Source organism: Pteropus medius, unplaced genomic scaffold, assembly GCF_902729225.1.
Source record: "Pteropus medius unplaced genomic scaffold, Ma_sr-lr_union100, whole genome shotgun sequence".
Classification (NCBI taxonomy): Eukaryota; Metazoa; Chordata; class Mammalia; order Chiroptera; family Pteropodidae; genus Pteropus; species Pteropus medius.
In genome coordinates, this window is record NW_024344240.1 from 19447544 (window position 1) to 19519632 (window position 72089).

Sequence of the window (72089 nt, forward strand, 5' to 3'; positions counted from 1 at the left end):
CTAAAGTCATATATATAGTTTAGAATGGTTTATTTTCATTAAAAAGAAATAAAATTATAATTAATATCCATGAGCTTATTCTAGCTTGCAGCCATCTCATGTCTTTAGCCATGAATGAATCATGGTGGCCTCCCATGTTCTCATTTGCATAAACTGCAGAGAAGTTAAGATCTTCTCATAATTCTATTGTGGACAAAACAGTCTTAAGAACTGACTCTTCCATTTGGACTTATTGCTCTAATTAGCTTTGAAGCACTCTTAAGTGAGGGGCTGTGTTCTTCAAATAATCTGCTAAATGCTAAATGTGTATCCCCAAAATAAGTTCTATGAAATCATGCACTGAAACTAAGGCTTGGGGAGGTGGGAAAAGTAGAGTCTCAAAACCTATGGAACTCTAAAAGCAGAGCTAATAAAAATATTAGTACAGTTAAATCTCTATTAGCATTTTTTATGCTTACAATCAACAGGCAGTCTATCTTTTTCAGACATTTATACTTTGGAGCTTATAGTTCCTTCAGATTTAAGTCCTTGAAGGTACTTGCTTTAAATTAAGACCACTTTCATAAAAAATAAATACCCAAAGGTAGTCTTTTTCTAAACACAGAGATTGTCACCAACCTCTCTCTATGTCTGTGCCTGCAGATCTCCTAGACCTAAAGAAGGGCTTTCTTAGGCCACTTTTACCAGCTATTTCCCTCGAGGGAAGGTGCTCCTGTAGAATTTGTATCTGTTATTTTCTTAGGGTCTTGGTCATCTAATTGTGTAAAAGCTTACTTCATCACTTCAAAACATGCTAGAAGAAAACATGATCAACCCATTTACTATTATTGATTGACATACATCTTTCTACCAATCCCCTATAATCTAATTCGGGTTAAACGCATTTTTTTGCAGCATGAACTTATTTCTCATCCTCCTATAGCACTGTCTCTGTAGTCCAAAAAGCAGTACTAATTTCCTTAGTAATAGGTGGCTTAGTTAGTGGATATAATAACTATTGTTGTAACTTATGGTCTTTTAAAATCTTTGTGTGCATAGTGAGTGTTTTCAACATGCTGCTGGCCTAATTTTGGCTAAATGCCTATGAAACTCTTAACTGTGGTAGAGGTAGTTTTAACTATTCATGCTGCCCTGGATCATAATAATGAAGAACAATCACCCCCAAATAGCTTCTAAATTCACAAAATAAAACTCTTCATTCTTAGATTTAGACAAGTTCTCTGGATAGTTAGCTATGTTTTTACTGGAAGGAAGTAATCATCTGTAGTAGCCAGTTGTTCCCAGATGCAGGCTTGTGACCAAGAACAGTTTTAAGATAAAAGCTGAAACAAAAGGCAATTTTGCACTTGGTGAAGGGGACTAACACCAGTTCACGTACCTCCAGCTCCTGAAGGCATAACTGAATTACATAGACCTTGAACAGCATTTTTTAGTTTTTACAGGCTCTTACATATCCCGAGTGAAGAGGATTTGTTGGGCAACAGTGGGTTTAGCAGTGGTCCCCAACCTTTTTGGCACCAGAGACCTGTGCTCCTGTGAGAATCTAATACCTGATCTGAAGTGGAACTGCGGCTATGATGCTAGCACTGGGGAATGCTTACAAATATGGATGAAGCTTAGCTTACCTCCTACTGTGTGGCCTGTTTTTAACAGGCCAAGAGGACCAGTCTGCTGGGCTTGTTGATTGGCGACCCCTGGGGTATAGAATCTATAATAATAATTCCAGTTCAGATAAACCTTCATTCAGTATGACTCAGGGCTGGTTCTAAGTTGACCATTATCTCTGCTTAAAATGAGGAATACTTCTATTGCAAATATTTAAAACATTAGATTTCTAAGAAAAAGACACGTATGAGAAATGACTTTTCAATAATGTCGCGTAAAATCATTAATACATGGAAAGAGATGGGTAAGGTCTGATAGTGTAGTGGGAGGAGTGCTTATAATGAAGGTGGTCAGGTTGGATCGTGGAAGAAAAAATGTCTTTATTTTTCATCACTCTTAACAGCATTGGCTTTAGGGTTTAAGTGCAGTTCAAGTCTAATTCTGCAACCTGGTGGGTTGACTAGCCTTCTTTTTATAAATCTTTCCTTTGGTCTCAGCTCTGGCTTATTTGGAATATTGAATGTCTTTCATCTCTGTCATCTTGTCACAAATGTAACAGACTGTCTTTTTGGCTATACAAAGTCTAATATACCCAGAAAGATAACCGAAAAGGAATTTAAAACCTGTTAATGACTATATATGGATCTGTCAGCTGTTGTTATATCCTCTTACTGAATAAGCTTTTATAGATTATCCTTGTCATAGAGTATTAGTTAGCATGTTAAAGCTATATTTTAGGTCCTAGTAGATTGGGGACTGAGGGTATTGGATAATAATGCTTTGGGATGTGGTTCTATAGGTTTAGATTTTTCCACTGTGTTGGAGGAGTTTTAGTTGTCCTTGTCTCTGCTTATGCTACTCATATTCATTTCTTCTACCTTGGCAGACCCATGCCGTAGTTCTACTCTTGTCTATGGAATATATTCCTCAGTTCTTGCTCCTAATTATCACCCTCCCCCTGCCTTCTTCCTCACACACAAATATTTCCTTGACCTCATTTGAACTCCAGATGAAGTACTCAAGATGAGTAGGCAAGTACTTAATGAAACATACTGGTTTTCAAATCTGTACCATCACCAAAGGTTTATCATCAAGTCTCTTAAGCTAGTAGTTTAGACGTTGGTCATTTCTGTACAAGTATTAATGACTCATTTGAATTGATCATTTTTGGAAAGATGGATTTCAAGTTAATGGCTTGATGAAATTTAATCATTTTGAAATGTCATTGCATGATAACTTCTTGGTTTCAGCTAAATCATTTGTCCAGAACTTCTAGATTTGTTTTCTCAAGGCTTTCTAAATAGTAATTTATGAAGGGAGATATTAAACCGTGCAAGGGTTCCATGACACTGATTTCTAGAAGAGAAATTCAGTCATATTTTAATGATGTCCTGTAGATAAAAGATTTGGTTTTAAATTGGAAGGAAGCTTAAGTGTTAGCACAGAAAAGCAGACAGAATATATATACTAATGGGTTTTTTCAACATATTAACCTTATGTAATTTAGCTCTTATCTTGGACAAATGGGAACATAACAGTCATTGACCTAGATATATAACACTGAATTTCATTTTTTCAAGACTCAAACATTATGACTATCTATGGTTTTAAAACCTCTATTTACTAAATGAAGATGTACTTTTCCGGTGGTAAGCCACCTACACCATTCTATCCCATTATGAAGGTAATCAAGGAAGTTGCTTAAAGAGCACAGAATTGTGTAGTAGGAATTTCATCCAGGCAATAATAGAAACAAGATTATTCCTAACCCACTGTAACTACTGGTCCTGATTGCAGAGTTGGAAAAGAGGCCTCCAACTCTGCAATCAGGACCAGTAGTTACACTTTACTTTTCCTTTGATTTAAAATATAATGCTTTTGTACCTTAAATATTTTTGTTTTAACTTAACTTATATTCATTTGCCAGTCTTGATAGGGCCAAAGCCTTTGAATACCATAGGTCTTCGGTAAGCCTCCTTTTTGAACTAAATACAAAAGTGAAATCTGACTTGCAGTTTCACTTTGTTTAAGGTAGAATTCGAACTTAGATCTTTTCATACTCTTTCTGGATTTTTTATTCTCTTTTCCCAGTCTTTTATAGTAGTCTCATTCATACTTAGATAGCAGTTTCTAATAACCCACTTTCAATAAATCTTTGCAGAGTCTTTTGGATGTTTAATTTTTTTCTGCCTTCATTTCATTCTTAACTCTCAGTAATTACAAACAAGTACAACTGGCAAAATTTGGAGAACAAGCCTAATTCTTGGTAAACTGGTTCAACTCAACTGGTGGGAAAGTATAAGAGCTGCTAATAGCCAACAGTGAGTGCTTAGGCCAGGATTTAAGGTATTTAATGCTCATTAACACTTAACAATCCTATAAGGGCAGTTACTTCTTACAGATAATGAAACTGCGTGGATTATTATTAGCCTATCATTGTGTGCATCAAGGAATGAAAGACCATCTTGGTTATGATCTTTTGTGCCGCTAGAAACGTCTTCATGTTCAAACCTGTATTTTCCAATTCTTGCTGGATTTGCTTATTCTGGCTCTTAAATTTCTGATTTTGATATGTAAGCCCTATTTGCTAATTCTTAACAAAGCTTAAGTTTAAGACCTCACATTTCATTTCACCAAAATTGCTACATTTGCACTTGGTGGTACCCTCAATGTCAGCCATTAGTATTTAGGCTAAGGCTTTGTGAACCATTGTATTAATTGACAGTGCTTTTCTCTGGATTTGCCACTAATTTGCCAGCTATTTACTTGAAGAAATGATGCCAGTGGAAGGAATAGTTTCCTATCCAGATCAAGAATGAGAGAAACAATGTTAAGATCCCTTGAGCATTAATTGATCACTGCTCGGCATTGATGGCGTGTCCATAGGCAAAGGTGTGCTGCTTTTTTTTTTTTTTCAAATCGAGGAGGTTTTGTGCCTGACTAGGTATTACCATATCTCCCACCTCAGTGTTTTCAGAAGTTTTAGGGGAAAGGTGAGAGTTGCTGAACTGTCAGCCAGGAACTTTCCAGTTGGGGAAGGTTGAGTTCCTGGCAGCTTGCTCAAGTAAGTGAGTCCTCTGCTGTCTGTGAGCTCTTCAGGGCCAGCAGTTCCTCTGGCAGTAGGGAGGGAGCAGATAGAACTGCTGGCATGCACATCAAAATATCAGGACCCACACCAGGGATTAAACTTTGCTCTAAATTGATGAATATACCAAGTAATTTTACATTTTTTGTTCAGGTTGATTAAGACATCTGTTATTTTCACAAATACCATTTGATTACTTATCATAAACTTTTTTTTTTTAACTTAAGTGAATTTCAACCTTTCTTTGCCCACAATTTTGTTTAATGAGATGGATGTATAATACTTGTTTCAGATACTGTTAAAATATTGAACTTCCAGGATACTTTGTGATAGTTTTTTTTTTTTAAGTGTTTGCATATTTCAAGCTTACTGCTGTTCTTGATCAGGGTTCCCCAGACTTTTCCTGCAAAGGGCCAGATAATATTTTAGGCTTTGCGGGCCATATAGTCTCTGTCACAACTAGTCAACTCTGCTGTTGTAACACAAAAATATTCAGAGACAATATGTGAAAAATGAATGAATGTGACTGGATTCTCAAAATTTTATTTAATGACCACTGAAATTTGAACTTCATATAATTTAAAAATATAAAAACCATTTTTAGTTCACAGACTGTACAAAAACAGGCAGTGAGCTATAGCTTGCCAGCCTGTCCTAGATCATAAATTAAAGTTGTTGTCAAAATGGAAAGACTTTTGCTAATCTATATAGGTTTGGAATATGAAGGGTGCCTTTTTCCATCTAATCGTAAATATAACAAGAAATCTCTATGTACCTAGCATTAGCTTTACCTGAATTTTCCTGTTTCTCACAGCATCTGTTTTCTAAGTATTACATTTTATAGGCGAAGGAACAGGGTGACATGGCTGTGGTCATATATCCTTAAATTTGGAAGAATGTTCCAAATTAAGATTTTCTAACTAAAGAATAATGGATGTGACCACAAACCTCAGTACATACAGCTCTTGGGCTAGTAAACCAAGTCTCTGCTTTTATCCTTTGTTGCTATCCAAGAATTAGAGACTTTTACTAATTGAATCTGGCAATTTTAATGACTTCATTAGGTAAGAATTATTTAGTAATGAGATAATGTTATTGAACTCTGAATTCAGAAAGACAGCGTTTTATAAAGGCTGTCAGATACTTTTTTTGTGGTAGACCATGTACCCCTAATTTTATTAAAAATTAAAAATAGCTTCATCTAGACAAGATTTACAACCTTGTAAAGTTTTGAGAAATTTGCTTATTATGCATAGTGCTTCTTAGGCTGGGAGAAGATGGTTACAGTGGGTCTTGCAGGTGCTGTTGGTGAGCAGCAGTCGGTACCCAGACCAATGGATTGTCCCAGGAGGAGGAATGGAGCCTGAGGAGGAACCTTGGGGTGCTGCCGTGAGGGAGGTTTATGAAGAGGTGAGATGAACAGTAATTTTTTTCTTTTCACACACACTGTATTTGGGTACATTTTGTTGCCTAGTTCAACATTTTTAAGCATGTAACTGTTGCTAGCAATTTGCTAAGCACATATTTTTTTCATCTGGCGAAACAGTTAAAATCAATGTGGAAGTCCTCCAGACTTGTATAACATGGCAGTTGTATAACAGACAATAAGTCTGGTCAGTGATCAATATATAACATTATGGCCTTGCCCCAGAACAAGGTTAATAGTACACTGAGCAAGAACATAGAGACATTAATCATGTGCCATGATTTTTTCAAGTGAATAAGAAGAAACAAATTGCTTTTATTTTACTTGTTGTTTGAAAGTTCAGTAAAATGTCGTTTGTGCACATACATGCACAAAAGTGCACATGGCCTGCTTGTCATCTTACACCTGATGATTTACAACTTGCTTTTACTCACAGGCAAAACAGCATAGATTAAGTGCCATAAAAAGTTATTGGCCTTGATGTGTAATGAGAAAGGTCTCATAGAGATAGGTCCGAAGGATGAGCAGGAAGAAATGACTCTAGATAGAGAAGACAGCATGTTCTAGTCTATTAGTTCACATTATGGATATGAAGGGGGCATTGACATTCCAATCAGTCTTTTACAGTATTAGGTAAGAACAATGAGGACTCTGCTATAGAAGGGTTGCATATGCATGTGAAAAAATATAGGCCTGTAAGTAAGGAGGAGGAAGAGTATTTATCAGAAGTCTGTTTTCATTCAGGACATTTGTCCCAGATTTGTAGAAAGTCTAATTTTGGGTCAGTCTTTGCCATTTCTTATAAAATAAATGACAAGTTGACATGTGGAGCAAATGAAGTCATATGTTACAGTAAATCACAGGTCAGGAATCTTAGCCAAAAATATGTCGCAGAGGCTTGGTATAGGAGGGCCTATTATGTTTAGATTCAAAAATTAGAATGGCCAGAAAGTAATTTTCATATCAATTTTATTATGAAAAGATAAGATTTTTACATTTCATCTTTTTTCAACAGGCTGGAGTCAAAGGAAAATTAGGCAGACTGCTGGGTATATTTGAGGTGAGTTAACAAAATTAATCCTTGGTTTGCTGATCAGTTAGTGATACCTTTCTAACCAACTGTATTCTGGCAGCAACCTGAACTAGATGTTCCCCTGAAATGATCAGTAGGCAAGTAAGTTACAAGGATTAGCAGAGCAGGAATTAAAAGCCACTTAACCTTTTTATACCATCTATTATATATAGCAATATTAGGGTGGTAATTTCTTCTATATAACAATACAGTGAAATTGATGTAGAAAGACTTATTTCTTGGTTCATGCTATGCTTTTTAGGTATAGACTTTTAAGAGGTACAGTATTCTCAGTATCATCTAAGGGCTTAAGTTTCTTGTGTACTGTCTGGAAATGTACCCTTACCTTAAGCACATAACATGAGACAACATATAGTAACTATCCTTAAAGAGCTGTGTGAGGATACAAAGCTCAGGAACATAGAACAGATGTAAAAGCATACAATTCTCTTATGTATAATTTCTTATTACTGAATGCAGAATGGAATTTGTGAGGAAGGAATTTGGAATTGATAGGCATTCTATGGAAGGCAGGGAGAAATAAGGTCGCGTCATGAGACCGGAGCTATTCTCAAATAGATTTTTACCCAAAATTCAATCTAGATACATGGTATATCAGGCACATTGTGACTTTTTTTTCAAGATACTATTTAAAGGTTAGTTCTGTCCTTCTGGTGGAACCATGTACATTTTATTTTTAAGCTTTTATTGCAGGAATTCGGAAAAAAACTACTTATATAGCACTTGGTAGAATTGGTAGAATTGATTCCCAGAATACGGTAATTGTTACGAGTAAAGTTCTTAAGATACTGCTCCATCTTCTCCAGAATTCAGTACTTGCTTTACCTAGTTAAACAGCACCATCTCCTGGTTAGACTAAAAAGCGTATTGAGAGTTTTTTTGTAATTCAGAGTAGCCATGGTACAAATAGCATATCTATCAGTATGCTGACAGGAATTTTTGACATTTTAAAACGTCTCCCATTATAAAGCTTATATAACATGGGAAGGTAGTAGTAGTAAATGCTTTTACTATTTAATTTCCATAAAATACTATTTAAATCCATGTGACCTTCCCCTTAGAAAACATAAGAGAAAATTAGAATTGTCCAGATCATTTACCTCGGTGATTTTAATGCATTTGTGAACATAGCATAATAAAGGTAGTGATTTGCCAGGCATAGAGAAGACAACATATTCTTAAAATAACGAACAATAGAGTTTTATATGAGAGATGCCTCTAATTTATTGCTATTATTACTTCCCGAAGACATGACACAGTTTGAACAGGTGTATTATTCAGGTTATTTGTGGTAGAAAATGTTAGGGCGATTATGTATAGTTTTAGACTATAGCAAACAAGACTAATTTTAATTGAGATTAAGGTGAGCAGCCCTTTCATCTTTAAGCCAATTTGTGTTTAATTTTGAACCAAAGATAAGAGTAGGTGGCAACTTTAACATGGGTAAAATTAAATTTGAACATATAATACTAAACATAATATTCCAGAATTGAATTAACCCACATATTTCCAACCTTGGCTGTGCATAGTTCATCTGGAAGCTTTAAAAATATCAATATTTAGGCCTCATCTCAAAGTAACTGAATTGGTGTTCCTTAAGAAGCCATTCATCCCGGGTGATGTAATGGACACCAGGGTTGAGAAGGCCTAGTCTGGGTTAGTAGGGCTGTGCTGTGTGTGCACTTTGTAACCCTCTAAAGAATGTTCTGAGCAAACTGGAGATACTGCTCAAAGCAGTCCTGAAGGAAACAGTTCTTTATAGTGTTCAAAGGCCTTCAGGATTAGCCCCAGGGAATAAGACCTAGAATAAAAATGACAGGAATGCAGTTCTTTTTAATATAGATTCCATTCCAATCTTAGATTTTTTTTTAATGAAAAATATTTGATAGAAACAAAGTGCTGTAAAAATTTCACCATTCCAAATGTATTGTCTTTTACATAATCTCACTTCTACAACTGAGTGTGTGTGCCTATGTTGGCACATACGCTATGCTAATTAGCACTATGCCAGAACTGAATTTTTTTCCTCAAAAATGTGTGTGGCTAGCTCCTGTAGATTAAAATGCTTTTCTTTTTATATTCAAGCAGAACCAAGACCGAAAGCATAGAACATATGTTTATGTTCTTACTGTCACTGAAATATTAGAAGATTGGGAAGATTCTGTTAATATAGGTAAGTTCCCTTTCCTTTTGCTTTCTGAATTCTCTTAATTCAAATAGTACATACTTGTATCCAGTTTTCATCTTAAATTACTTTTGGTTACCTTTCTTTTAGAGAAGGGAAGAACAGTATATATCTCCACATTTGAATTATTTAAAAATTTTTCTCCAACATAGTTGTTGTCTAAGCCATTCCAAAAAAAAAAAGAAAGTCATTATTCGTGCGGGAAGAGTGAGGGGCATTGTTTCTTTTTAAAGTTGACTTTATTGTATAGTGACTGATGTCATTACTATTTTCTAGGAAGGAAGAGAGAGTGGTTCAAAGTAGAAGATGCCATCAAAGTTCTCCAGTGTCATAAGCCTGTACATGCAGAGTACTTGGAAAAACTAAAGTTGGGTTGTTCTCCGTCCAATGGAAATTCCACAGTCCCTTCCCTTCCGGATAACAACACCTTGTTTGTAACTGCCGCACAGACCTCTGGCTTGCCATCTAGCCTAAGATAGAATGGGGAGGACCTCTCCCACCATGCGCTATCTCACGGGGAGAGGCTTCTTTATTTTCCTTAGCAAACATCTGAATGACGTTTGCAAACTGTCTGAATTTGCCATGCAGGGTTTTCAAACAATTTGCATGTTTTTCAGATGCTTTCAGATCTTTTTTTTTTAATAGTGTAAAATATTTTAATAAGCCAAAGCCATGTGGAATTTTTTTTAGATGCCTTAACTGCTCCCCCTGCTCCATCCCACTCTCTGTATGTTTTGGTCGTCATTTTTTTCACAGCATTTTTTAGCTTTTTGTCCATTTGATGTCAGTCTATTTTTTTCAGATCAACTCGTGGGGATATTTCACCCCTAAATTGTTCCTCATTCACAGCATTAACATATTTAACAAATTCTTCTGTTCTGGGAATTTATAAAAATAATTATTGGTATTAAAAAACTATCCATCCAAAAACTTGTTTCATAGGATCACAATTTTAATTCATAAATTCCAGATTTGGCCTATTTTCTGTAAGTTCCAATAACCATTTGACAAAGGACTTAATTTGCTGTTTTCAAGAATTTATGAACTCATTTGTCTTACAACTAGTATTATGTCACTAGCTACCTGATATATCCAATTTCCCTGTAACTCAATAGTCCTTTTACACAAAATTTTAACTTTATAGAGTTGGCAATTTTTAAGAAGTTGTAGTGTAAGCAAAACGCATGTAGCAAATACATCTCATGAAAACTTTATTCATGGAATTTGAGTTAGCAGGCACAGTTGCCAGTTCACTTTATCCATAATCTCTCTTTACGCAGACTGAGAACTGTATTTTCCTCAGCGTAAATTGCTTTTAAAAATGTATTTCCAGTTTTTGAATTTAGTGACACCTCTTCACTTAAACTTGCTGGTTCAACTTGCTGGTTACCAATAACCACAGATAGGATTGGAGTTTAACCTCAAATGCCAGTCAGTGATGACTGCATCACATTCAAAATGGCCTTGCTGTTCAGCTGTTACAGACTTAGGTTGTTAGGGCGCCTTAGGTTGTCTTGTCTTCTATAGGTTGTCAGTAGGTACTATTTATCATATAACTTAACTTTTTGGGCACTGGAACATAGCTGAATTAAGAATGATTTTATCTTATGTTTGTCTTTATACTTATCAAAATCAAGAAACCTATCTAAAATACATGTAGGTACCTTCTCTGATACTCCTATACTTCCCTTAACAGGTGAAAAATGAAGTGGGAGGAAAAACGTTTGAATAAGATGTGGAGTGGGGGACAGGGACAAGGACAACATCATTCTATATGTAGACATTAGCTTCTTGTAAATATTGTAACTGGTGAATATAAAGTAGAAAATAAGTATAGTTATAATACATTTGTTCTAATTGTTAACCTTTAAAATATAATTGCTGCTAAAAATAGTGCTGTTACACTTAAGGAAAATTGGTGCCACTGTTTTAAAAATGAGATCTTGTGCCATAAAATGCAGCTGAACTAAATATAAACATTGATTCACAATTAATGCTGTCAAAGGAATGAGTAATTTAACCAGTGACATTTCATTCTAAATTATGTAGTATAATCAAACATCATCCAGAATTTTTATATTTTTCTTTGTACAGAGGTTATGTATTCTGGGTGTTTTTTAAAAAAGAAAACATTTTAAATCCCACAGATTGACACTTTTCTATCAATCTTCAATGGACTAAGATTTTTTTCTCATTAGTCTCTGAAGTTCATTTAAATTACGTACTTAACACAGCAGAGAAACTGGATTGTTTTTGTATATAAGACTGCGTCCACCTGAAATGCTGTCACAAGTACTTGGGGTGGGGAGAGGTATATTGTACATGACATTTTTAGAGTTAATAATGCATGAACTTATTTTATAAACTCTTAGACTATGTATTTGACCTGTAAAATATGTACAGTATTAATGTCAGCCATCTCTTAAAAGTGAGCCTATAAATATTGTTGTATAATTTTCTTTGGTCAGAAACATTTAGACAAATTAGTGCCACTGAGTTGGAATTTTCTTCAGTGCCATTTAGCAAACCAACTGTCTTTAGTCTATGCAACTAGCAAAACTTGGTATAATGCAGCAGAATACTTTACAGTTGTTACCGTTTTCACACTTTAGATTTCAAAGGATGGTTTCTTCACTATTCTGAAACCCAGTCTAGCAAAATTAGAGGGAAGGCCCTAATGAAATTTCTATTACAAGAAAAAGCCTACATTTTCAGGCTCAAAAGTTAAATGCTACAGATAACAAAGTGTCTGTCTCAGAGCTCCAAAGTTTACAGAATGTTGGGACTGTTATTGTGCTTTCTGTGGGGTAGTTGGATAAAATTGGGCAGCTAAAATTTGCAGTCCCGTGTGCCTCCTAAATAAAAAAAAGTAGCAACTATCCTGCATGTTCGTTGTTGGGTTTTTTGTCTTTTGTAAACAGGTGAAATTTTCCAGCCAGGCACATGCCATTCAGTTTTCCATTGTTGATCACACAGTTGTATAATGAAGCAAAAGTGAGGGGGTGGGGGTGGGGGTGATGGTGATTGTTGTATACACTTTGAATTGCTTTGCATGGTCTTATTTGAGATAATTGGTGTAAGAATCTTGACTTTTTTTATATATATATTTGGAAACAGCAAATAAAAATGGAAATAAATTATCTTTTCCTTTTTTAAACATAAAACTGTGCAAGTGAAAACTTATCTGGCATTCCATAGTAACATTACTTTTCTCCAGTTGGTGGTCATACATTATCTCAGTAGTACATTTCTACACTTCCCTTACTAGTGGAATTAACTGGGTTTTAATAATTTTCAAGAGCTTATTCTGTATTTTGCTGTAATGAGTTGCAGATGTTGTCTTTACTACCATTGCTTTAATTATTGCAGCTCCATTTGAAAGATTAACTGGCTGTAGGCACCCTGCCTGCCATTATATTTTCCCCAAATTCTGTTTACCCAAAACCAACTTTAGAATCCCCACTTAAAAGTTCTACTCAAGTCTTATTTCAATTGTAAGGGAAAAGCTTGGCATTTTCCAGTGTTTTCACATTGAAATACAAGAATTCTCTACAGGTCTCAAAGCAGAATTTTCTACAAAGTGACACAGTGATAAACCCTAGTCGTTTATTAAAATACAATTTTTAATGAATTGGTTACACCTGGAATGTTGCTGTATAGTTGATTTTGCCTCAAATGAAGTTTCCAGCCAACATTTTGTTTCGTAAATTCTTAAAAGTGTTTACCAGTAGCTGCACAATAATCAGTGTCTGTTTATGCCTAGCATCGATGCTAGAACAGAACAAGTTTCCTGCCCTCAAGGAACTCCTAACATTTAGTGTAGAGATGACTTCATTAGGTGTTTACTTGTCAAAATGTCTTTCAGGCTTTTTTTTTTTATGACATGCACCATCTTCAAAAGCAAAATTTTACTTAAAAATGTGCCCCTCCCCCTACCACTACCAAATACTTAGCAACATTTTATATGGAGCCACAGAGCCAAAGTCAGGCTAAAAAGTGATCTCATCTGGTGGTTAACTATTTTTAATGTCTTCCTGATACTGCCTTTGGCTAAATTTTAGCAGTAAAATGAGAAGGCTCTCTAAGACCTATCTTAATTTACTCAAAGGTTTCATATCTTTTTACTAGAAACATGTTAGATTCTATTTTTGATGATCTTGACTGATCCCCAAAGTTCCTCCCAATATGTGGAATACCACCCTCTGGACATCATATTTCTTGGCTCTTACTATACCAGTGCCAGACCTGTATAAAAGTATAGATCTTTATGCTTTTCTCAACTGTTACGTAGATGAACTCCTTAATCCAATTAGTGGGAAAAAAAATTGGTGTATCAAGAAACTTAAACATGCCTTTTGATCAAATAATTGTACTAGAAATCTCCAGGAGTGTGGATGAAGGTTTATGTACCAAGATAGGGCTATTAAGATGGTATAAAATGTTATTAAAATGAAATAAATTGTCCAGGCCTAAAGGTTGGTAATGGTAAACTAGTAATATGTCCATATAGTGAAATGCTATAGACATAAAATAAAACCCTTTCACCGAATTCCACTTCTGGGAATCTAGACAAAAATATTTCAGCAAGTTGGACAATCAAAATATGGTTAAAGATGTATATTGCAGGACTTATAAAACTGGCATCAATTTCAATTACAAATGGGATTAAATCATGGTCATGTAGTCAATAGATACTGCTACCAAAACTGCCACAAGTGGAGGGGAGGGCCTTTCAGTAACACCAACTGAAAACACGTTAAAGATTACTTTTTAAAAAGGAGCCTGTACATATTTCACCTTTTCTTCTAAAACACAGTTTTAATTTTAAAATGAACGTTCTGAGAAACTTCGTAAGAATGTTCGATCTCTTATATGAAAAACGGACTTGATAAATGTTCAATCTGAACAGACCTTATCAAAATATGTATAAACATCAACGGGAAACAAGGAAACCTGCACAAATATTTCCTTGAATTATTGGAGTAACAGTAATTACCACTTTTTAAAGGGGGAAGAGACACGTTTGGTTCCAGCACGAAAGCATTGAACACTGCCAAGGGAAGGAATCAACCTAGAGGTCAAACCTTGTCCCAGCCTGTTTGTACTGCTCACAAGCTTAGAATGGTTTTTACTTTTTTTTTTGTAAACTATGACGTGAAAGTTTTATCAGAGCAGAGCAACCTGTTCATTTAAAATTGTCTATGGATGCTTTATCGCTACAATGACAGCATGGAGTAATTTACGCCAAACAGACCCATGGCCTACAGAGCTCAAAATATTTACTGTTTTAGAAGGAAAAAAACGGATTGCAAGAATGTGGCCCTACTCCCTTGATTACCCAGTCCTAATGCTTTTTGCCAAAACTTAAGGAAAACAGCATCCAGTGCAAATCTAGTGCAACCAACCTATCATGTCTAAGCTGCTTTTGACAGGTTTGAGTTGAGTAGTTTACTGAACATCAGCCAGAATACTTTGTAAACTTGTTAGGTTATACATAATGAAATTTGAGTGACTGGGATTTACTAATCTAGATCGTGGAACTATTTCAAAAGGAGTCACATGGTGGGTGAGAATGGATCAAGTATATCTAAAATGTAAATATGCTAGTTATTCTACATGATAGGAACATGAAGCTATCTTTTCTAATTTCTAAAACATGTTTTGTCCCATAGATATGATTAGCAGAAGAAAAATGTTAAAGCTTAATGAGCACCATAAAATGTACTTTTACAAGATAATGGGATTTCAGTTGTTGCTATGCTACAGGAGTCTATAAGCGAGGTCTAAATAATCATATACAATTAATCAGAAACAATACCAAGTCATTAGTGGCTGGCTTGGTAGCGAGTCTACATTCACTTGAAATGCCATACCAACATGCACCTGTGAAATGAGATTGGCTCAAGGGTGGCAAAGATGAAATTGGGGAAAGGTGAGAGGACCCAAAATCTTCCTGTTGAGTTCTACACTTAACAGGAAAAATTTTAGTCCAACTCCCAGTTTTGCAGCCAAAGGGAACTTGCCCAATTTGTAACAAAGCTGTAGCAAAAGCCAAATCTTGGAACCAATCCACCCAATTTTCAACCTCAATGATAAAATTGGAAATTGATGCAGTGCCTATAGTTAAAAAAAGACAAAGTATTACTAGTCTTGGTGGTAGATTACATATTTTTATTCTTTATATTTTTTCAATTTATTACAGTCAGCATGTTTTGCTTTTGTGATCAAGTCATTTAAAAATAAACCCGACATAATTCCTTAAACTAAGCGCATGCTAAATGGCTAAATAGCAAAATGAACTGTTGCCCCAGGCCCCCCAAGACATCATTCCGATGAAATATCACATTTTTTAAAAAATAGATGAGTTATTAGCTGCTCTATAAATCACGTTTGTTTTTTTGGCCAGCTTTTCGAGATAAGGCTCTATTTTAAAACTTTTGCTACTGCAACAAAATTGATGTGGCCAGAGTAGCCAAAAGATTCCTGGACCATCAAATAGAAAAATAAGGCCAATTCCTATCATTTCCATGACACCATTTAGCTAAAATTATGTTTACAATATTTCATAGAATATCAGATTTCCTTCCCCACACTCTCCTTTAACAGTGCTAAATCTCGTCTGTGACTTTTTTGTACTTAATTTTATTTTTAAATGCTTCTGAATTTTTGTATTAAAGTAGGTTCTTGGTCTAGAGCTGGGTTTAAGTTTTACATCAGATCTAAGATCTTATTAAAAGGCTGCTCTGTGAAGACCAAGAATAGGTATTGTGGAAGCAAATCACAGCAAAATGTAAAGGTCAAAAAACACAATTTAAAAAAAAAAAACCCCACACACACAATCCTATCAATGCCTCAGTATTTCAGAAAAAGCTCATGAACAGCTAGTTGACTTTCAAGAGGCCACTTCTCACTCAAATATATGCATTCTTTTCCTCTCTTCCAGGGCTTAGTATATGCTGTTCCCCTTGCCTAGAGGTGTTCATCTGGCTAGAATCCAGAAGAGCAGCCCCTCTAGTACATCCCTTCTCCATGACAGAGTTGGAATTGTGGCTTGTCCACGTCCCTTATTCGATTACAAAGTCCACTAGGGAAAGAAAGCCCCATGCCAGTCCCATTCACCTAATCATCCCCAACGAGTACAGTACTGGACACATATTAAACACTTTTGTTAAATTGTTTCTTTAAGCTTAGGAGTTACAAAGTGAAAGGCTTACCAAAAACCAGGGCTACATAAAGCAGCAAGTGGGCTGGGAAAGGACTCTAGCCAACTGCAGTCACTGGCTAAGAAGAGGTCAAGCTCTTGCTAGGGTGGCAGGTATTCGGCTTCTCCCAGAAGGTGCCATGCCCAAAGGTGGGTCATGCCCCACTGTTGCCACATCTGTAGATCATTCAAGTTACCAAAATTGTGGATTTTAAGGTGAATCTCCCAATTTTTAGAAATGTTGGCACTGAATTCATAATGGTTTAACCAACTACACTGTGTGTGGGGCAAGGAAATAGTCCCAAAAGCCAGATGTAGCTGCCAGTTTCAAACTGTACCTTGCCCTCCCAGTGCTCAGAGAACACTGGCTCTTGTTTCATCCCACTGACAATTCAAATCTTACCAAAACAGTGGGGATTCATCAAAATTACAAAGGAGAAAAACATGATGCCATAAAATTAGGAATTCATATATTTGAAATGAAAACAATAAATTATTCCATTTCAGTACTTCTATCACAAACTTTGACTTCAGAGTCACATTTTATACAAATTTTCATAGTGCGATAGATTTAAATATGGAATTTTATCACTCTTAAATCACTATGTGATATTAGCTAACATCATCAGCAGTGACATGTACAATAAATAAAACTGATTTATATTTAACTGCTTGAGTGTTCATTTTGGCCCCAGAATGATTGTTTCCTTAGTTGCAAGACACTCTCTCAACAACACAATTATTATGACAACTGCTGTTAATAGTTTTAAATTTACAACATGAGGGTTATGAACAATTTTATTCTGAATTAAACTTACATTTGTTTCCAAGCAATGCATTTATTTGGTAGGATACCAGTTATCAGTCATCAAAAACTCGTTATGTTGAAAATGTAATTTTAATAGATAATTCTTCATCTTACACAGGAGCACAATAAAATATACCACATTCTGAAGAAACTCCAGAAGTTACGAGAGAATAAGAGTGGGGGAAATTCAGATGGGCTACAATATCCATTACCTTAAAACTGTGAGACAAGGGTTCCAACCCACAGGTTAACATTTACATACTTAGGACTGGCTACATCGATGACTTAAAAATAACAAGAATCAGGATTAGATATAGAGAGGGGTGGGAAAGAACAGTTTGTTGGGGGGAGGAACTCTGCCAATGCAGGAAAAAAAAATTACTGAATATCAAATTAAAGAACAAAAGGAGCTCCCATAGCAAATACTGGGATGAAAGTAAGAATGAGTAACTGAGGACTTGACACTCTCAAAGAAGCCTTTTGGATGGCATTTATGCAAGCTGGTTGTTCATCAGGTCTATAAGGAAGACTCATAGATGTCTCAGCAAACCCCGAATAATTATCAGCTTGGTGTTTCTTAATAACATACTCCAGTGGTCACGCATGAAGTTTTCAGACAAGAACTAAGAAAAAGGTAGTAACTCAAATGCCTATCACAAATGTGGCACATGTGAAAGTCCTATACAAAGTCAGCCACAACTGCTTTGCTGTGACTCTCACATACAGTAATTTTCAAACAGGTGGCAAGACACCAATGATCATCCAGCTAATCAGACAACACACATTTATTTCAAATTTCTAGGCAGTAAAAATAATGTTAGCTACCGATGCTTTATGTATGCTCAGGGCCAGTTTAAAAATACTCCATTCAGTGATATCTTAAACACAAATTTGCATCAGTGAAAAGAAACTGGCAAAACCTACCTCTTGCCATTCAATTTCAGATGGTTAAGACCAAAAGAGAATGCTTCATCGGTTTTAATTTTTAAATACGATTGTCACATTGGGAAAATGAAATAAACACAGTAAAATAAACTGTACAAAGGCAAAGTAGAATAACAAAAAATATTTTACTAAAACAAGATTTACAGAAGTTTCCAGACAAGCCATACAAAATGGTCACAAGCTTTTTCTTGAAGGGAGGATTCTACACTTGACAGCAAAGTCACAATGTTATCAGTGAGGGCTGTGATGTTTAATGTTCCCATTTTGGTTCAAACAATCAAGCTTGTCCATCTATAGCGTCTAAATAAAGTTAGACTTGGCTAGAGAGCATATTCTAAAGAACTGGTTAGCTGCTTTTAACCAATGCAATTAGATCACCATAAAAGGGGGGAAATTAAAACTACCTCCCCCCTCAAAAAAAATAATAAAATAAAGAAAAACACCCACGCCCCTGCAGCTAACCCGACAAACTACCTTCATTCACAGTGCTTTATACTTAAACCATGATGGGGAAAATGAATAAAAGCAGAGAGGGGCCACTGCTTTTAAACGTTTCGAAACAATCCCGATGATACTTCTAGCCTCTGCTCATGCTTTACAACAGTGGATCAGGACAAGACATAGATTTGCTAATGTGCATTTAATCACCAAAGGACTGAAGATGTCTGGGCTTTTATTCTGTAATGTTTCTAAGACTGTGTCCATTAAATGCAAACAAAAAAGGAAGAAGTCTTGGCAGAACAGGAGAAGTGATGCACACTTGACGATCAGATCGATTTAAATATTATTCATGGCATATAGCCTAGTCCATGCTCTAGCTGTAGGCAAAAACAAAAAAAGCAATTATTATTTTACTTAGTTTAATATGTTACTTGCCAAACTATAAAAATGTAAACAAACACTACAAAGTTAAGTATGAAAATGTAATGCTGTAACCTTTTAAATTTATGCCATTTTCTAAAATCTGAATCAGGGCAAAAAGATCGTTTATATGTCTAATTACCAAAACACTATAATAGAATTCAGAAATTCTACAAAATTCGACGGGACGAAAATAGCTGCCTTCTTTTGTCTCCTTCATTGCTAGATATAATGCTCTCCACTAATTTTGTTATAATTTGTAAAAGAAGCGTATCGATTTCAAACTCCCTCAATATAAACTGATGTAACTTAATCAAAATATTGCAAAAGCAGCTCAAGAGTTCAAAAGTTTTGCTTTATTTTTATGTATTACTAGATGAATGGTAGACACCAGCGTTTGTTAAATCAGGTGTAGTTATACAAGGGTCCAAGATCTCCCAATTATATATATTGTTTTTAAACTTGGAGATCTGGCAGTAGGTCATAAGATGGAGCATGAACATCTTTTGGTAAGAGGTATTTACATATTATAAGCAGGATTGTGACTTATTCCTTCTAATATTTTTTTCTTTTTCTTAAGACGTTATAAGAAGTTTTCCAAAGGGAGCACAAATCTGTTTTAAAAAGTAGAAGCAGTATGAAGAAGAATGATTATTAAATACCTGTTTCTATGGCTTGGGCTTCGTTGGTCTTCCACTGCTCCGCTACATCATTTGCTAATGGATCATCTGGATTGGGAGCACTTAACAAAGCCTGGATAGATAGCAGAACTGTGCGAATCTGCAGTGCTGGGGACCACTTATCTGTGAAGGCAACAGGTACAGAATGATCGAACATGAAAAAACAGCTCAGAACGACTACATTTCCCTTCCAAAGACTCTGTTGTCTTGATATAAGGCAAGATGACAATGCATAGATTCTCAATACGGAATGCTTAAGAGGAAAAGGAGAAATCTTAATAGTATATTATGATAATGATAAAGGTAACACTTACCTTTCAAAATATCTAAACATATTCTTCCCAACTTGTCTACATTAGGATGATAAATTTTGGTCATGAATCGTACTTTAGGGGCTGCCATCGGGTATTCTTCTGGAAGGAATAGTTCAAGTTTAAAAGTCCCTCCCTCAAAGGGGGAATCCTGGGGGCCAGCAATGACCACATGAAAATAACGGGCGTTGCTCTCATCTGGTTCTGCTTTAATGCCGGGAACTGGTTCTGCCAGCAAACGCTGGGTTTCCTACAACAGAAAAACATTAATACATTTGTGAAACAAATGTCATTTCACTAAACACCAAAAAAAAATTAGAAAGTTCATCTCTTAAAATTGAATATAACTGAACCTCTCCAATCTCCTGATGGGGTCTTTAGCTTATAAAATGCAAAATTCAAAGAAAAGACCATTTAAATAATTACCATCAGCTGAATACAACTAGCAAATACTGGTGGAGTATCATATACATTACAGCTACAAATATCTATAAATTATGTTGATAATAAAATCAGGCTAATGAAACTATTTTATACTCAAGGAACCAAAAAAGGAAAAGATAAAAGGAGAAATAAAATAACACTAGGATTACCATATAGGCAAGGCAACTTGCCCTCTTTGAACACTACCAAAATCGAGCTGTTTTAAAAGTAAAATTCATTTTAAAGTCACTGAAAATCTCCCCTTTGAAAAATATAATGGAACGAAGAAAGAACAAGTGTATAGGAGCAAGAGAGGGCTAGAGAAATGATTGACATGGACCTTAAGGGACATTTACTGCTCCCCAAGTATCATCTAATTCTCTTTTCCATCTTGCTCCCTCTCTCCTAACTATAACATCCTTCCTCCTTGCTCTTCAAACCTCCAACGTCTCCAAGATCCTCACTTTTGGCTGATGACTCTACTGTTTTCTATTTCACAAGAAAACCAAACCTTCCTGAAGTTTCCACTACAGCATTTGTAAACCTACATGCATCTGCGTGCCCATGTGCTCTGCCTTTTCTTCTATCACTATGGATGAAATGGAGGGTCACTCTTGCCTAAGGCCAACTTCTATTCTACACTTCTATTGAGCACTACATCTTATCTCTGTCTCATCTACTCAAAGGACATTGCTTTAGCATCCCTTTCCTCTCCTGATTCATCAGTTTTCCTCTCCTTTTTATTAGATCTTCCTCCAAATTGTACAAACTTGCTACAATTTCTCTCAATAAGAGGGGAGAAAGACTTTGACCGTACTCTCCCCCATCAGCTATTGCCCCATGGCTTTGCTCCTCTTTGAAAGTTATCTGTACTTGTTTGTCTCCAATTTCTCTCCTCCTCTCTTATCTTAAACATAATTTTCCAATCAGTCTTAACCACTAATCTGCTTGTTGAGGTCACTAATGAGTCCCACAGAGTTAAATCAAATGGTCAATGCTCAATCTTCATCTTGGCCTAAATGCAACACCTTACCCAACTGGTCTGCTTTCCTCCTTGCAAGGCTGCAACCAGCTTCCTGAAGACACACTCTCCCAGCTCTCTCTTCCTAAATGTCCGGCAGCAACCTCCTTCCTAGTTCTCTATCTCTCCGACACTGAAGTGTGCTAGGGGCTCTGCCCTAGGGCTGCTTCTCTGTCCACACACTTCCATAGTGATCTCATCTAGCCCAATGAATTTATATTCTAAATACACTCTGTACATGCTGAAGTCTCTCCAAATTCATATCGAGCAAAGCTCTCTCCGCTGAGCGTGCCTCTTTTATCCATAACTGCCTGCTTGACAGCTTTTCTTTAATGTCTAATAAAGCATCCCAAACTTAGGGAGACCATCCCCAACCTCAACCTGCTCCTCCCCTTAAAGCCTTCCTCGTGTCAGTTAATCATAAATCAATCCATCCTTCCAACTGATCCACCTTTTCCTTCATACCCCACACATCTAACCTGATCAACGAATCTTGTTAGCTTGAACTTCGAGATCTACCCATAATTGGACTGCTTCTCACCACTCCGCTGCTACACTTCTGATCCAAACCCCCATCAGCTCTCACCTGGCATACTGCCATATCCTAACTTTATTCTCCCTGCTCCTAACCTTGTTCCCCACTTCCTCTAGGGTCTGTAGTCCACAGACCTTTTAAAATAAAAATCCTCATAACGATTTTTAAGGCTTTATATGATGCCCTCACTCTACCCATCTCTTACTCATCTTCAGCTATGCTTCCCCCACCCTACCTCTAACTCCATCCTACCCCCCTACTCCACCCACTTTGTTCCAGCCAAACTAGCTTCTTTGTAGTTCTTCAACCAGCCAGGAAACTCCTCTCTCAGAGGCTTTGCACTTGCTCTTTCCCCCACAGACTTTTATATGGCTCACTCCCTCAGTTCCTAAGATCTTTTCCATTCACATGTTTTCGCAGCGAAGACTCCATAACCGAAATTGCAAACCCCAAACCACCCTATCTCACTCTCTCCCTATCCCTGTCCCCCTACTTTATCTCCACAGCACTAATAAAATATTACATATCTCACTTATTTTAAGAATGAAAGTGTCGTAAAAGGAGAGATTTGTGTCTGTTTTATTTACTGCTCTATCCTCACCACTTGGAAGAGGAGTTCCTGGCACCAGAGATATTCAAATAAATACTTGTTGAATTATGAATCTATTTGATGTTACAAAGAATGAGGAATAAACTCAGAATTTCATCTTTAACATTAAAGCAGTATTATGCGAAGCAGGATGTGCACTTCACAGGAAGAACATAAAGGGATCATTTTAGGTGTGAGAAGAGATTAACTTCTATTTATATTTTTACCCAGAAAAATGTTAATATTCACTATACAAACTGATAATGGTATGTGCAATAGTTAACAGTAATACATTTTCAACATTTTGAATAGGCACGTGTAGTCAAAAAAGTTTAGAACACTTCTATAAGCTTTTAGGTATGAAAAACAAATGAGAATATTGTATTTACAATGTTTTCACTTAAAAAAAATTATATGCCTTATACCATTTCATTCTACAACCTACAGTGCATATACTAAAAAAAAAGATTTCTGTCAGCAGTCACAAACTGAAATAGTCATAAGATGCAGATACAGAAGCAACTCTTTCCTCAAAATGTGTCAAGCCCATAGCCATTTAAAGTAATGCCTTTAGGGGGCATTTTAGGGGGAAGAGGGGAAGTAGATAGGGTAAAAGGGGTCAAATATGTGGTGACATTAAAGAATTAAAAGTAAATAAAAAAACAAAAATAAAAATAATGCCTTTAGTACTTTAATTCTAGTTTTTTGCCTTGTTTTAATCATGGCAATGCAAGGGCAAGTGAAAAACTAAAATGCTGTAAATTACTTTCAACAAAATGTTTTTTAGGCTCAGAGTAAAACATTTGTAGAGCATTAAAACTCTCAAGAGGCAATAATGAAGCCTCTCCTATCTTGGGTAGTGCTCCAACACGTAATTAGAACAAAAAAGGCCGATCTTCATTTCTAGGAAAGAAAGACATTAAGGATGAAAAGGAGTAAAGAAATGTGAAAAGAACTGGATGGGGTAAAGTTCCATCAGTGCTGACCTCTCATCTCCATCCTCCTTTTGTTTTGCTCCAGGTCTCCACACTTTCAGAAAGCCATAAAAAGGAAGACTGGAAAAAAGGATAAAGCTGAGATCCAAGAGCCAAAATACTGCTCTCTGATTACACAAAATAGTAGCAGCTCAATTCAGAGCTATAAAAAGCCGCCCAAAGGGCCTCCAAGATCAAATCCCAAAATAGCTTCAAAATCACTCTCAGTGCACAGATATAGATACAACATTCATTTCCTTATCTACGGCTCACCCTCAAAATCAGATAAAATGTACATATTAAACATATCATGTGATCTGATCAATTATAAGATTTAATTTGACCATATTCTAGAATAAGCTTTTAGGTGTGAAAAACATTTTGAAATAGCCTGATATGCTCTCAAATTCTAATGAATTTTGATCCAATAAAAAGATACATAATTATTTTACTAGATGGCACTGATTTCCCAAACAAACCCACAGCGTAAATTATGGGAGGAAAAAAGAATAAAATCCAAACTAAATGGGGCTAGTAGCTACCACATAGGATAGTCAAGACACAAAGCAATCCTGTTATAATGATGTTACTTACAGGTCATTAAGAATAATTTAACTTTTTCACATAGTGAGTACAATCTAGTAGAAAAACTAAAGTATCACTATTTTCTCCTCAAAAAATACTATACAAGAAGTAATGTCAGAACATCTGAATCATGAATAGCAAGAATGTGTATAATAAGTGTTACTGTTTGTTACAATCGCAAGATTGTGTATGAAAATGTTTTGTAGCAATTTCAAAAAAAAAAAAACACCCATGGACAAAAAATAATTCAAACAAAGAAACTGCATAAAATAAGGGTCATGTTGAGTAACTTAAATTTTTACAGTCCACACTACCCCCTAGTGGACGTAAGACATCATCTACTTATTTTGGCCTTTGTAAATGAAAAAATTTACCCTACCTAGTTCACTAACTTTTTAAAGATTGCTTATCCTAAAGTCAGATGAGAATGATTCTCTCAAGGCATACTTTACTCCTTTTTCTGTTTTCTCCCTCTATTCCTACACAATTAAACCTCATGATTTCTTAAGTGGCAGATTCAGAGAAGGAAAAATGGAGGAAAAGTCTCTGAGTACCAAGAATTAAACCTTAATTTAGACCAAGGTATCATCCCTTTGTCAAAAAGCTTTATTTCTAGGCAGACTGATAAGTAACAGGAAAGTACTCTGGGTTCTACTTGGAGTAATACTCAAGAGGTGGGATGTGATGACTTGGGCTAGGAATCTCTACATTCTAATTTTTCCCTTCAACCCAAGACCGGATCAATACTCCTGTGAAGTTCGGTGAAAAGGAACGGACACTTTTCTAATAGGTTAAGAATATCCAATCAACTTGTTTCTCAGGTCTGAATTAGTCTGGAAGTGTCTACCCTGTATTTCCAGTTTCCTGCGCATTACCACCACTCCTCTTATCATAACCAGAATAACTGTCAGTTTACTGGTCAGACTCTAAACTATTTGAAGATAGAACTCCAGCTACCAAATGATGGTGATGAGTGCTAAGTAAACGTTCAATGAATAAGTGCATGCATGTACCAAAGGTACCAAACAGAGCTGATAAGGATTACTATACCTGCTGTGTTAGCTGGTAACTTCCACCCCAGGAATATGGCATTTAAGATTACTCCAATCACTGGTAATGCACAAAAATCTGAAAATCCTATTAACTGTGCCTTTAACAAGAAAAACTGTCATCCTTCACCGCCACTAGTCTAAATTCCATGTCAGGGTCTCTGCAGTTATCAAGCACTGTTCCCAGACATGCAGAGAATCAATAGAAGCTCAAGTAACAATAAAAACGAACTGTGCCAAATACTGACTTAAGTGCTCTACAGTATTAACTCGTTAATCCTCATACCCATCTTACAAATGAGGAATATGAGGAAGAATGACCACTTACAGTACAACCAAAGCTAGCAAGTGGCAGGGCCAAGACTGAAATCCAGGCTATTGGACTCTATTTCAGTCTGGCTTCAGGGCCTATTTTCTTAATCTCAATGGAATTTAGTAATATAAAATATTTTGTACTTTTGCTCAAAAACAATTATACTTTTGCTCATATAATCTCAATAACATTATTTGAGGTTGATAATTCATTTTAAGGCCCTCGATTCACAATATGAACAGTAAATATCAAATGTTTGTCAGGGCAGTAAATAGCACATAAGGAAGGGCTTCTTTTCAGTCCTTCATAATCCTAAAGAAGTGCTTTATGAAAGACGTAAATTAATTTAAGTCATAATGTCACTTCCCCTCCCCCTGTTTTCTTTTGGGACTGGCAACTGAGGAAGTCTAAAGTCTTATTAAGGTAAGTGAGGTAGGAAAATAATCTGCTTTATTTAACTGAAAATTGGGATACACCATTTTGACCTAGAATTATCTATTACACAGTAAGTCATTTTGCCTATCTTTGGTACTACACAAGACCATTATGCTCTGAAATGTTACTGTGACTTTGAAATATTAATTTACTAACAAATATTAATTGCTTATTTTGTACATGGCATTGTGGTAACAAACAACTCAAAAGAATAAAACAGAGCCCCCGGCCCCACGAATTTATTTCACTGTGAGTATAAAGTACATATAAAAGTCAGTTTTTTGAAAGATACATTTTTAAAATGGGTATGTCAAGGTCTTAGAGAGGTACAGGGTATGAGTTAGGGATACTATATGAGCATCGGGATTAGACTGGGGACATTTTAAACATTTTCTGGAAAGAACTTACATCTCCATCTTTTTCTCATTTTTTTTTTTTTTTGAAATATAGTACTAAGTATTGGTGTTACAGTTAAAGACAGCGTCGACTACTCCTTCCTAACACACTCATGAAATTCTTGGTGTTTAAGAATATCCTTCAACTACCTCGAGAGCTCTAATAAGTAGACTCATGGAAGCTAAGCTTCTTCATTTTCCCATGGTTTCTGATTTGATGGATGATCTAACACTTCATTGCCTGGGCTTTCGTTAGCATCAGCTCAAAAAATAAAAATAAGCCTTTAGTGATTTAAATAATGTAACTGTCTTACTGACTTCATGAATTCTGTCTTAGGAATAATGTTTTAGAACTAGATGAAAAGAAGACCTAGCTTAGTAACGCTCTGGGATTGCTGTTGCACCAGGTCTTTAAGGCACCGTTAAGAAATCCATCCAAAAGCATTAAAAAAAACCAAACTGGCATATGTTAGATTTTGGAAGGAAATATATCACTTAGTAGGTGGGGAAGGAAAGGCTTTTTTATTCATCCTAAATGAAAATTAGGTAAAATTTTCAAATGTCTATTTCTGCATGGTGTACATTAAAATTATGAGTGATGCATAAGCAAAAACCAGTGAACTTGTACTTTGAAAAAAAAATAACTTTAAAAATAATCTAGACTGTGAGTTTCTTAAATTCTTAACTGGTTATTTGAAGTTGACTATTCATTTTAGGCCCTTATGTGTAATGTTAGCCATCTGTCCATAAATTTGTCTACTATCAAGCAATGGTAAAAATTCCCCCGTTCATTCATATCTTCCCTCCCCTTTCTTAGTGTAATGTTAGAGTTGGGAAATAAGAATGTGAGAATTTGTAGAAAATAGAAAAACTTATTTATGGTCACATAGGACAACTGCCTGGCAGCATAAGGCAAAATGAGGTTCGAAGTGAGCATTCATCATTTCTTTTGGCCAACCCACAGCTAGAACACCCTTGTTTGGAAATGACACCCCCCCACCCCACAACCTTTATGGATCGCCACCTTCCTATATAGAAGCTTCAGTCTTATTTCCTAACTCTCATACAACTAAGCATGTGAGACCACAGGCTTAGTCAAAACCTGTGCATCAAAAGCTAAACTATAAAAAAAGGATCCATTCTGGAGAGAATAGCAGTAGTTACCTTAGACGGCAACGGATGAAGTTCTAGTGGAGCATTGTGTATTAGGCATCAGCAATCATTTTGCAATGTGTTGCACACAATGCCAGCAGTGAAATATCCACTATGATGTGATTCTGAGCCTTGTTCCTGGCTGCCTCTTTCTTTGGTGCTCCTTAAGATTGTGTAAGATAGCCAGAATATCCTTCAACTACCGGTGCTCCTATGAGAATCTAATGCCTGATGATCTGAGGTGGAGCTGGAGGCAGTGATGCTAGCGCTGGGGAGCGGCTGCAAATACAGATGAAGCTTTTGCTTGCTCATCTGCTGCCTACCTCCTGCTATGCAGCCTGGTTTCTGAGAGGCCACAGTCCGATGGGTACAGGTCCTCGGACGGGGGTTGGGGACCCCTGGTGTAAGGTACCTAATAACTCAATACTATTTCTACTTACAACGTTGGCTACTGTTGCTTGCTAAAAATACAAACTCTAAACTAGATATGGAAGAAAGTGAAGAAAAGGTAAGAGTTAACAGACTGTGGGGTGGGGGAGATAAAGAGGTTAAGAAGCTAAATATCTCTTGTGGATTAAATGGGGTCAAAAGAGAGCACTGAAGCTAGCTAAGGTCTTTACCAAAGAACTTCTACTTGGTTTAAGAGCCTTTATAAGGGAGTTAATTTCACATTAGAGAGCTAACTTCAACTAGGGAGCCTGATGTGCCTACTAGAGAAAAAAGTCAGAGCTAGAACATGTGAATTTAACCCCAATTCTAATTGCACCAATTTGTTACACAACCATACAAATTCATTTACCTCTCCAGCCTTCTAAAATTTAGTCCCTTGAACATTTCAAAGGTTTTCTCTAGTACTAAAATTGACGGAACATTTAGGAATGGGTTAAAAATTACTGCTATAAACTTCCTTCTACTAGAAGGTGCCCTTTTGTAATATTCTTTAACCTTGACTACTCTTCAATATGTCGTCTTCCCTGTTGACACTGTATCCCCAGTGTCAATGCCAATGCTCAATATCTAAATAAAAAAGAACTGTTTGCTAATGGTACCTGCTTTTTTCCACCTGTTCATTAAATTATAAAATCAACTTAAAATTAGCCATATTTCTAATAGTCAAAATGTGGTTAACATCCTACTATGTTAATTTTTTTCTGATAAAGACAAAAGCCCTTTAAAATATTTACATATTTTCACTTACTTTGTCACTCCACCCTGATTTCCTGGTTGCTTTATAGATAAATAATCAATATTCTTTGCAAACCACATGGTGTAAACAGGCACTATGCCTGGCCTACAAGCTAGTGGCTACACCTCTACAGTTACCATATACTACTTATTCAGGTTTTAAATGGGGTAATCACAACAAGATTTAAATGCTAAATGCTGAGGACTCCACTAATGGGAAAGGTCTATGCTTAATAGGCAAGAATACAGATGGAAGCAGAGCAGTTGAAATTTTCAGTGAGACAAATAAAAAAAAGTTACAGTTGGTCCAAGATTTGCAATCCAGTTGTGCCACTGACATAATTTTGTCCAAAATCCAAACCACCAGGAAGGCAAATTTAGTTTTTTCACACTCTACACAAACTCTGGGATAAATCAGGAAGCAATCAGATATCAGCATTTCTATCTCTGTCAAAATAAGCTTCCTTTAACAAGTCTGCCACACTGCACAGTTCCAAGAGGGATCATTCATATCACAACCCCTGAAGTTGTGCACTGCAAGATCCAAAAATCCTATGGATTAAAGAATAAAACTTCAGTCTAGCAGCTGTAAAAATCAACTTTATTACTAACTCATGGAAAATTAATTATATAATTCTAACAAAATAAAAATATATTTACCCCCAAACATCTCATATACCTACCCACTGTTGATAAATAGGCATTCACTGTGCTTTTAAAATCTATGCCCCACTTCAGCAAGTTATGTTCGATGTTAACTATTTGTAGGACTAATACATAAATGATAAACAGTTTTCCTACATTGGGAAGACATTAATTCTTTTTAGATTTATGGTGAAGCTGCAACTTTGTAAAATTAGATATTAAATAAGGTTCAGTATTACATTAGGCTGTGTTCTCTGCACTGTAAATCTCCCTACCACCCTAGAGCTAGATTAGTATATTAAGCAGATAAAGAAACAGGGAGGTCAAGTGCAAGCTTGTATTTGGCAGAGCTACAAGCCAAGCCCAGAGACCCTGGCCCCAGACTCTGTGCTCCTACCACATATAACCACACATATCCACATACCCAAAATCCTTTTGCTCTTGAGAATTAGGAGGAAGACCTAAGTCATTTAAGTCATAAAACATTATTTTGCACACAAAGCAGCATTTCTATCACTCTGAACGTCAACTGTCAGTTAAAAGGTAAGCAACTAAATGCTATTGAACACTACTGGAAAGTAAGGGCGGCGCACTTTCTATATATAGAAAGCCATCTCTTACACACTTTGTCACCCTATATTGTCTGTCTCCCAACTATACTAATTTCCATAGGTCAAGGCCCAGGTCTAATGTTTGTGCCCCAATACTGAATACCACAGAGATTCTTATCACATTCCACATCAGTTGAACGAACAAATGTAACTACTACTGAGATCAACCCCACAGTGGAAAGAAAAATACTAGGGTAAAAAAATACGGGGTAAAAGGGGATTCAAGATCTTCCCAAAACTGTAGGCTGAAAGATTTAAGGAGCTGCATGGTGACTGTAAATGGTGGCATAAGTGGGGGGGTGGGGTGGGGGGTGGGGTGAAAAAAGACATTTTAAAATTCAAACCCAATCTTCACAAACTATTTCATACTTTTGCTCAAAAGCTTTGCCCTTGGTACCTTCCCTACAGGTCGTATACTTAAAGAACCAAAAACTAAGCACCAAAGATATCAGGCTTAAGTTTCTTTTGCCCCTTTAGCAGCTCTCTGATGACCTAATAGTCATTTTCTTCAATTTTAATAATGATTATTTGCTCAATACTGAACAGCTGGTGTTAAAAATTCAATCCTTTACCTCAAGGTTTTTGAAAGAATTTGAAATGAAACTGCTTAAGAAACCAAATTAACCCAAGGTTAGAGATTTTAATATTTCACAGATGATCAATTTGGTTTGAAAGTTAAATAATTTTAAGCGATGCAGCTGGAGTATATAACTCAGTATATTTTTTATTCTTTTGTAATTTCATATTATTTCTGTCATATTCTACTGAATCAGAAGAGGAAATGACCCAGACAACTCAGATTTTAATACAGGCATACCTCGGAGATATTGCGGGTTCAGTTCCAGACCGCCTCAATAAAGTGAGTCTCACAATAAAGCAAGTTGTAATCTTTTTGCTGGGAGTCTTGCCTTCAATTTGTAAAAAAACACAACGCCTGTAAAGTGCAATAAAGCAAAGTGCAATAAAACAAGGTATGCCTGTATAACTGAAATATGCAAATATAAATAATGAGGGAGACATATTATATGATAGGACATCTGTATACAATATTACTAGGTCAAATTTGTCTACTTCATGTAGATAGCCAGGGTCCCTGAAACAACACAAAAATATATTAAAAGAATACAAATGCTGGACATAGGGCTTGCTAGCAATGTGAGCTAATGAGATATTACATAAAACCATACCTTGAATGAAAATAACAGGTTACAAAATCATAAAATAACTGATTTAAATGGTCTGAGTTAACAGTGGTTTCATTGAAGAAAAGAATTAGGTGACTGGAACACAGAGGTGGGAGACATTTTTTAATGAATACCCTTTTGTTGAATTTTGGAACACGTGTGAGTACTACTTACCCAAAAAAGCAAGAAAAAGTGTTTTTAAGTAAAATCACCTAAAGAAATTGAATAAGCATTTTAAGCAATCCTATTTTGAAACTGAAAACATATCATTATCACCAAGACAATCCTTAAAACTCAGAACAGACAAAGTTAAAAAGCAATGCTACTTAGTGTTGTGGAGAAAACTGACTCTCATATACATGGCTGGTTGGGACTACAAGCTGGCCCACCCTCTAACAATTCCACTTCTTGGAATTTATCCTAAGGAAAAACTGGATATGTGCTCAAAAGTACACCTCCAAAAATAATGATCACATAAAAGCCTATGGGAAAAACATACTATAAATATAAGAATTAATAACACAGAAAAATATCCCTTCTACATAAACTGAACAGACTTCAAACAGTATAATCCTTTAATTAGTGTTGTGCTGGTGTGATGGATTGTTCTAAATCTTAACTGAGATGATGGTTTCACAGTGTCAAAACTCAAATTGAATACTTAAAATGGGTACATTTAATTGTATGTAAGTTATACCTTAATAAAGTTGATTTAAAAGGGAAAAAATAATGTAATGTGCACCTTGAGTTTATTGAGGGCAGGCACTGGGTCATATTTTGGGGAAGCAGGGCTCTTTATTCACCTGAACACCTGTTGGGATTTGGGGTAGGAACAACAGTTTGACTAGGTATTCAAATATTTGAGCAGCAGAGCAATGCAGGAAGAAAGAAAAAGAAAGAAAGAGTGGAAAAAATATTGAGAGCCAATGAGATGGTTTATGGCTATTTGCTGCTAAACTCCTAACTCTTCAATTAAAAAAATTACTAAACCTGCAAAATGCTTGCAATTAGTGGATTCTTTTGAGGAAACTGTTGAAAGGGTTGAACTATGTGCCTAGGTTAATAGCATGTATAATCTCCAAACCAAAGACAAAGGAAACCTTAAGACCCTAAACTATTTGATAAGTGGCCAAATCTTGGGCAGGATCATCGGCCTTTCAGAGGCTAACAAATTGGAAAGCTAAATAAATTCAGTCCTTACTGCAGTAAGGACTGACACCTGTATTAATCCTTACAACTGACTTGGATGTTCACATACATTGTTACGTTTAATTCTCAGAACCACTTCTGAAAACATTTTATAGAAATGTGCACATTTCAAGTGGCAGAACATGGACTACAAGCCCACTCTGGAGTCAAGGGCTCTTTTCACACTTCACAGCTAGAACGTGGAATCCTCAGCAACCAGCACTGCTTTACACCTATGCATTCGTGTTATGTAAATAACAAAGAGTTATAACTAAAAGGTATATGAAAGCTAAAAATAGAAATGTTTCTTAATTTGTTCTGATAGTATAAGTGCCCTTAGAGCTGAAACAAAGAGAGTCACCAAGGATAGGAGAAAGGGTAAATTCTTGAGCACCATTTGCCTGAATCTCTTGGCATTTTCTCTAATCCTTTCTTGTGCAATATTCTAGCTTGAAGGCATGCAGTTCTGTCTTGAGATTTGAGGGTTAGCCCATAAAATGGGAGATTCAACTGATTTAGAGCAAAAGCATTTCTTTATAGCATATACTAATGTGTGCGTGCGCACACACCCCCCAAGTCAAACAAAGAGATGGGGGGGAGGGGGCGGAGTCCTTCCCCGAAGCTTAATCAAAACAAAACAAAAAAATTTTTTTAAAAACCTTATAAAATCCCCAATTCTACAGGACTGAAGTCAAGCCAAGTTCTGCCACATCGCAAGGGCTGGGCCAGGTGTTCAGGCAGCTTTCTAACTTTAAAACCTCAACACTGGGAAATTTATATCTGTGCCAGATGTAAAGTAATGTTATTTTCTCACTTATCCTTCTATCTTTGTGATTCTGGAGGTGGGACTCTGCAAACCACATTTCTGCTTTGCCAGGGACTCCCTATTAAACTCTGCAGATGTGGGAGGGATGCTAAAGGGATACGAGAGGGGACTTGTTTCTTCCGGGTTTCTTGGGCCACTGAGGTGCCTGTGAGCATCACCCAATATCCCTGTAGTGCATTAATCCAATCTGCAGTTCATACCACACTGAGAGAACCAACTTAATCATCACTCCATCCCCTAGATCAGGGGGCCCTAACCCCTGGGCTGCAAACCAGTACCTGTCTGTGGCCTGTCAGGAACCCGGCCACATAGTAGATGAGTGATGGGGCCAGAAAGCGTCATCTGTATTTGCAGCCACTCCCCAGCACTAGCATCACCTCCTCAGCTCCACCTCAGATCATCAGGCATTAGATTCTCATAGGAGTACTGGTCCCTGATGCCAATAAGGTTGGGGATCGCTGCTCTAGAGGGCCAGACTCTCTTCAGAGGTTTAGATCTCAGCTGGGGATATCATTCTCCCAAGTTCCTAAAGTTTAATAATATCAACCTTTTCTCCTTGTTTTTACCCCCAGACTTAGGAGTGGTAGCTGCTTTCTATAGCTGCTAACTCTAAAATATCTTAAAAGTTCTCTTTTCTCCCTTTCTGTCACCTAACTAATGACTTTATATATGTGACAGTTCCTACTCTGGGATCTTCCTGCCTAAGTAAACATCCTTTCTCAGTCTTTCTCACTTCCATTATAAAGCTTTTTCAATTGAGATGTGATAACAAGACTCAAATACTGAGCAAAACAGGCAACATTTCTAGTGTTCGCAATTAATCACTTTTTTCAAAACACCTATTTTCCAACGGAGGTCTGATTAACTTATGATATGAGAGAATAACAGAATGATCATGTACAACACATACAATTCTATAATTATGAAGTGAATCTCTGGACATGGAATGCAATACTTGGTTTGAGTCTTAAAAAAATAAAATGCTTTTTCTTAAATGAATGTTGGTACATTTCTACATTATCCCTCCTCTCTTACACCAGCCATACATTTGCTTTCATTTTACTAAAACCAAAAACTTGAAGTAAATTCTCTGTCTACATATGTCATGTTAATAGGTTTGAAGTCAATCCTTTATACAGTGAAGAGTCACATGATGACATCTATGTTTTCAGAATAGTGTGGCAGTGTGGAAAATGGGAAGGGAGACTGCGTGTAAGTGAAGACAGGGAGATGAGTTCTGAAAATACTGCAAAAAAAAAAAAATCCACAAGAAGATAAGAGCTCACATACAAAAATAACTGGGAAGTGGAGAGACAGGGATGGGTTAGCAAAAGCAGAGGCATTTCTTAGGTTGACTAGATTGGGCTTAAAAACAAACTGAAAGTGGAAGAGGGTAGGGGAGAAAATCTCAGATAACTGAGTTAATATTGATACAATTAATAAAGAGAAGAAACACTAGAAGTGCTGATGCACACAAGAGAAGACAGCGAAATGAATATTCCATTGTAGAATAAGTTGATTTTAAAACGTCTGCAAGACATCTAAGTGATAATAAAAGTAGGCAATTGGAGAGACCTGAAACTCAAGTCTAGATTTTGTAATCAATGATCACTGTGGACTGAAGGCAAATAAGTGAATAAATGTGCTCAGAATAAAAAAGGTCCGGGGTCTGAACTTCAAGAGAACATGAACATTTAAAGGCTTTAAAACTATCACAGCAGATAGGATACAGGCCTTCTACTGGAAACCTATACATTTATTTCAGAATATTGCTACTACTTAGCATTTGTGCAATTTTATTTTAGTTGCCTAAGAACCAGTTTAAAAGCCAAAAGGGAAAATCAGTTCCAGGATTGTATGATGACAGCTTCTCCTCACTGTTTTAAATTCTGCCCAAAGGGATCATATGATCATCAGGTTTTAAAATAGGATTTGAAATAACTGAGGCCTAGGGAAAATGACTTAGCTAAGGTAACAAAGTTTCTTCATTCTCGAGATAAGAATTAAAGTCTATACAGAGTCTTACCCATTATTCACCAGAATTTCTCATAGTGTCCAGTAATCATATCTAATCACTAAAGATTTACTACTGCTGACAAATTTTTCTTTAAAAGGCTCACAAGCCTTAAGGACATTTTCTAAGGCAATGCAGGTTTCAAATGTGACTAGTTTTACGAGAACCAATAGAGATTATTTACCTGCTAAAACTTCTGCTTTGCTTCATTCGGTATTGTCGTTTCTTTAAAGTATTATAAAACTTCAGCTAAAAAATTTAAAAGGGAATGAAGTTCTGATGTGTGCTACAATATGGATGAACCGTGAAAACATGCTGAGTGAAAGAAGCTAGATACAAAAAACCCTACAGTATATGATTCCATTTACGTGAAATGTTAATAGGCAAATCCACAGAGACAGAAAGTAAGTGGTTGCCAGGGTGGAGGTAGAGAGTGACCACTTAATGGATACAGGGCTCCTTTTTTGGGGTGATGAAAACATTCTGGTTAGATATTGGTGAAGACTGCACAACTTTGTTAATATATTAAAACCAATGAACTGTTCATTTTAAAAGGATGAATTTTATGGTATGTGAATTATGTTTCAAAAAATAAATGAAGCATTTAGGTTTTCCTCTCATATTCAGTAAGATTTTATCATTTTATCTATGAACTAGACTGGAATAGCAAAAGTGAAAGGGAAATAATTATCTCTACTACTTGATTTTCAGTATATAACATATTTATTATATTAATTGAAGTTTTAGTAATGAATTCATAAAGTACTACTGAAGAAAAAGTTTTTCAAATCAAAAGATTGCATTTGAAGTCTGTGGTCCAAGCATAGACTTGCTGACTCATGTTATAGTTTAGAACTGCTCAAATTATCTTCTTAAAGAATTTGATATGCCTAATTAGAATGACATTCAACCTTCCTCCCAAAAAAACCGCTTCCACTTATCTTTTGAAGTTTAGTTCAAATCTCATCCCTCTAAAAATCTCTTTTGCTAAACCAATCTTGAACTAGACCATCACGTGTTTGGTGTTCTCACTGATGGCTGTTTTCTATATATGAGAAGATACTGGCTGTATGATTTTACTTATATTCCTCACATTCTACCCATCTTTGCATTGAGGCCACGTACACACAAGGCCATTATTTCTGCAAGGTGCACACTAAAATCATCTGGAGACTTTAAAACAAAACCTTAACAAAATAATATTCTGGGCTGGCAACTGTTAAATTTGTAAGTACCCCCACAGAATTCTGATACAAAACCATGAACTAAGTACTCAGATTAAAAACAAGTGTTCATAGAAAATACCTCCTAGTTCCTACCACTCAGTACAACAGCAGCCCATAAAATTAAACTGGGAGAAGATTCTGATAAGAAATAGGAATGGTTTAGCCAAGTATTCACTACTCTCTAATCACAGTCAGAAACCTGAATGGAGCTTGCAGCACTTTTAGTTTAACCCTTATCTGAACAGCAACAATAAAGACAGGGTAGACAGAGTACTTTACTTGTAGGGGAGGGGAATACACACACACACACACACACACACACACATATATAATGTGTTTTATATATATTATATATGAATAGCTCTTTTACAGCTAAAGGTAAGGAACTTCAAGCTTTGTAACTGTAAATCACTGTGCCTCCAACTGTGAAAAGAAATTATTTAAAAAAAAAAAAGCCAAAGCAAGAATTACAATACGCACATGTGTAAGGGGAGTTACACTGAAAAAAACACTTTTCCTTATTCTCTCCAAATGGCAGTGAGGGAATTAGATAGGTATATACACCTTTCCTGAGTGGAAAATACAAAATTCAATTTAATTATATAAACGAGTGTAAGATAATTCTAATCTACTTAGGTTTACTGATGAAAAAAATTTTTGTTTAAAATTAACATTAGAATGGTTATGGTCTGATGCAGAGATACCTCAAATGTATTTTGCTGGTAAAAAAACAAACAAACAAACAAACAAATAGCAGGAAAGAGAGGAATCGTTGCTCTTTAGTTCCTTCTCACCAGAACCCCAAACTCCTGCGCATCCAGGGATCCAGAAGGGCAGAAGAGGAATATGCCACACCAGACCATGGGTATTCCGTCGTAAAGCAAACTGTATTACTAAACAAGGGTTCACTTGTGCAAAAACCTCCAATTAAACTACAATAAGGAGACTTTTGATAAAAAACAAGAGTTAAATAAGCACTTAGACTCTGCACATGAATATGTTTTCACTTCATCTGTCCAAACGATAAAATATAAAAACACAGGCATTGCCAGTTATTATGTATGGGCAGATATGTTCTGGCACATTGCATCTACAGTACCTGCAGTCTACAGAATCAGATCGCCTGGATTCAATATCACGGCTCCATCAACCACTCTGTGCTGTTTCCACATATGTAGTATAGGAAAAATGCTAATATCCACATCACAGGACTGCTGTTACAACTAATACATGCAACATGCTTAGAACAGTTCCTAGTACATAGTATATAAGTGCTCAATAAAAATTATCTATTATTTATATAGTAAAAACTGTATGACCAATATCACTTCAAGAATAGTTGCCACGCCACACTCTGGTAAATATGATTCATAGACTAAGTATGAATTTAAGAATTCAAAATGCAACGATGCTTTATTTGTCCAACAATGCTTGATTGCCAACTCTCTGAACTTAGTAGTAAACAGTAGTAATTCCTGATGGGACTCTTAATTATTAAAGCTACTATGCACCACACATTCTAGATTTCTGAAATATGTTATGCATTTATATATCTACTCATCCACATTTATTCATTTTCTCTCTCTCCTACCAGCTTTCATATCTACTATTTCATTTGCCCAAAACTCATTCTCCCTCCTTCTCTTTGAATTTAAAAATACTTCTTCAACAGATACCTTTCTTCATCCTTAGACATCCTTAAATCCCATGCATGTCTTCTTTCACAACACACCTTACTGTAACTTCCTGTTTCACAACTGTGTTTTCCACTAGACAGGGATGCCTATCTTGTTCACCTGGCTTAGTGCTAAATACACATTACGCATTTAATAAATGTCCATTTAATTGAACTGAAACCCGTCTTATGAATGGATAATAGACACACAAATCACAATGTTATGAAAGACTGAAGTTTGGCCTTAGGCTCTTATTAGCTTACTAAAGCCACTTTTACCCCTGCTCCATAGTAAGGTGGTGGAGGGGATGATAATCCCAAACATCCTTAAGAGTCACTAAAAACACAGTGACTTTACAGGAACAACATTTTCCTTTGTATAAACTATAAAGAAATAAAAGCTGCTAAGTTTCTACAAATTGCTAACATTTTAGCTGATGTTAACTGATTTCCTATTAGTCCATCTCCTAATTTGTATACCCATGCTGATGTCCTTAAATATACATTTGCAAAGAAAATTTCAACTGTATAATAAAATCCAACTTATCCCAATCCAACTCATCTTTCATATAAAAAAAATCTTATCTCTTAATAATGCATTACACTACACAGACTGTGCTTTCAGATCTATTTTGTTTTTAGAAAATAAAATTATATAACATAATAATTAGGTATACACATTGCAACTGTGATGACCACAACTGCAATGTCCAAAACCCTTCATGGATGCTAACCCCATTTTCTCATTTCTGGTATTTATTCTACAATGCATATGTGCATCCATAACTCATGACAGCAGACTTAAATGTATGTTAAGAAGCCACACTATTTGAATCTGTAGCATAAGTTATTTTCTTCTTAAATCCGTTTACACACTGGTAAACCAAATTACTTGGTATAAGGAAGAAAGCAAAGGTATTACTGACTTGCAAGTCAGGAATCCTAGTGATCTAACTTCTTTGGCCTACAGACTCATGAGAAAAGGAAAAGGATTCTGTTCCTTACTGTTTAAAACTCTACGGCTGTTAAGTAAATTGTCACAAGTGTGAAAAAACTCAGAACTTCCACAAAGCAAATGCATAACTTTTCTGATGTCATTATTTAGTATGGTGGTTACTCATACAGTGCTTGATAATTTGACAAAACTCAATTTCTATTCTGAGTTGATTAATCTAGATTGAAGAAATTGGTTGACACAGAGTTGTTTAAAAAACAACACTCAACTGACTACTATTTTTAACTTACTTTCAATTATGCCCACATTTCATTATCAAAACATTAGGTAGTATATTAAATATTACTTATAGCCTGAAAGTTTAATCATTACCGAAGTTGTCTAGGTATTCTTAACCTAGAATGCATGGAGACCAAGGGGATTCACAAAATAAGCTTGTCAAGAACCTGACTTCCCAGAAGTCATACGCAAAAAAACATGGTTTATTGTCCTAGGAAGGTCAGAAAAATTTTAAACTGAGACAAAAGAGCTAAGAACCACACTGTTTCTAGTAAAGCTTTTACTATGAGTTTATGTTTTCTAACAATGTTTTAATTTTAATTTATAAGTCCATCTTCATCATGGTTGGTTTTTCATGACTTTTTTTAAACTGGGAGGATAAAAACATTACCTGACAAAGATTTTCACAGCTTAAAAAAGGCTCGATTTTCCAAAACGTTTTTCTTACTATAAACTACCTTATGTACTAGAATACATATTAAACAAGTGGCTTTTATATAGTTATAGGAAAAAATGCTATCTGTATTTTTAAAATCAAAATTATTAAAGTAAAAAATAAACAGAACTCAAGCCTCAATGCAAAGTCCGATCATATCAGGTTTTTAAGAATTTGAGACTAAACCTCACCAAACAGAAAAGTAAATTTAAGGAAAGACTGGTGAAATTCTAATCTCAGAATGTTGGTTTGGTAGTAGATTTTTATCAAATAAGCCAATACCTTGAGTAAGTTAACTACAGTTTCCTAAGGCTATATTTTATTGTTCTATGACTAATTTTGAGAAGACTTAAATTAAAGGAATGTCACTCTGTCAACATAACACGTACAGCTAAAATAAATTTGTTTCTGACCAAGGCCACAACTACAGATCTTGTTCCCAAAATAACTCTGGTTCTTCTTTATGACAAATGGATTAGGAAGTACCTCTTATTTTAATATCTTTTAACCTATATGACTTTAATCACTTCTAGAAACTTTGGTGTCTAAGGCCATGCCACCCTGAACAAGCCCGATCTCGTCTGATTTCAGAAGCTAAGCAGGGTCGAGCCTGGTTAATACTTGGATGGGAGACCATCTAGGAAGACCAGATGCTGCAGGCGTAAAAAATAAAAATAATAAAAAAATAAAGGATTGTAAGCTGACAAGGTCTTTGCAATCTGTGAGGTCAACCAAGGGTTGACTCGCGTAAAAAATTTGAAAAAAAGAAACTTTGGCCCAGGAGGGAAGAGAGAAAAAAGGAAATTCAAAAACTTCTGGCTAAACAGAGAACTACCAACATTCAATAAAACACACACATGTGCAAAATACTACTATATAAAAAATTATTCATTACAGCATGGTTTGTAAACAAAGTTTGGAGAACAATCTAAAAGTTATCAATAAGCAATTAGTTAAATTAAGATCTAACCACAAGGTTCCACAAAGCTGCCCTTCAAAAAATGAGTCACCTTGAAGATGTACTGGGGGTTGGGGGAAATCAAGGTATTTGCATGAGGAGGGGAAGAAGCCTAACATATATGTATAAGTCTCAATAGTTTTTCTTGAAGGATACACAATAAATATAATAATGGTTGCCTAGGGAGGGGAACAGGAATGCTGAAGGACAGATGAGAGAATCTTAATTTTCCTCTATAGACTACCCTTTAGAACCTTTCAAATGTTGTACTCTGTTTCCTAGTCAACAAAATAAAAGATTGATTTGTTTTTTAATGAATTTACAGGTGGTATTAGAGAGTTTTAGCTCAACATCTGTTCAGATAGAATCTACTATGCAGTAAAAATGAATGTCAAATTATGATACAGAATAACTTCCCTAAAACTTTTCTGTGAAGAGACTAAAGAGCATTCATTCATTCAATCAATATTTCAGTGCCTATTGTGTGTTCTAGGCATTACAGCAATGCCCGAGTCAACCAGTAGTCCCTGCCTTTAGTGGGAGTAGAGACAAAAAGTAACATAACTTCAAGTGGCGGTAAGTGCCAAACAGAAGAGAGGGGAATGTGGGGGATAAAGAGAACCAATGGGGGAGAAGGAGAGAGAAACTGTTTTAGGAACCTTAAAAGTAAACCTTTCAGAGGATATGACATGTGAGTCAAGAAATGAGGAATGCAATAAACAGGAGGAAAGCTCTGTGAATGGAGTAAGCAAGGTTCCAGTGTACCGGATACAGCAAAGCAACCATGAGCAGGGGAGTGACTTAATCTATATTTTAAAAAGTAATACTAGCTGCTGCTTAAAAGGAGACTAATACAGTAAGCCAGGCAACAAATGATGGAACTGAGCAATGCTTTCAGAGAAATGGGAAAATGTGTCTGATTTAGGATATATTTTGAAAGTAGAGCCTACAGAATGTGCTACTGGATTGGAAACAAGAATCCAACTGGGTAAAGAGTAATTCAAAAAACATCTTATATTTAAATAGTTACTTACAGGTCTCAAGGTACTTTTACATACATTATTTCACTTCATAACAAGAGGCAGGAGATCACACTGAGTCAAGATCCAAGTTCTTCCTCTTGCCAGTTTTAAGACCCTACGAAAGTCATTTTAATGGGTTTCTATAAAACACACTGTCTACTTCACAAGATTCCTGCAGGTTTCAACTGGTTGAAGAATTTTGCAATTGTAAATAATGACCATTTTGAGATAGATAGGATCATATTAATAGATGTCCAATGAAAGATGATTTGTTCCTATCATTCAGGACAGCAGAGCTACCTCACCACTACCACCATTATATTCCACAAAGAACCTTGTATTGAAGTTATCAAAGAGGCAAACTTTTTGTTTAAACTATGACATTAAGAAAAAATACATTTTCACTGATATGGAAAAACCTACATGATACAAGCACGGGCACTAGTAAAAAACACCATTGTCTTTTAATCCTTCCTAGGGACGGGTGAAAACAGTTCTTTCAAGCTATTAATGACATTAAAGTAGCAACAACTAATTTTTACAAGATAAAACCCAAATCATAGCACCTTTCATTAGAGAGACTATCAACAAGACACTGTAAAATTTTAATTATGAGTTATCACTGTTTTGGTTTAAATGGTATAATGTAAATACCTAGTGTAAACTACTGTGTGCCTTATGACCTGAATTATGAGGACTTCAACTTATTGCCTTAAATTATTTCTGTAAGTTTATAAGCAAGGTTCCATAGAATTTATTTTTCCATCCAAGGCTCTCATGTTACTGCAGGAGAGGTCCAGCATCAAGCAAAAATGGAAAAATACATGTTAAGTCTTTAGTTCATTATGTATATTGGAGAATATTTTGAACGGCAGTTTGTATTATGTACTTAGTCGATAACCTGAATAACAGTAAGTAATAATTCCAGAATATTTGGTGTACCGTTCTATCCTGCACCACTCATTTTCAACTGGGCCTCAATAAACATGACCACTGGAGCCATGTGACTGCATTATAACTAAAACCACACTGTAAGGACTTTTCAATGCATACAGCAATTAAACTGCCTTGGACAAAATCCGAGACAATTTCATTCATAATACAGTACAACAAATTTCACGTTATGAAGGTTCACATTATTAGACTTCAGCGCATAATGACAATCTGTCCTATTTCTCTTATTTCTAAGAATTTCTACCTTATAAAACCTCCTATTTCTCCGAATCAAGCACCTTTAGGTAAGAGACATCCCTCATCTCAGATATATTTAATTGAAATTGCACGAAACACTACACAATACATTATCCTTCAACAGGTCTTTTGCTTAGTACATCATGTCCTCCAAACTTTAAAACAAACTAGCGTAAATACACATTCACCAGGTTACATCAAGCAAAATGATACTGCAGCTTTAGTCACTTTAACTTGCATATTAAGCAATAAGGAGATTCGACTCATTTCCTGCATTAAAACTGACAAAAAAATGTCAAGGTTTTGTTTTGCGAATTACGAGAAACATTTCAGATCTGAGAATGTGATATTATACAAAGAATTTACAAAACCAAGATGCCAAATTCTTCATGGTCCATATATACTTATCAAAGTATAGTATTAATGAAGAGCAGAAGGAAAGCCTAACAATTAAAGCTCACAAATTCGAAAGCCAAAAGATTTCACAAGGACCTCCACACCTGCGCCCTACCCTCAAGTCTTGTGCTAAAAACTATTTCCTCTGAACAGAAACAGCTCTTAAAGAGTTTGAAAACCAGAGTAAAATCACTTCGCAGACATAACGAGCGGAAACTTATTTAAAGGAGAGGAGATAGCGGAAGCTAGAGCAGTTGAGCGCGGGGCCCCCACATTCCCGGATCCTGGCTGCCAGGGGCGAGCATGTGCTGCCGGCCGCAAAACCCGCGGCCCTCCCAGAGCCTCCTACCGTGGAACAAGGCCTGGCCTGGCCTCCCCCTCCCGGTTCATTCATTCTGAATCTGGGGCTGCCTCCCCCGTGCGCTCCCGCCCAAGCCGAGAGGGAGATCCGCGACCGAGGGGTCGTGTCCCGCAACAACCCCAGACCAGAGTCCCGGCCCTGCCGCGATTCCCGCGCGCCCGAGGCCTCCGCCCGGGGGTGGTCTGAAAGACTGCGGAGGCCCGCGCCCAACACCAGAACCCCGCAACTCCACCCTCCACCAGGGCACAGGCCAGACACCCCCCGCTCGCAAGGGGCCGCTTAGAAGCCCTCGGTCCCCGCCACCAAGCTGCCCCACCGCGGCCGGAAGTCTCCCCGGCGCCCCCTCCCCAGCGCCCGACTTCCCTCGCCACCGCGACCAGACCCTCTCAGTGCTGCCTCGGGCCTCCCAGCGCGGGTCGCGGGCCGGAGGCAGCGAGGGGCCGCGCCGCCCGATCCACTGAGCGGGCAAGAACAGAGCAGGCAGCCGAAGGCCGGCCTGGGAGGTTACCTTGATAATCCTGCGGGGCAGCCCGGCCATCTTGTCAGATCCCGACTTCGGCCTCTGGTTTCGTCTCCGGCTCCGCTCGCCTCACGCACGAGTGGAAGTCCCAGGCTCCACTTCCGGGGGACGTTGCCGCGCCCGCCGCTCCCGCCGCCACCGAGGCCCCTTGGGAAATGTAGTCCCTGCTCCGTTGCGGCTGGCTTCCTTTGGCCTTGGTCCCCTCCCCGGACCACCCCACCCCAGCCCCGGCCGAGAGGTGGCGGAAGTGACGCGCGGCGGCGGGGGAGGGTCTTGGGGTGGGGGGCGGCGCGGGGCGGCGCAGAGCTCCGGCGCTCGTGAACTAGCCTGCCTCGCTACGGTGGGACTGGGCAGCCCCTGCCCCGCCAGACTCTAAGCCGCGGCCACGCCTGCGCCAGTGGCGACGTAACAGAGGCCCAGCCGCGGACGTAGTCCATTCATCCGTTCGTTCGTTTGTTCATTCAGTGTTCCTGCCTTGCGCGCGGAGGGGACTAGCGCTGCAGGGAATTGCTGTCAATGATCCCCTGGCTCCTTCCTCAAAAGGAGGGGAAGAGCAAAACTCGGTAGCTAAGCTCCTAATTGTGGGTCCTCCAAGTTATTCAGAGTTTCGATGTTTAAATTTCGCATAAATCGGACCTATTTGACACACCGTTTAGACTCGTTTTAGGCTAAAAGAAAAGGGTTTGGAGATAGTGAAGGCAGGCAAGAATGGCTTCTGAACGCCTGGACGTAGTGGTCGAAACGAAGGAGAGGATTAAAGAACCCAGAGTAATCCCTGACAGGGATTACCCTTAGAGTGCTGGGAGCCTAAAGGAGGCTTAGAGTGCGGATGTCCTGTGCATTAAAGAATTGAAGAATATGAATACAAGAAAATAAGAATATTAAGAGAAAACACGTGCGTGGCACAATGCTAAATAATGGCATAGATTATCTCAACTATAAAGCATATAACATAGGCTTTCTTTTAACCAGTGCTTTTTAGATAAGAAACTAAGCTTCAGCATTAATAATGAGAATTTTCAAACAACTAGAAATCTGAAATGAGCAGTTCTGTGATTAGAAGAATTTGGGAGAGTAAATGATGTTGGACAAGGATACTTTTAGAGTATTTTAGGGAGGGCCCAGGAGACTTCACCCTGAAAGGAAGAAAGGCAGAGTGAATAATGGGTTAGAAGTGTGCTGTTGGCAGTTATCTATTATCGCCTAACAAACCAGTTCAAACTTAGTGCTTAAAATAACAACAATCATTTATTTAGCTTTTGAATTTGCAGTTTGGGCAGGGCTTAGCAGGGAAGACACATCTCTGCTCCATGCTACGTCAGTGTGGGCAGCCTGACTAAGGCCAGATCCACTTGCGAGATGGCTCACATAGCTGGCAAGTTGGTACTGGCTGTTAGTTCCTTTCCAAGTAGGCCTCTCCCTGGGGCAGCTTGGGCTTCCTCACTGCATGGTGGCTGGGTTCCAACAGTGAGTGTTATAGCTAGCAACAGCAAAAAATGAATCATCTTTTTTGGCCCAGCCTTGGAAGTCTCAGAGCATCACTCCTACCATAATCTGTTGGTCAACTAAGTCACAAGAGCCCACCCAGTTTCAAAGTTAGAGGACATGGACTCCACCTCTTGGGGAGTGGCAAGATTCTAGAAACTATCAGAACATGTGTGACGGGAGCTATGTTTGTGGCCAACTTGGGAAACAAACTGCCATCCAGGTACAACATCTGTCAGAGTATGCTTAAAAACCACTGGCTTGAGAATCACCTGCCTGTGCTGCTTATAAGCATTCCTGAAGCCCTTTCCCCCAGAGATTCTAAGTCTCTAGGTTAGTGCTAAGACCTGGGTATCTGCATTTAAACATCGCATTTAAACATTGTGGGTAATGATGGATCCTAAAATTTGAGAATGAAAGATTTTGAATAAACGAGAGCAAATGTAGAAACAAAAAATGTTGAGACGTGGATAGTGAGTATTATATGGATTAAGAGTGAGGGGTTTAGAGCCCCAGCCTAGATTTGAAAACTTAAAATTTGTCTGTCTTTTGTTTTTTCAGCTATAAAATATACTTACTTTATTATGATTGTTGTGAAGTTTCAATGATACATATAACTTAGAACAGGGGTCCCCCGACCCTGGGCCCTGGACTAGTACCAGTCTGTGGCCTGTTAGGAAGCAGGCCCACAGCAGGAGGTGAGTGGCCAGTGAGCAAGTGAAGCTTCATCTGTATTTGCAGCCGCTCCCCAACACTAGCATCACTGCCTCAGCTCCACCTCAGATCATCAGGCATTAGATTCTCATAGGAGCGCAAGTCCCTGGTGCCAGAAAGGTTGGGGGCTGCTGACTTAGAAGATGACATAGCATTTAGCAAGGGCTATTATTTTTATTATCTTGACAGAACCAGATATAGTTTTCCTTAAGAAACCAGATTTTTAAAACTTGACAGTATAACCTTGTTTGGTAGAGAAGGGTTTGATGGCATGAAATTCTGTTAGAGTATTAACACTTTAAAATGTATATTTTCATGTCTCTTCTAGTTATTTTTCCCACCCTTTTCCTCCTTGAGAACAGCTCACACTATACTCATCAGGAAAATAAAATCTGAACTTCTGATTCATGAAAGTCTTGTAGAACAAGATATATTCTAGTAGGACAAGTTCCCACAGGGCCGAGATGAGGTTTATTCTCAATTTAGAAAACTGGTTAAGAATCCTACTTACTATATCCATAAAATATAGATAACATAAGGATATCCACAAAACTAATTGAATTGATTTCTTCGGGGGAGGGTTGTTGGGCAGCTGGAGAGCAGAAGTAAAAGGAAGACTTTTCACTCTATATTCTTGTACCTTTTAGATTTTGATCTGTGTTAATGTGCTACCTATTCAAAACATAAAATAAGAATTCAATTCACCAATTCTAACAGTCGAAGAGGTATTCAGGGTTCTTTCAACACTGATTAAGAATGATATTATACACTCAAAACTCAGCAAAAAGATGCCGGCCCATGGTACTGAATAAATTATAGTGACCATATAGCTTTTCACTAAGCTGAACAGTGCTAAGCAGAACTCTTTAGCTAATCAATCTTCTTCGGCTCTTTGTCAAGCCTCGCTCTCATTCACGTTTTTTTCTCAGTCTCCTTCTGGACCCAAACTACAAGTGCCTTTTAATTATGATATAGGGAAAGAGAAAGCGAGAATGCTGTGTTGGAAGAATTAGAGGAATCTTGTTCTATAAAAATCACTTACCCCCTGGAACATAATTTTACTGTCTCCTGTTTCTTCCCCACGCCTACCAGGTTTTTATATTCAAGGTTTGCTACTTTGGCCCTATAATAGCAGATGCAAAAGGATATTTATACCTAAGCTCTTCAGAGTCATGGATCTCTTCCATCTTGAGCACCACTGCATCCCTGGGGCTTGAGCGCAGGGCCTGCTACATGAGAGCTCCCCAAAAAATATTTGTCAAAGGAATGAATCAACGACTTCAGGCTGATAATAAACACCTGTTTGAGAATGGTTGACGCAAATTTATGATTCATAAATAAATACTTACAGAAGGCACAGGATGTTTACTTTCATCCCTAAACTTTTCAACTTGACTTCCTGGAAAGCAGCAGAGCTTATTTCACAAACTATCTCACGCTTTGCAGAGACAACATAGAGGAGATCAATTTTGAAAATGGTAGCTCATAGAGGAGATCAATTTTGAAAATGGAAGCCCTATGTCAATTCGTGAGTAATAGCCATTAGGCAGAAGTATTTGTTTGCAGGTCCTCTTATTGTTTCTTGCATCATAGGAAAACTATTTTGTAGACGATTAAAACAGAAGTATCTGTGAGAAGAGAGGGTTCATGAACACTGACTCAGGGAGGAAGTGGGTGGGGGAGGAAGAAAAGACTGCACACTGATTTAAAAAAGAAGAAAAAAAACGCCTGCTGCCTCCTATTTGTGATTTCAGTGTAAATAGCTGAGCACTTCTAAACTGTTAACCAACGCAACACCAGAATGTAAGAAGGATCTGTGTTAGGTCATCTAGGGTCTCGAGGTGGAAGGCCTGGAGAAAGATGAGATAGATCCAGGAGAATCAGAGTAATAGGGTTTACCTTTGTTATGCTTTATAAAGCACTTTTTAATGTTATCTGACTCACAGAGAATTTACATGCCACCGAAGGCATTCTGTAGAACAGTGGCCCCAAAATTTTTGGCATCAGGACTGGTGTTCCAAAGAGAATCTAATACCTGATGATCTGAGGTGGTGCTGAGGCAATGATGCTAGCGCTGGGGAGATGCCACAGATATAGATGAAGCTTCACTCTCTGCTCACCTCCTGCAATGCAGCCCATTTGGTGCCACCAATTATTTGAGCCTTGCTGCAACCTGTGGGCTTAATTTTCTTCTGCTTTGCTAAGTCAGATGCCATGCCTATATCTGCTGCCTTCCACCCTTGTTCTCATTGTCGTTCAGGTGTGATTTTTGAGAGAAGAGAGCAAAAACATCTTTATGCTGCTACGAGTATTTTGGTGTCTTTGCGGCGGCTTTTCTGCGCAAGGAAAGATTTAGATTTAAACATTCAATGTATCGAAGTAACGTAAAGTCTAGTTTTTCCTCATGTTTTTAAGTTTAATTTACAATTCTTAAGATTAACCTTTCATAAAAGTAAATCAAATACATTTAAGTATTTTTAATTGCACTTATAAACTTAATATTCAATTTTCTTTTCCAGCCCTTCAATTTTCTGATGGATAAATCTTTCCAAGTACCTAGTAATTCTTATGAATTAAAAAGATTTAAATAAAGTGAGCCTCTATTAAATATTTTAATCCTGCTTCCAAATCCAACGCAATTCTTTTATACCCCATTGATATAATATTACTAGTCTAAATCAGTGACTTAATGACACGTTCAAATTGAAATTATAATTTACAGAAAACACAAGGATTAGAGAACATATTAAAGTTTGCTCCAAGAACGTACTCAGCAAAGTTCAGATTGTGCAAATCCAACCTCATTTCTTTAAGAAATACATGCAAGGAAGAAAAGAGAGAGGCAAATAGAGAAGGGACTTATAAACTAAAGAGAATTAAAAGTGATATTAAGCAACTGAAAGGCGTGGATCTAATTTGGATCCACAAGCAAACTAAATGAAAATATGACATTTATGAACTATTTGGAAAATTGCATGTTGACTAGATATTTAATATTGTTAAATAATCATTGTCAATTTTTTCATTTGTGTAATGATACTGTGGTTATGTCAGAAAAAAAGAAATCTATATCTTTTAGCATTTCTTACTAAGATTTTTCTAGATGAAATTAGAGGCTACCTGAAAGTTGCTTCAAAACAATATAGGAGAAGGAACATGGTAGGCGTATAGATGTAACAAAATTGGCCATGAGCTGATAATTCTTAAAGCTAAATGATGGGTATGGGTACATGTGGTTTATTCTACTATCCTTTTTAATTTTATATGTATTTGAAATTTTCTGTCATAAAAAGTTTTTAAAAATTAGAATCACAAAGCTAATCTAACAGGTCATAAAGCAAATTTAATAATCCAAATTCTCCAATATATCCCAAATACTTAAACATAAACATAGAATACACATGTTTTTGAGTGTTATATTCTCAAACCCAACTGGAAAATAGTATTACTAGGTGGATTTGATTTACTTAATCATTTCTACACTTAATTCCAAATCTTTGTGGAACTCAAAGTCACTTAAACCTAACAAAACAATTAAGTACCCCCCAAGTGGTGTGGGGTAACCCACACAAGCAATTTGGGGGTACCTTATAGGTTGGTTGCAAAGGTAAGGTCCGGAAGTGTGGACTTCCAGGATCATCATCTGCATGACCTGGACGGAAAAGCTGTACCAGTAAGAATTCCAAGCTCATGCCCTCCAAGTGGGGTGGTCTCACTGGCCATATCACCTGAATTCAAGTTACACAAATTACCTAATTCTTAGTAAAACAACCTCCTACCCAGGTTGTTTCACTATTTGACTTACTAACATATTCAATAAAGTTATTTGCTTCTTGAACCTACTCAGAATTATTTTCACATTCTATCAGTATGGGTCACGCTGCTTCTATTTAAATGAAATCCAATTGGATTCTGCACCAATCTCTGGCTTTCCAGTCACAACACAAAAGGCATGCTAATGACATTTATTCTGACATGGTACCAGTTATCTCTTTCGTTCTTCCAGATCTATTCTTAGCTTGTCCACCCTGCTGTCTGCCTAAGAAGTTGACCTGAATGAACTATGCTGCATAGGGGGCTCCCTTGCCCTCTACTTTCTGTTTGATTTGGGCATGAAGATTCCCTGCAGGAGACTGGGGAGGGGAAGGATAGGGCGGTCAAGTAATTATTACCCAGGAATTCTCCTGGCGACGTCACCGCAGGCTGGCTATGCCCTTCAATAGAAGACCACTGTTCCCCTCGGAATAGCCAACTATAGGATTCTCTCCTTCTGGGGTCCAGCAACTGCTCCCTTTCTTTGTCCCTTTTGGCCTGGAAGGAGCAGCCAGTGCTACTAAGCCCAAGTTATATTACAACTACTACTCCTGATTCTACTCACACCTCTGTAAAGAACCCCTCTGTAAATAAACCCTCCTGGAATTATACCAATTTGAGTATGTCATCTGTTTTCTGCTGAGACCCTACGTGATATACCAACTTAAAGCTAGAAATCATTACTCTCCACTTTAGACAATTCGGTTTTTTTTAATATTTAATTACATTTATCAGATTATTCCTGACAAGCAAAAGGAAAGGATTATATTTTAATGCCTAAGGAATAAATAATCTCCTTGGGCAAGATACTTATAAAATGTATTACGTATTTATTAAGCACCTACAAGGTACAATTATTCTAGCATTCATCGTTTACTACATATCAGGTTCTTGGCTAAGCATTCTACTTATCTTGTTATTTAATGCAGTCAACAATTCTATAAAGTAGAATTATTGCCTCTCAAAGAATAAATTGAGACTCAAAAATTTTAAGTAAATAAATTGTCCCAAATAATATAGTTAGGAAGTAAGGGAGTCAAGATTCAAATTTAGGCAGAGAGATTCTCAGAATCCACTTGTCAGCTCTATACTGTACTTCCTCCCTACCATTATGCTGGACCACTAAGAGCTATACAAATTAGAAATAAGATGGGCCTATGTGCAGGAAGCCCAAGATCTTATGAGTAGAGAAGACAGAAATGTAAAAATCACTTGGAGATTTCAAGTGATTTTTTAAAGAGAGCTTTTGAGGGAAAAGTAGCTTACAAATTGTGGTTTGTATTGTACTTACTATTATGGAGGAACTTACAATTTAACTAGTACTAATCCTTTAGATATATTTTTCTTGAATCATTTGTGATTTGAATTATTTTCATTCTGTCATTTTAGTTAGGATTAGGTTCCACTATTAGTAAAAGAGGCTCAAAGTAACACTGACTTAAACAAGATAAAAGTTTACTGCTCTCTTTTGTAAATATCTCAAAGTAGGAAGTTCAAGAACTGGGAGCTCTAGTCCACAAAATCCCAGACTCCTTCCTGCTAACTGTTCCATCATTCCAAAGTCAAGGTCTTTATCCTAATATTCTAAGATAGTGACCATAATATTATCCACACTCCAGGAGAAAGGATGGAGTAAAGGGCAAAGTAAATGGGACAAGAAGTGCATACCAATCGTCTTTAAGGTAGAGACCCAAAGATGCCGCAAGATACATTTGCTTACATCTCACTGGCCAGCACTTAGTCACATGACTACATCCATGATAGCAAGGGAGGCTGGGAAATGTGGATTTTAAAATTCTGAGTAGCCATATACCTGATCAAAGATTAGGGATTTTATTAATAAGGAGGAAAAGGAGAAACCTCTGTTGGGGAATAACTAGCAGTTTCTGCTATGAATTCCTCACAGTTTTTGGTGGAATCGTTTATCAATGTGATTGAAGGTATACAATTTATCTTAACAGGGCAAAGCAAACACTTCTTAAGAACATTCAATGCTTATTAGAAAACAAGAATCTTGGTTTTTGGGTTAAGTAAGTTTCAAATAAATGTAGTCTCCTAGAAGTCCTTTTATTGAAATCGAGGTGAAATTGATATATAACATTATATGTTTCAGGTGTACAATATTATAATTCAGCATCTGTATGCACTATAAAGTGATCTCCACCAAAATTCTAGTTACCGTCCATCACCATACAACTGAATCCCTTCACCCATTTTGCCCACCTCCCAACCCATTTCCCCTCTGGTAACCACCAGTCTGTTCTCCGTATCTATGAGTTTGTTTCTGTTTTGTTTGTTTGTTTGTTTGTTTCAGATTCCGTGTATGAATGAAATCATATGGTATTTGTCTTTCTCCATCTAACTTATGTCACTTAGCATAGTACCCTCAAGTTTCATCCATATTGTCACAAATGGCAAGATTTCACTCCTTTTTATGGCTGAGTAGTATTTCAATTTGTGTGTGTGTGTGTGTGTGTGTGTGTGTGTGTGTGTTGTGTGATGTGTACCATATCTTCTTTATCCATTCATCTCTTGATGGACACATAGGTTTTTTTCTATATTATGATTATTGTAAATTAGGCTGCAATAAACTTGGGGAGTGTATATATCTCTTTAAATTAGTGTTTTCATATTTTTTTGGATAAATACCCAACAGTGAAATAGCTGGATCATATGGTAGTACTATTATTAATTTTTGAAGAATCTCCACACTGTTTTCCATAGTGGCTGCATCAAAGTATATTTCCCCCAACAGTGTGCGAGGGTTCCCTTTACTCCACATCCTCTCCAATACTTGTTAGTTCTTGTCTTTATGATAATGTAAGTTATTTGCTGGCATTTCAGGTTTGTATTTTTTGGAAATTATAGTTTTAAATTTGCTGGCACTGAACTCTAAAGTTATGAAACACTTCATGACATGCCTCTCTTACCTGCTACTCTCACACCATGGGCTCTTTCCCTGACACTTCCTTGCTGGCTGTTCTCCTTCACCTGACCTCTAAATGCGGGAATTCCCTCAGGTTGGTTCTGGGTCCTTTTTCTTTTTTTTCCTACACTCCTTTTTCTTTTTTTCTACATTCTCTCTATGTGCACTCAACATTCCCATGGCTTTAAATCTATGTCTAGCCTATAACCTCTATTTTCCAAATACATCTGTCCAACTCCTACCTCATTTTATATCTCTGAGATATCACAGAGATATCTCAAACTCAACAACTCTCGAGTAGAATCATTCATTTCTACCCCTGTCAGATCCACCAAACCTCTTTCAATCTTCCCCATCTCATGAATCACACCACCTTCATGCTAGTCATCAAAGAGCCACCTGAAGTGTTTTTCCTCTCAATTCCCATATCCAATCAATCTATCAGTGAGTTCTCTCATCATTTCTACTTTCAAAACATAACTGGACTCTCTTCCCTTCTTTTCATCTCCACTGTTGCCACCCTCCATTGCATCATCACCTTCATCTCTTAACTTGACTACAATAAAGCAATAGCTTCATCGGAATTACTTGCAGTCTTGCCACTCCTCACAGTACCACCAAAGTAATCTTTTAAAAACATGAATCATATCATGTCACTTCTTTTGTGTTAAAACCCTTTGGTGACCACCTACTGCATTTGGAATAATATCTATACCTATGGCCTGTGTTCTAATTCTATGTTATCACCATCAAGGCCCACAAAGCCCAACATGACCTGGCTTTTATTTTATCTCCTGCTACTCTCCTCTACACCATACTCCAGCATATAGAAGCTTTAGACTTCTAAGTTGTTCCCTCAGCCTAGAGCTGTCTCTATTCTCTTTCCCATGCATATGGTTGGTTTCTTTCCTGGTCTCATTAAGTGAACCTTTCCTGGCCCCATTAAGTGAGTCTCCCTGTCTGTCAATCATCTTTACTCTGCTCATAGTCATAAAGACATCCACTGGAGTCATCTTCGATCTATCCCTCTTCTGCTTTGCACAGTGAATGTTTGACAAATCCAATTGATTGACTGTTTATTCAAATCTGTTTCTCCTCTCTATCCCTTCCTACGGTATAGTCCAGAAAGACATTACAGGGTGGCTTTGAAAGATGGACAAATTAGAAAGGACATATGGGCCCTCAGTGTGGGCTTCCACAGGCGCAAAGATTAGTAGCAGAATGAGCCTAATATTCTGTAGGAATTGAGGACAGACACCACAGCAACCACATTTATTTTTCTTTATTATGAACTGATATTTACTTATTTTTAAAATTAATCACTTCAAGACAATGGCCCTTAACTTTTTGAGGGGTTTATTGACCCCCATGAATACATGATAAAAGCTATGAATCCTTTTCAGGAAAATGTGCTTAAATACAAAATTTAGCAAATCGTGGGGGAAATTACTTCCTAGGTTAAACTGCTGCTTTAGCAGTCGATCATCTACGATCTTGGATATCTGCAATATTATTGTTTCATTCATTCAACAGATACTGGCAGCCTACAACGAGGCCAAGCACAGCTCTACATGTTAACTTCGTATACAATATAAAACAAGATAAGTACTTTTTATCTTGTTCTTGGAGCTTGCATTCTAGCATGAAACACATTAAACAAACAAATAATATATAATAGCAAATGTAATGAAGAAAAATAAAGGAAGGCAGTGGGACAAGGGTGAGTGAGACTATTTTAACGGTGTGGTCCTCTCTGAGATGATAGTTGAGCAAGACCTGTATAATGTAAGGCAATGGTCAGAAGTGTGAGCACTGCTGTCAATGAGAACGGAAAGTGCTAAAGCCCAGGAGCCTTTTCTCTACCCAAGATAAAAGGCAAAGTTCGGGGTTCTGTACATTTTCTTCCTCCCTTAACCAACAGCCAGCACAGTTCTCAGAACTTAGTGCTTGGTTTTCGGATTGGAGGCCTTCCCCACTCTCATTTCAAACGTCACATCCAACCCCACCTCTTTTCGGTGCTTCTCTGAAATGCTCCTTACTCTGGGAAACCTTAACTCATTCACCAAGGAGCGATCTCCAGTTCCTCTGTTAGTATAAACGTAAAAAAAAAAAAAAAATAGTGCTTACTTTCTAAGGATGTGTGCGTGGGGAAGTGACTTAGCTTTTTCAGGTGACGTGAGTAAAGTTGCAGGCAAGCTGCCGCAACTAAATGTAGGAGCACGAAGGTCGGATTCCGGTCCTCCAGCGGCACCTGGAGCTCTTTCCTGAGAGACTACATTTCCCAGAGTGCCCCAGAGGCGCGTGGAGCGTTGTTTGCCAGGACCCGGATTGAGGCAAGATGGCGGGCTCATGGGGAGCGGCTGTCAAGGTAACCGTTGCCCTTTTCTTCTCCAGCCAGGGGGTCCCTAGAAGCTAAGCTGGGCACGCTCAGAAGGTTTACCGACAGTTTTCGATGTCTCTTACCGGCCGTTCGCGGCAGAATAAAGCCTCTGGCGACACCAGACTCGCTCAGTCCTGCAGAAGGGCCGGCGTGTGACCGCGTGCTTCCCGTGGGGCTCCCCTCGTGCCTCGGCCAGTTGCTCGGGGAGCCGAAAGGTTAAGTCTTTCGGATCTGCCCGTGAGTGCTAGTCTCCATCCTCCTGGTAGCCTCTTCTCAAACTTCGAACCTTTGGAGACCCTCCGCTGTTTTTGCTTCGGGGTTGAATTCCGGGCCGAGTCATTTACCCTCACAATGTCTCTCTCTTGGATAAATAATCTGCCCCCTGCTGAGTGTGCTTGCCTCGTTCTGACGGGCCTAATGCCCGCCCAAAATGTTTTGTTCCTTGGTTCGTGACGGGTTTGCGTAACACCCTCGTCACTTATTAAGCAGCGGTATAGTGGTCAGGTAAATCGTTTGACCTCTCTGAGACTCTGTTATCAATGTAAAAAATAAAGATGCCTACGTTACAGACTTGTGAAAGAGCAGGTAATGCATAGGAAAGTGGGTCCTAAAATGTAAAAAGCATATTGTATGTACTCGGGGATAGCAGCAGGAATCAACTTAATTAGTTTAGCAAACAAGACTGCAAGGCTTTGGCCTAATTCCATTTTATCAGTATGGGGGAAGGGACTGAATAGTCTTCGAGGCTAATTGAACACGGGATGTAACAATGCCGATGTCTTATTCTCAATAGCCATGGAGGTTGTGGTTGTTTTCCCCATTTTTGTGGAAGAAACTGAGGGTCATTTAGTTTAATGACTTGCCCAAAGTTTCCCAGTTTTTAAGTGACTGAAAGTTCTTTGAAGCTAGTCATTTAAACTTTGTGCTTTAGTTTCTTCATGAATAAAAATAAGCATACGTCACATGAAATGGTAATGAAAGCACTTTGAAAAGTTAAAAACCATATATATATATATATGATGGTGAAATTATATTTGGGATTTCAGGGTGTTAATACGGGTTTGTATTTATCAGTAATAGACCAAAGATAGGCCTTCTTGTTTAATATTTCCTTTAATCAGAAACAGAATACTACTTTAAGTAATAAGATCTTGTGTACGGTATCTTGGAGGTTGTACACAGACACATTAGCATTATGAAGGAGGATGCTCGGTGTAGCATATTTGACAGTTTCTAAGGGAAATTACACATTTGCTGAGGATTTAAGTTGAAAGAACTACATTAGGTGTTAAGAAGTTTGCATTTTGGAGAAATTGTAAGGCGCATAGTCCTGAGGTTTCTGATCTTATATTTTGATGATGTTGCTCATTGTCTTATATTGTATGGAGATGGAAAGTTTTAAAGGGTTAGCTTTAGGTGGCTGTGATTTTAGTTAGTGATTCCTATCTTATTCTCATAGTGGTCAATATATTGTGTCATTTTCATTTACCATAGGTAGCACTAATAGCTTTTTTAAAAATCTCTTATGCAGGGATGAAAATAGGTATACCTAGAAGCAAATTTTAAAAGCAGTTTCTCTTCAAATCATCTTTTTTCATACCACCTGATAAGCATCTCGATTCATCATGGCTGTAGCAGCAGTAAAATGGGCACTATCAAACAGATCTCTCTTGAAAGATTTATTTCCAATTAAAAGTAAGTGAGCTTTTTAATGTTTAAAAAGTTTTAAACTTTTTCAAATATTTTATTAGAAGTATTTATTCATTATAGAATATTTAAAGCATTTGGTTACTGTATATGTCTTTTAATACCTGGAGCATTTGCAATAATGGAAAAGGGAAAAAAATTATAAATGTTTATTAAAAGGGGGATGGATAAATTATGGTACATCTTTACTATATGTAAATATCTCCACATGGAAGGGGAAAAAAGTGTGTCAGAACAATATTGTATGATTTTATTTGTGCATTTAAAAGACAATCTCCCACATGTGTGTGTGTGTGTGTGTGTGTATGTGTAAATATAGAGTAAAAAGTATGGACCAAATAGGTTATCTGTGTAGACCGCAAGTAACATTTTTAGCTGAGTGCAAGTGAGGGATTGATAAAGAGGAACTTTCTCTGGTTTGAATCATTTATATTTACTATATTTTTACATTTTACTTTTTTAGTAGTACTTAAAATCAGCAAATAAAGGGCAAAGTTACAATTCTATCTTAGATAATCATTGTTAATATTTTGGTGTATTCTCTGTGGGTTTTTTTGTATGTATTTAGGCATTAATAAAATGTAAATTCTATCTTTTCTAAACAAATGTATGTAGTCTTTTTCTTCAAAGCCTATTAATACATGTTTGATAGTCAAAACATTAATCTATATAAGTAAATAAATTATTAAAGTCTTATTTTCCAGCCAACCTTTCTTTCACTTACTTTTCCCACTGTCTGTGAATGCTATTCTCCCATTTCAGACATAGAGGACTACAATAGGTTTGCTTTTTCACATTTAGCTACATCAGCCAACTTTTTTACACATCTCTGCCTCCTGTGAATCTCTTCCTTCACGTTCATTTATTGAGTTATGAGGAAAAGAGTTGTTTGAAGGCTAGTATAAAAGGTATAAGTAAAAGTATAATTAATTAAGTAAACCCACGAGGAGATTGCTAAGATACTTTACATATAAATCAGATTCCAAGCAAAACAAAACTACAGTCAGCTCTTGATTACCTAGGAACATTTTTGTTGTTGAGAATTGGGAGTGAGACCACTGCTGCTTAGCCTCCTCTTTGCCCTGACAGGAACCCAACCCCAAGGCTGATGGAAAATCAGACCTAATCAGTTTTTACCTAGTCCATGTCCTGACACAACATTAGTTCTCACTTAGGTTAATCTGAAATCCAATTAATCTGCCCCTGGATAAGTGAAAATTGTGTATGTAGATTGTAGATCGTATTGTGTATGTAGATTGTAGAAATCTAGATTGTAGATTTATACAGCATCTAATTTATTTGGTTTCATCAGTGCCTCTCATACGTATGTGATAGGTGATAAATATTTGTTGAACTGATCCAAATGGATTGGAGTTATCAAATTCTGTAGTTAACTAAAAATTAACTTACGTTACCTCAGAAAATTTATCAGTCATCCTAGTACTCAATGACCAACTGCTTGCATGTCAAAGCCCCTTGTTCTGCACAATTTCTGTTATTAGTATTATTGAAAGTAAAGTATTATTGCTATTATTGATATTTTATATAAAAGAAAAGACATTAGAAGCAAAGTAAAACCATGATTAAGGAAGAAAGTTCAATGAGCAAAAATAAAAAGTCTTCCCTACATTTCAGAAGAAACTTAAAAAAACCTTCCACAACATATAGTCAACATGGGAATGTGGAACATTTTACAATTTTTTAAGTATATTAAGCCATTTGATCTTTACATCTTTGAATTTTACAACTTTGAATAATACCACTTGGTATGCTATGCAATACTCTTTCTGAAGATGAAGGAACTTGAGTTCTCTGGCCACCAGAAACTTACCCAAAGTTGTATGTCTGGTAAATGAGAACTGTGATCAAAACCTAGGTCTCCTTGTCTTACTTTGTCCAATACATCTTCTGCTGTACTGCCTTTCTTTTAGTAACTTAAAATATTGAACATTTGTAAATTAAGTGGGGCTATCAGCTTTCATATATCTTATCAAAATGCAATTTAACACACACACACACGTATGTAACGAATAGCCCATAACTTAGAGAGAGCTAACTCTCATTGAAATTCTTTCTGGCATATTTAATTGCTTTGGATCGATTGATGTTAACTTTGGCATCAGTTCTAATTACATATTTAGAACCTCTGATACTGACCATATCTAGAATTTTTATCTTGATAAAATGTCATGTGAAGTTTTTATGTATTGATTCTGCAGAAATGAACATTTTAGAGGCAGTTTGGCAGTCATTTTATTTGTAGCCACTATAGAGAATACAGTAATGAACATTGTGTGTTTCCTGACCTTAAGGAACTAATTTAGACTTTTGAGTCAAAAAGATATCTGTGGAAACAAGAGATACCTAGAATATGAGGTAGAATGTGATATATATCATGAGGGTACAAACAAATGTCTATGTAAGTACAGATTAGAAATTTTACAGTTTCTTGAACTGAAATACTATTGTCTTGAGTTTTCCCTCCTGCCTATTTAAGAAAACTTCTGTCTGTCCTACTTCTGCCATTTAACCCTGTTCCTTTAAGCGAACATGTACATCACCTAGCTGGTTTGTACTCAGAGAATAAAAATTTTTTTAATATTAATCCATGCATAATTAGGAAGATCCTCAACAGTGTCAAACAAGAAAATAAAATATGTAAATGTTTTTTACTTTATCCTCTGATTTGTCTTATTGAATGCTCCTCTGTATTAGCACAGATAATTGAAAATAAATCTTGAGAAACAAGGTTAAATTTCCAATTCCTTGTATTTTGTTATATCTGTAGAATTTGGGGATTGACATTTTGCTGAATAATCTTTTATGATAGTAGTGAATTTTGTTAAGGTACTTTTTATGCTGTGGGGTAGGAATTTATATTTAGACCTCTGAGTGTATGCAATCCTTGGGGAAAATACAGGTATACAAACATGGAAGACATCTTTTTTACATCTCTTTGATATACATAAATAACCGATGCAGAAAAAAAATGACCACAAAGAAAGTATAGTAATGTCATATGGAGCGCTGGTTGTGGGACATGTAAAATAGACAACTCTTCTTTCTGTGATGGGGATTGTGGGCAGGGAGGGGAATAAGGATTTCATGGAAGAGTAGCGTTCGATTCTGAAGCGGGAGTGATTAGAACAAACTGGGGATGGCGTTTCATTCTGAGGAGCAAGAGGCTCAGTTAAGAGAGGTTGCTCCTTGGATTTAGCCAAGTTCAGAGCTTGCTTTTTTTGTGAGCTACATTTACATTTTTTTTCTCTATGTTTAAAAGAATACCTTTTCTCTGAACATAGGAGAACCTTTCACAAGCTTTTAAAAAAGTAGTTATGGCTCTTTAATTTGTAGGTATCCTAAAAGAGGAAAATGTACTTTGAAATACGAGCATTTTGATTAAGGAAAAATTAATTTTAACAATTTATTTTGTATTTCATCACCTGACACTCCCCCTTTATAAATTGTTCACTCTAGTACATGAAAGTTTTTAAAATACCCAAATACTTCATGTTCTTTCTTGCCTCTGGTCCTTGGTACTTGTTATTCCCTCTGCAAGGAACATTATACTTACTCCTACCAACTCCTGTTTACCCCCAACCTTCAGAGTACCTTACACGTCATCTCTACTGTGTTTCTTTCTCTCCCAATGCTTACCCATCCTAACAGGGCTTATCTTTTATATTGGAATTGTTTGTTCACTTCTCTATCACCGGACTTGTACTGTTTCCGAGAGTAGAGACTGGATCTTACTTATTGAATCCCTGGCCCCTAGTACATCCATGTTTCATAGTAAACACAACAAATATTGGTCGAATGCGTGAAACTAGCTTTATATTTATGTGAGAACATATGCTCAAATTAACTAAATCTACTTTACTGTTTGGAGTTTTTGCAGATGGAGCTTTATGTTGTGTTTCTCATAAATCTACATATTCTTCTCTTCCAGATGACTATAATTGGTATGTATCAAAATTCAATTGAAAAAATTACAGTCTGTTTGCTGTATCTGAAATGATTTTATTTCTTATTTTGGGATTTTCTGCTTTTTGATTATTCTTTAATTTTATTTTTTAAAATGATTTCAGTGATCTTGTTTGCCTAGTATCTGGGCTTATAAACGTTTCAAATAAAAATCATTATCATTGTGTTTTAGTGAATACCTAATTTGTTGTTAAGAGACATGCTATTAGCAATGCTCTTCTTCCTGAAGCATTCTTTAGCTTCCTGGAAAATTTAATTAGTTTTTATAGTTTTCTCTTAGGGTTTATATCTGTTAGTTTATACAGTTATCTTTTATTTGACATTGAATAATCCTAAATTACAAATATTTAATTCAACCACAATTTATTTGGTACTTATCCAATTTTAGTCACTGCTAAGAACCAGGAATAATGTATGAATAAGATGTCTTTGTTTCTCTATAGCAGAGTCTAGTATGTGGAAACTGTAACATATTTTCTTAAGCTACCTTTTTTTTAATTGTAAATTTTAGTAAAAAATGTATTTTCTTCCCTTTGGACACTTGTAGTTTTAATCATATATTTAGTAAGTGCTAAAATAGTGATGAAATTAGACAAGGAAATAGGTAACATTTTTGAACCTGAAAAGAATGAGTCTTATAACTGTTTTGGCTTTCTGTAAAACTCCATCCTTCAGCAAAAATCTTTTGTTAGATTAAATGTTCATCATAGTCCTATTATGATATTCAATCTTAAAACCATAGTGAAACAACCTAATACCTTACCCTGTGTTAGCTAAAATATATGTTATAGTTTAACTGCTGGTCTGGCTCAAATACGCTAGCTGTTGAAATCCTAGAAACTTAAGTTTACAGACATCTAGAGAACACATAAATTTAACAAGCTGAAAGTTGTGTTCCTTAGAATATATATGGTTCCAAGTACAATAGTAATTGCCAGAATCTTTGAAAACAGGCTTGGTTACTATGTACCTGAAGGAAGGAGATCCAGCTAGAGAATTCCTGGAAATATTTAGAGGAGTATTGCCCAGAATGTGTTCTTCTGAGGAATATTAATGGAGAGAAGGGATAATGTTTAGTAATGCCCAAATTTGTTTAACCACAGAACCCTTTTTACCGGAAGCTTCTTACAGTTGTACTGTTCTGCTAAAGGAAAAATGCCTATCTAGAAAAAGTGCTCAGCTACAATCTTTATGATTGGAAATTCAGGTGATCCTTTACCTGGAAGATCATATACTTTGCTGATCTTTAACTTTAATAATTCAACCAAGTAATGTCCTTCTTGAAGGTAGTTACTAGATAAGGAGAAGAAGTTCTAATAATAGTGACGAATAAACGTGAAGGTATCTTCCAAAGATTTGGATAGATTAAAAACAAATAATTTAGATAAAATAGTGGGTAATTAAGAGTTTGTTGTGGTAAACTGACATATTTTGTGGGATAGTCTGAGTTGTCCTCTATGATATGGGTACCAGGTTTGCCAGTGACATGGAATCTATTCTTCAGGGATTCATGATTAATTAATTTTAGCTCTAAGAATAATTATTCTGCTTTGAATACAGTATAACTATGTTTTTAAAACATTCTTTTTTAGCAAAGTAGAGCTTGCTTTGACATCTGATGGCAGGACAATAGTATGCTACCATCCTTCTGTTGATATTCCATATGAACACACAAAAGTATGTATGAGAAAATCTCTTGTCATTTTTAATTTGCTGTTAGAAATATTCACTCTTCCTTACAGTAACCAAAGAGGAGGATTTCCTTTTATTTGATTTTTTAAATTTGGCTTAGATTTTCTTTTGACTTTTACTGTTTTGATTTTTCTCTTATTTCTGTTTCATCGTTCTTTAAAGGCTGTTTTCAGTACACAGGGTGAACCATTTAAACACAATTATGGCATCAGTTTTCTGGTCTAAAATTTGGTAGATTTCTGATTAGAGATCAAACACACCTGACGTAAACTTACAAAACACATTGTCCCATACTACTCTATGTTATAATCTAATAAATTATGAAAAACTTATATTTTAGAGTGCTGTTTCATGACTTTTATATTGTATTGGTTCTGATAATCCTTTTACTGTTTGGTAAATTTCTTTTTAGTTTTTTGTTAGTTTTTTTTCTAATTGGCCAACATGGGCATGTATTTTAAGTGGCCTAGTTTAATTTCTATAAAAGCTAGGCACTAGATGGGGGAGAGGTTTTGTTTTTGTTTTTAATACAATTTATTTTAGCTTGGCTCAAGTCTTTTTATTTTATATTTGAAATGTTTCTCCTGTTTCTTTAAGCCTTCTACTATATTTGGTAATGTTCGATTTGCTTTTTTGAGGAGAAAATAATTAGATAATTCAAGCCATCACATGATGCATCTAGTGGTACCTATTTTTAAAAATTATCATTAGAGCCAGAGTACTGGTTGATTTGCAAAATAGATTAATGTTATTTTGCTAGTTTTTGTTCCCTTTTTAACCTCACCATTTTGTCTGCCTGCTTTGTGTTCTAGCCAAATATAGTAGGCAATAATCCAGTACCTCTTTTGTTTCTTTTATTTGGGCAGTTTGTGGAAAATAGGGCTAAGGCAATGACTTTTGGCCTGTAAACCTTCCAGCTCACACTAGTATGTGCCTTCTTGCGTTTCTATTTTGTGATATATTTCTGGTTACATAGTTTATCCTGTTTTAGTAGTTATACCAAGAAGCCCAGCACCGCGAGGTTATTTCTCAGCATCCAGACTCTCATTCCATATATGGTTCTTTACATCCCTGAATCTGACCTTTCTCCTATCCCTCCTAACTCTGAAAACTTTTCCACTGTACTTTTAGAACACTATCAAAAATGAAATCTTTCATAAACTTAACTTCTTCCAGAATGTTGCCTTCACCTTCTAGCTTAATGGAAACCTGGCTATACTCTGGGGCCAGTGCTTCCCTGGCCGTTGCTGTTTTCTCTCTTATATCCTTTTATTACTGGACCTAGAGGTGGGGTAGGTGTCTCTGTATTATCACTGGACCTAGAGGTGGGGTAGGTGTCTCTGTATTATCACATCTAGACCATTTTTCCTTCTCTTTAACAATTTCTAGCTTTGTAGTTTGTATCATTAAACTATACCATTCACTACCTTTTTTTGTTGCCGTCACCTCCCAATCCGCAGTTTACTTTTCTCATTCCATCCTTCTACTCTTGAAGATTTTAGATGTACTGTCACTCTCCACACTGTTTCTATCCTCATTCTTTGTTATTTCAATATCTATGTAGATGATCTGGTCTCTCACTTCTTGCTCTTTTCTCTCTGCTTCAACCTCCACTGCAATGGTACCCTAGAGATACTCTAATCACAAATAACTGGCCCTCCTTCCTTCCAGTCTTGCATTCTTGAAAACATGTTACTCTTAGAGTATATTCCTTTGAATTCATATTTACAAATTTCATGATGATAATATATAACATTAAATATCCTCAAACATGACTTAAAATTTAGACTTGATTTTACTCTTTTCTCCAGGAAGTAGGGCTGCAACTCTAGTAGGCCCTTTGATTCTTGGTCATGTTTAGAAATACTAATTAAGACTGGCTTTAAGAAAGTTAAGATGAACTCTTCCTATAAGCAGCCTGAGGTGACCTCTGAAAATACTTCACTATTCCCTTGACCCAGAAAACCCCACAAAATCATGCAAATCAAGAGGTCAGATCTTCGTGTTCACTTTAAGAACACTCATAAAGTTGCCCACGCCATCGAGGGTATGCGTATTTGAAAAGCTACCAAGTACATGAAGGATGCCACTTTATAGAAGCAGTGTGTACCATTCCTTTGTTACAGTGGTGGAGTTGGTAGGTTTGCCTGTGCGAAGTAGTGGGGCAGGATGCAGGGTCGGTGGCCCAAAAAGAGTACTGAATTTTTGCTGCACGTGCTTAAAAATGTAGAGAATGATGCTGAACTTCGAGGTTTAGATGCAGACTCTGGCACACACAGGAGAACAAGGCTCCTGAGATACAGCTCAAGAAGGTACAGAGCTCATGAGTGGGTGAACCCTACATGAGCGCCCCCCACCACACTGAGACGGTCTTCAGTGAAACAGAGCAGAGTGTTCCTGAGCCAAAAGATGAGCTTGCACAGAAGAAAATGATGTCCCAGGAGAAGCTGAAGAAACAAAACTTATGGCCCCGGAGTATATTTAGCATCAAATAAATGCTAATAATGAATGGTAAAAGGAGAAAAAAGAAAGTTAAGATGATTTGCTTCTTTGGTCTTCTGGTAATTTACATTTGAATCTAAAACATGTTGATTATCTTCTATAGGTCTAGGTAAAAAAGATCCTCCTTTCTACTTCTGCCAGGTGTATGTTTTATTAAAAGTACTAATGTTCTAAAAAAGTTTTTCAAATTTAGGATTTCTAGTTTAGGAAAATAAAGATATTATACCAGGGGCAAAAAAATAATGACTTGGAAAAATGAAGCAAAAATGTAAATATTAGGGAGTTCTTTTTGGTGGTTGATTTAGTGGAAAATTTTGCACATCAAGTTTTTTAAATTCTTAAGAAAAATGGGAAACTCAGGCTGACAGTTATGAATAAAGTTGAAATTCAGGTTCTTTAAAAAGTTTTTTTCTTTTTTATTGAAATATTTATGTACCCTTTCTTTGAAGCTGATCGAGGAGATCAAATACTACCTAAAAATTCTGGGTCTGCAAGAGGCTTTTGGTATAGACTTTGAAGAAGCCATTAATTCCAATGTCTTATCTATGTGCCTGGAAAAATAACCTGTTTTTAATCACACAAAGCAGAGAGAATTTGTGATATATTAGAATTGAGCTGGCTTGAGAATAGGATCAGAGACCACGAACATTTATTAACACTTGAAAATAACTTTTTGATAATATTTAAAACATTTGATCTTTAGCAAAAAGTATAGTAACCTAAAAGAGAAAAAACTATATGCCGTAATCCTATATTTGCTTGTACCCCACAGGATCTGATATTAACTTACAAAGACATTTATTAATATTTCACTTTATAAATGAGATGATACTTTAATATTACCTTAAGTGTCTAAGGAGCACTTTTTAAAAAAATAAATTTATGTTATTTTTTCTGCTTGAGGACGTAAAAGAAATGTTAATAGCTACCTATTATTATTAAACTCTTAGAGAATGAGAGACAGCTAAGCAATCAATACCTTATTATCTCACTGAATCCTCATCAAACCCTTATTAGATAGATATTACTTCTCTGATTTTATAGAAAGGGAAATTAAGAGCTTAAATAACTTGCCCATGGTCACAGAGCTAATAAGTGATAGAATCAAAGTCCAAAGCCTAAGTTCTTAATCTCTTCATTATACTTTCTCCTTATTCCCTCTCATACTAAGTGGTTCCTTATTTCTACTTATGTCAAATTGTTACTTCTAAGTCTAACAGTGAAGGCCTTTCATAATCTGGTTTTGTGAGATCTATTTTTAAAGATTATCTCTTTATCATGTGTTCTTACCTATGTTTCTTTACTCACAAGGTTTATTATTCCTTGTCAGGTATATTCTTCACTTGGCAACAAGTCTCTTGTTCTACTTCTCACTGATATCTTTGTTATTTTGCATTTCTGATATATTTGTGCCACCTTCATGCACTTATATATATTGCTTTTTAATGAGGTCTTATTATTTTATGTACATAAGCTAAATAAATATAAGTATATAACACACACTCAGATTGCCATAAAACATCATTTTTGGGCATTTAATTCATCAAAATAAAAACTACATTTTTCCTGCTTCCATTTGATATAAGAAATGTCATTTTCAGTGCAAGACTTTTCATTGTATCTCACTTTAATGATATACAAGGTAGAAACTAAACTTTTAAGTTAAAAAATAGAAGGCACAATTTATAAGTTTGAGAAATAGGAATTAAAGTAACAAGTCTTTAATGAATAATGCAAATAAGCAAAACTCTGTTCTGATATCTACCTACCTATATTGTAATGAATTCTTGAGCATGGTAATTTTACTGTAAACTCAATCAAATACTGGCTAACATTCCTTCATTTTGATGCTGTTCATTACTGATTATTTTGTAGCCTATCCCTCGACCAGATCCTGTACATAATCATGAAGAAACACAGGATCAAGTGCTGAAAACCAGATTAGAAGAAAAAGATGAACACTTTGAGCAAGGACCCATGATAGAGCAACTTAGCAAAATGTTCTTTACTACTAAGCACCAATGGTATCCTCGTGGACAGTAAGTTCTATTTTCTTTACTCTTGTTATCTCAAAAAAAAAAAAAAGGTATAATAATGCCTAATTTGTATAGTGTTTTTGAGATAAATATAATCATATAGGTTAAGCATGTGGCATATGGTATATACTCAATATGGTAATGATAATTATTAATATTGTCTCCTACTCATAGTTTTCCTCTTAACTCACTCTTCTTGAAGAATCTTTCCTTAAATAAGCTCTTGTGGGGTATAATTGACATACAGAAAAATTAATCAGTTTTAAGTATACAATTCTATGAGTTATGACAAATGTAAACCATTGTATGGTCAATACCACAATCATAATATAGACTGTTTTATCACTCCAGAAAGTTCTCTTGTGCCCTTTTGCCATTCCCTTCCTTTAACCCCTAACCCTAGCAATCACTGATCTGCTTCCCATCACTTTTTAGAATTTAATGAATTTCTAGAATATCATGTTTTACCCTTTCTAGAATTTCATGTAAATGGAATTATACAGTATGTAAGCTTTTGTGTCAGGCTTATTTCACTTAGTTTAATACTTATGAGCTTCATCCATATTGTGTATGCAAGGGATTGTCCCTTTTTATTTCTGAGTGGTATTCCCTAGTATGGATAGACCACAATTTGTTTATTTGCCAATTGATGGCAATTTTGGATTCTTTACTGTTTCGGGCTCTTATGAATAAAGCTGCATAAATGTTCAGGTACAAGTCATTATATTGATGTATTTCATTTCTCTTGGGTAAATACCTAAGAGTAGGATTACTCAATTTGTGATAAGGGCCTCTTTAAATTCATAATAAACTGTCAAAGTGACTGAACCATTTTGCATTCCCACCAGTAGTGCGTGAGAGTTCTAGTTATTCCACGTCTTCCTCAATACTGGGTATTATCAGTCTTTTTAATATTAGTCATTTTTTTGGGTAAGAAGTAGTCTTTCTTTGTGATTTTAATTTATGTTTTGCTAATGACTAAAGAAGTTGAAATCTTTTCATATGCTTATTGGCCATTCGAATGTTTTGGGCTTTGTTTGTTTGTTTTTTTGGTGAAGTATCTACAAATGTTTTGGCTGTTTTTCAAAAAAAGTAGATTGATTGTCTTATTAAGGTGTAAAACTTGTAGATGAAAGTCCCTTATGAGATAGATATTTGTTTTGCAAATATTTACTGCCTGTCTTTAGCTTGCCTTTCATTTCCTTAACAATTTTTTTTTGATGATCAAAAGTTCTTAATTTTGATGAAGTCATTTACACATTTTTCCTTTTTAGGTTTTTGTGTCCTAGTTAAAAAAATCTTTGCCTAATCCAAGGTTACTAAGGCTTTTTTACTATGTTTTATGCTAGAATTTTTATAATTTTAGCTCTAATATTTAGGTCTATAACCCATTTAGAGTTAATATTTATATATATGGTATGAGGCATGGATCGAGGTATATATTTTTTTGCATCTGTATATCTAGTTGTTCCAACACCATTAGTTGGAAATATTATCTTTCCTCATTGAATTGTCCTAGCACCTTTGTTGAAAATCAATTGACCATATATGTGGGTCCTGTACTCTCTATTTTGTTCTATTAACCCATTTCTTATTTGCCCCAAAAATACTCACTGGCGACACTTGTGGCTGCAGCATTTACCCCAAGATAACTTGTGGATTACAGTCCTAACCTAAACCGAAAGTTTGCCACAAAATATCTCTCTTTTATTATTTTCACGTCGCTATAATATTCAATAGTCTTTGGAAACAAATGACATCATTCTGTTTATAGCATTCTGTTTTTAGTAGTGGTATTTCCATTTACAAAATATAGTAAATCTTGATTGCTGAAAATGTCAAATCCTAGAAAATATAACATTCCTATGCATGATATTAACATCATTCTCGAACAGTTGTTAGTCAAAGATTCATTTGATGAATCTGATTTGTGTATACATTTCTATTACATTAGGATTAGAGACAAGTTCTGTTTAGAAATAATTCCAAGAACTGTTTTTATATTTTATTTTCATATTGAAAACCAGTCAGATTTGCTGCGGCGTCAGTGAGCATGTTTACGTAAAATTTAACGCTGTCAGTGAGCTGCACTTTTTTTTCTAAACGGAAAATGGGTTAATATATGTGTCTTTCTTTGCAGTACCACTGTTTTGGCTCTGTAGATTTAAAAAAGGCTTGAAGTAAGGTAGAGTAAGTCTTCTAACTTCTTTGTTTCACAATTGTCTCAGCAATCTTAGTTCTTCTGTATTTCCATATAAATTTTAGAATCAGTTTACTAGTTTCTACAAAAACATCTGGGACTTTGAAAGAGATTGCAGTCAGTCTCTTGATCAATTTTAGGAGGGTTGTTGTCTTAACAATGTTGAATCTTTTCATTTATGAAAATGATATATTTCTCCATTTATTTAGGTCTTTTCAGATTTCACTAAACAGTGTTTTATAGTTTGCAGTGTATATTATACATTATTTGTTAAATTTATCCCAAACATTTTTTTTAATGCTATTGTAAATGGTACTGAGTTTCTAATTTCAATTTCCAATAGTTTGTTGTTTGTATTTAGAAATATAAATGATTTCTGTATGTTGACTTGGTATGCTGTGATCGTGAGACTAGTTCTAGTACCTTGTTTATATATTCCTTAGGATTTTCTACATAGATGATCATGGTATCATTGAATAAAGATAATTTTACTTTTCCTTTTACAATATGTATGCTTTTTATTTCCTTATTCACAATGCTGTACAATGTTGTGCTTAATGTTGAGTTGAAGTGTTGAGAGCAGACATCATTGTCTCTTTTCTAGTTTTAGCGACAGGAAGCATAGAGTCTTAACATTAAGTATGATGTTCACAATGGATCTCTTTATAGATGCCCTTTATCAGGTTGAGGAAGTTCCTTCTATTTCTGATATGAGAGTTTTTATCATGAATGAGTGTTAACTTTTGTTAGACGCTTTTTCTTTACTTATTAAGATGATCATATATTTTTTTCTTTTTTAGTCCTTATTATGATGAATTATATTGAATGGTTCTAAGTGTTAAACCAATGTTTTATTCTCGGGCTAAATCTTACTTGGCTGTGATATAGTGTTCTTTTCATGGATTGTTGGATTTGATTTGCTAAAATATTTATGTAGAATTTTTACATCTTTGTTTATTAGGGCTTTTGGTCTGTTTTTTATAATGCTTTTATCTGGTTTTGGTATCAGAGTAATGCTTGCATTATAGAATGGGTTTAGAAATAGTCCTTTCTCTTCAATTTTTTTGGAAGAGTATTTGTAGAATGGGTATTATTTCTTCCTTAAATATTAGAATCCACCAGTGAAGCCGTTTGGACGTGGAGGTTTCTTTGTGAGGTTTTTAATCACAAATTCAATAACTGTAGTTGATATATAGGACAATTCAGTTTATCTACTTTTTCTTGAGGAATTTTTGGTAGTTTGTATCTTTCAAGGAATTTTTTCATTTCATCTCGATTGTTTATTTGCCCACAGTAGTTCATAATAATCCCTTTTATTCTTTCAGTATTTTTATAATCCGCAGTGATGTCACCTCTCATTCATTTCTGGTATTGTTATTTTGTTGATTTTAGTTTCATCAATTCTATTGTTTTTGTTTTCTATTTCATTGATTTTTGCTCTTTGTTTTCTTCAGCTTACTTTAGGTTTAATTTTTTTCTAGTTTATTAAGGCTATTGTTTGGAAATCTGTCTTTTTTTAATTAAACATTTAATGCTATAAATTTTTTTCTGCTTTACCTGCATTCCACAAATTTTGATGTTTTGTTTTCATTTTATTCAGTTAAAAATGTTTTCTAATTTCCCTTGTGATTTCTTTTTTGACTCATTAGCAGTATGTAAATTTCCAATATTTTGAAGTTTTTCAGAAATCTTTCTGTTATGATTTCTAGTTTAATTCTATTGTGATGACAAAGCATACTTTGTATGATTTCAGTCTTTACATCTATTGGAATTTGTTTTATGACCCAGATTATGGTCTGTCTTGGTAAATGTTTCTCACGTGCATTTGAAAAGAAAGTGTATATTCTGCCATTGTTGGTAGTGGTATTCTAAAAATATCAATTAGGTCTAGTTGGCTTGTAATGTTGTTCAAGTGGTCTGTACCCTTACTAATTTTCTATTTAATCAATTATTATGAGAGGAATGTTGAACTCTACCACCATAATTGTGGATTTTTCTCTCTTGCCTCTCAGTTCTATCTGCTTAGTTTCCATATATTTTGAAGTTCAGTTATCAGGTGTGTATATACATTTATTATTATATCCTCTTGATGAACTGACACCTTTATCTTTATGAAGTGTTCTTTTTTTTATTGCTGCTAATGTTTCGTATTCTGAAATCCAATTTGTCTAGTGTTAATATAGCCTATCCAGCCTTCTATTGATTAGGATTTGCATGATATCTTTTTCTATTCTTTTACTGTCACTCTATCTGTACCTTTATGTTTAAAGTGGGTTTCTTATTAAGTAGCATATAGTTGGGTTTTGC

The 72089-nt window shown here is 36.2% G+C and overlaps 3 protein-coding genes across 6 annotated transcripts in view; 2 read left to right on the top strand and 1 right to left on the bottom strand.

Annotated features, from left to right (window-relative positions):
* Positions 1–12531, top strand: part of NUDT4 (nudix hydrolase 4) — a 16528-nt gene extending 3997 nt beyond the window's left edge. The window contains exons 2-5 of one of the 2 annotated variants that reach the window (XM_039869041.1): positions 5990–6100; positions 7132–7176; positions 9295–9382; positions 9671–12531. In XM_039869041.1, coding sequence (XP_039724975.1) covers positions 5990–6100; positions 7132–7176; positions 9295–9382; positions 9671–9873 — 447 coding nt within the window. In that variant the 3' untranslated portion in view covers positions 9874–12531. The remainder of the gene's footprint in view (positions 1–5989; positions 6101–7131; positions 7177–9294; positions 9383–9670) is intronic. The other variant, XM_039869042.1, reaches the window with a different exon arrangement.
* Positions 12532–17474: 4943 nt separating this feature from the next.
* UBE2N (ubiquitin conjugating enzyme E2 N) lies at positions 17475–44501 on the bottom strand. The gene is made up of 4 exons (XM_039869043.1): positions 44332–44501; positions 20204–20450; positions 19872–20012; positions 17475–19166 (listed from the first exon to the last, which is right to left on the bottom strand). Exons 1-4 carry the CDS (start codon positions 44359–44361, stop codon positions 19126–19128), a joined length of 459 nt encoding a protein of 152 aa, XP_039724977.1. The 5' UTR covers positions 44362–44501; the 3' UTR covers positions 17475–19125.
* An 11028-nt stretch (positions 44502–55529) lies between these two features.
* Positions 55530–72089, top strand: part of MRPL42 (mitochondrial ribosomal protein L42) — a 20318-nt gene continuing 3758 nt past the window's right edge. For 2 of the 3 annotated variants that reach the window (XR_005654119.1, XM_039869045.1), the window contains exons 1-5: positions 55530–55649; positions 57193–57356; positions 61258–61330; positions 62945–63029; positions 67422–67585. Coding sequence is in view for 2 of the 3 variants with exons in the window: in XM_039869045.1 (XP_039724979.1) it covers positions 57287–57356; positions 61258–61330; positions 62945–63029; positions 67422–67585 (392 nt within the window). In the remaining variant the exon portion in view is untranslated. The remainder of the gene's footprint in view (positions 55650–57192; positions 57357–61257; positions 61331–62944; positions 63030–67421; positions 67586–72089) is intronic. The other variant, XM_039869046.1, reaches the window with a different exon arrangement.

What these genes read in the sequence shown, in the direction of transcription:
- UBE2N (XM_039869043.1), bottom strand. Translation starts at nt 44,361, where the DNA reads ATGGCCGGGCTGCCCCGCAGGATTATCAAG. An exon ending in ATGTTTAGATATTTTGAAAG is followed by an intron (nt 20,013 to 20,203) that starts GTAAGTGTTACC and finishes TTGCCTTCACAG; the next exon opens with ATAAGTGGTCCCCAGCACTG. An exon ending in AGCCCAAGCCATAGAAACAG is followed by an intron (nt 19,167 to 19,871) that starts GTATTTAATAAT and finishes TTTTGCCTACAG; the next exon opens with CTAGAGCATGGACTAGGCTA.